Below are 72089 nucleotides of genomic sequence, written 5' to 3' on the forward strand. Positions count from 1 at the left end.
GCTAAGTTCTTTACCATCTTGGATCTGAATCAGGCCTATAATCAAATTCCTCTGGTTGAAGAATCGAAACATCTTACAGCGTTTGCCACGGATTGGAATCTGTATGAATACAACCACGTGCCTTTCGGGCTCCCCACGGGAGCAGCGGTGCTTACGAGGCTACTACACAGGGTCTTCTCCGACATGAAATTTGAGTACTTGTACCACTATCTTGATCATGTCGTCGTATTTTCGGAGACATTCGAAGAACATCTAGATCATCTAAAAGAAGTTCTCAATCGCCTTCGTAAGGCGGGGTTAACTGTGAAGTTGTCCAAGGTCGCCTTCGCAAAGCCCTCTATGTCATTTCTAGGGCATAGTGCGTCGCCCGATGGTGTTGCAGTCGATCACTCCAGAACACAGGCCATCCGTGATTTCAAGCCTCACAAGGACATCAAAGGTATTGCCAGATTCATTGGTATGGTGAATTTCTTCAGGAAATTTATTCCTAACTTTGCTAACAGACCGGCGCCCTTGAACCTTCTTCGTAGGAAAGGCGTCAAATTTGAGTGGGGACCTTCTCAACAAGCCGCTTTTGAAGATCTTAAATTAGCTCTGTGTAATGACCCTGTTCTGGCTATGCCCGATTTCTCCAAAAAATTCATCCTCCAAACCGACGCGTCGTCGTCGTCGGTAGCTGCGGTCCTTCTTCAAGAGACTGAACTAGGGAGGCGACCCATCGTCTATGCCTCTAGGACTCTATCGGCTCAAGAAGCCAAGTATTCCATCTATGAGCTCGAAGGTTTGGCAGTCTTATTTGAGTTAGAAAAGTTCCGTCTCTATCTGGAACATGTCAGATTCGTTTTGGAGACTGATAATCAAGCCTTAAGCTGGGTCTTAGGTAGGCCGCGTCGTACTGGTCGTATAGCCCGGTGGGCCAACCGAATTTCTGCCTTCCAATTTGACGTTAGGCATATCAAAGGTACTGAAAATGTTGTTGCAGACGGACTCAGCCGTATGTTTTCCAACGACGTCGAGACCCACGAACCGGTCGATAGTTCATCACCTCCCGAGTCCATACTATCTGAGGTTAATGCCATCTTAACAGATGCCCCCATGCTTTTAGGGATCTTGAGAAATATCAACGTGAAGATCCGACGCTGGCTCCGATCATGGAAACCCTTTCTTCTGGGGAACATGTCGTCCCTTATGTGCTGAGGACTGGTGTTCTATGTTGCCAATCGAGGCATGATAAGAAGATGAAGGTAGTGGTTCCAGCTGTTCTTGTGCCAATGATCTTCAAGTACTATCATGAGACCCAATTAGGGGGGCATTTAGGCATCTTCAAAACCCAGGAAAAGATCCGTGACCGGGCGAGTTGGCCGTGCGCGTAGAGGCGCGCGGCTGTGAGCTTGCATCCGGGAGATAGTAGGTTCCAATCCCACTATCGGTAGCCCTGAATATGGTTTTCCGTGGTTTCCTATTTTCACACCAGGCAAATGCTGGGGCTGTACCTTAATTAAGGCCACGGCCGCTTCCTTCCAACTGCTAGGCCTTTCCTATCCCATCGTCGCCATAAGACCTATGTGTGTCGGTGCGACGTAAAGCCCCTAGCAAAAAAAATCCGTTAAATGTTTATCTGGAAGGGTATGGACGGTGAAATTCGTGAACTAGTTAAAGCTTGTAAATCTTGTTTGCTTAGTAAACCAACCATGTCCACCAAGGTAGGCCTTTTGTCTTCTTATCAAGCGTCGCGCCCCATGGAACGTCTCTACATCGATTAAGTAGGACCCTTCCCCCAGTCAAAGGGGAATGCCAATAAGTTCATCCTTGTATGTGTAGATGGTTTTACAAGATTTTCTTGGTTATTTCCAACTAAGCTGGCTACCACCCAATCCACCATTTCCTGTTTAAATTCTATCTTTGCGTCTTTTGGTCCTTGTCAATATATCGTGTCCGACAATGCTAAAGCTTTCACTTCAAATCTTTTCCGTAAACTTTGTTTTGATCTAGCCATCTCGCATGTGACTACTTCTGCTTATTATCCTCAACCATCTCTGGCTGAGCGAGTTAATCGTAATCTGAGGTCGGCGCTGATTGCCTATCATCATGAAGATCATTCTAGATGGGACACGTCCCTGCATTGGTTGGCTTTTGCCTTGAATTCGGCGGTTCATGAATCGCATAAGTTTACTCCAGCTTCTTTGATGTTGAAGTTTGTTCCCACCTCGCCGCGCTCTAACCTCTGGTCTCTGAGTGATATTCTGCCTGAGACAATAGATCCAAATAATATTAAAGATCTTTGGAAGAAGGCTAAAGCCAATCTTAAGGTGTCTCATGGAAAGGTCAGGGAAAGATATGATCGTGGACGGAGACCCACCAATCTGAAGGTAGGTGACCAGGTTATGGTCAAGAACTTTGTACCCGCGGGCAAGCTTGCCCCCAGATTTCATGGGCCGTGGATAATTTTAGATTTCCTTACCCCGGTGACGTTGTTACTAAGCAATCCAGCCACCGAGAGGATATTTAGGGTTCACCTGTCGCAGGTGAAACCTGTGTAACTTCCGTACTAACGTAGCTGATTTTATATTTGTTTTAACATTTTGATAGTACTGGGAAGGTTATATATTTTTTGGGGGGTTCCATTTTGAGGCTTTCTGCCCTTGGAATCAGGTTCTTTGTATTTAAATATTTATTGTAAAACCTTCCCCGAACAGTTAAACTGCCATCCTGTCCTTGCCATGGCCATTAAAATGCTCCCGTCTCCTGCTCATACCAAAACAGTGGCTAAGTGAAATGGAAAACAAACTTCCACGCCGCTGGCCCCTCAACCTCACCACAAAGACTGTACCCTTAAATCAGTCTGGTCCAACAAAATTCTGTCGCCGAGACTTTAATGTTTCAGTGCCCCCGCAGCCGCGCGGCGCCGTACCGCCACTGAGGTGGGTTAAGGGCCCGCCCCTCTCCAGTGAGGCCAACCAATGTACGGCGAGCCGGAGCCCTCCTCCCGGCCAAGGCTGATGCGCGGCGCACAACCTGCAACTTGCCCGAGGCCTGTTAACGTTCGCCGCGGGAGCGGCGTGCTTCAACACCACTACTCCTCTCATAGTGCGGGCGAGCGGTATCTCAGGGTACTTGAAGGGTCCGAGCGGCCTCCTTTGGACACAAGCAGCGGCGGCTAGTCGGGTAGTCAACCTTAATCAACATAGAATGTACTTAATCAGCCACATGGACTTTTCATATCAACAACTACTACATTTTTGGATGCAACTACTATATTTGGTGGACTTAGAAAATTTTGTGTTCCTTTCAAAAATTAAAAGTTTTCCTTCTGAATTCAACTACTACAAGCATAAAGACATTACATCAAAAGTTACGACAAAGAATTTTGAAACTGGATCAAACCAATCTAAGAAAACTTGTTTGTAAATCCTTCTGCAATTAATTTCTATTTCAACAGCATAACTTGGACCTTATTTTAAAACAAAAGTTTCTGTTCTTCTGTGTTACCCCTTGGAGGGTCTTTTTTTTTGGGGGGGGGGAGGTCTGTACTGGGCGGTACACATTAATTCTACGATTTATCAGAAGATGTCGCTATTGTAAATTTTGAAGCGTTCTGAACTGTGTCTTTTTCGATTTATTTTTGTTTTCTCTGTAGTAAGAAGTGTGAACATTCTCTTCTAGATGGCACTACTTAAGAACTACAATTGTGCACCCTAGTGCGAAGTGAAGGAACTTTTCTTTTTGAAGAAATTTAGTATGTATAAGTTTGCTCTTTGTTAAATTTCTTTCAGTCATTGTTTGAGTTGGCAATGTTAATCCTTTCGTACCGCCAGTTTTGAATTTAGCCAATCCCGAATTTCTTTAATTAATTTTTGACCAATCAGGTGTATCTCCTTCAACTTGGATATGTTGCTTAACCCTAGCTAATAAAGTGAGGGGGTGTGGGTTCTCATTCATGAAACGTCTCGAATTTTCCGCGAGGGTATATAAACTGCTGTTTTTCTGGTCTCGGTGCCACTTCTGTAACATCTCTCAAAGTGTAATTATGTAGCAGGGGGCGGGAAGTGCCTCTTTCGTCGGGCAGCAGTTCATCAATAAGGTAATGGCCTTTTAATAACTTCTTTTCTTGCTAGCTCAGCAGTTTAACTCTCGGGGCAGGTTCGAAACCTTTACCATGTAACTTTCCTCTAAAAGGTAAAAGACTCTTGGTATAAATTCTATCTCTTTAAACTTCATATTGGGATAGAGAGTGCTTAACCCTCTCGAGCTCCCTCTCCTATTGTTTTGAGGTGACCTAGTTTTCTCAACGGTTTCTTCCCTTCCTAATGTAATGAATTGTTTTTTTTATATAAGTCACCTCTTTAGTATGGGATTAGCCCTTGCATAAGCGGCCTTTTGCCAAATAGGTTTTATAGAAATGTATTAGGAGTGCAGTTTCGCCTCGTCTCAAGTTGGTATTTTGGAGACCATGTAATTGTCCCGTTTCTTTATGGAATAGGCCTCAGTAGGTTGGGTATTTTTACTCCTGTTTTCTTGTGCTTGGAGGTCAGCTTGAATGTGGAGTTTGGTGTGGCCTTTGATAAGCTTGAACTTTGAGAGCGGGTTGCTCTTTCTTAAAGTTGGTTTCTGTGTGCCTCGAGCAGGCTTTACTGACTAATGGGGAGCAAGTGCTCCTGGGCATGATTGGGGTTTTCTGCCCCTTGTCAAACAGTGTATTTGGGAAAGGTGGGGCTAATTGCTCTAGAACTGTGTGTCTGGGTCTCGGAGCCCAAATCCTGTAACAACTGTTATTGTACATTCTCGATTTGTTGCTAGGCTACTGTGTACCTTGTTATACTTGTTATTTCTTGATCTCAAAAAGAAAATGTAACCTTTGTTAAATTTTAAATTAACTTTAATTTCGTAAGTTGAGACCTGTTCATCCCATCACCTTCTTTCACCTCTGCACATCCACAATACACCGTAACAACAATAATAATAATAATAATAATAATAATAATAATAATAATAATAATAATAATTTATTTAATGTGTGCAACAGGTAGTTACAAGTTCAACTTATTTTAAGAATTACTATGTTAATAATAATCCTACTATTTCTGTAATATATGTGGTTTAGTTACAAGATTAATTTTTCTCAAGTAACAATGTTATTAGAAGAGTTATGTGTATAAGACACAGAGTTCTGTAAATATGTAAACAACATAATGAGTGAATAAATACTACTACTACTACTACACAGTTCTGTCGCCGAGATCTTACTGTTTCAGTGCCCCCTCAGTTGTTCGCCACCGTACTACGACTGAAGTGGGGTACGGGCCCTCTCCACTCCCGTGAAGGCTCCTTGTGAACGGCGTGCCAGAGTCCATCTCCCGGCAAAGGCCGAAGTGCGATGACACTACCGCCAACTCATCTGGGGACTGCACATATACTTCTAATCTGCGGCGAACATCACCACGACTTACCCTCTCATAGTAGCGGGAGAGGTGTATCTGAGGGTGCTTGAGGGGTCCGGGCGACCTCAACTGGGTATCGGCAGCGGCGGCAGGTCTAGCCTCAAAACTGTCAACATGTTGTTAATATTCTACAACAACAAGGACACTCTAAAACTGAAGTTAAACAAGTTTCCAACTATCTACTTCAAAAACAAAAATACTTAGAAATTTTCTTCAACTGGAAATAATTTTTCAAAATTCTTCTGTGTCACCCCAAGGAAGGACATTTGGAGGGGGTGGAAGTCTGTACCGCGAGGTACACCTCAACGGCGCGTATTCAAAACTAGCGCCTAAATGAACTCCTCTATTGGAAAAGAGTGAAACTGAAACGACACCAACTTAGAACTTTACTCAGAAGATGTCACCACTAAAATATGATGTAAATTTGTTATTGTGCAGTTTCCTTACCTGTGTGAATTTCTACTTGTTTTGTTTGCCATTCATCAAGAAGTTTGCACATTCTCCCTTAGATGACACTACCCAAAAAACTATGATCATCCACCCTGGTGCGAAGTGAAAGAATTTTGATTTAAAGAAGTTTTGTATTCATAACTTTTTTAATGATTGATGGTCATTTAGTTTTGGGTTGGCAATATTTACCTTTTCTTTCCGCCAGTTTTAGTCCAACCAATCACTAATTTCTGTAATTAATTTTCTACCAATCACAGTCTTCTTCTTCTTCTTCATCTTCTTCTTCCATTTTGAGTGTATCTTTCAAATTGACCAATACATTGAGAGGGTGTGGCAGGGTTCATCCGTGAAAGATCTCGAACCTTCCCTGAGGGTTTATAAACTGTGGCTTTGCACGTCTCTTGGCCAAATGATTGTCATCTTACCAAGAGTGTGCGTCAAAGCAGGAGGCGGGAGGCCTCTTTCATCAGGCAGCAGTTCGTCTACCAGGTAATGGCCACATAACATCTTTCTTTCGTGCTAGCTCCGCAGTTTAACCCGAGGGAAAGTTACGGATCATTAACTATGTAACCTTCTTTCCTAAAATGTAACTTTCTGCCGGCTAATCTAAAAACTTCATAAAATCTTCGACTGTAAATCGGGGATAGAGAGCGATGTACCGTCTCGAGCTCCCCTTCATCTTGGTTTGAGGTGACTACGTTTTGTAACTGTTTTTCTTCCTTTACGTAAGACATTAATGTATCCTTATAGGAGTCACCTCAGTAGTTTGGGAGTAGCCCCTGTTTCATCGGCCTAGTGCCCTTTAGGTTTTAAGAGTTCATATCTAGGAGTGCAAGTACACGCCTCCATTCATTTTGTGTTTCGGGCCATTTACTTAACCTGTTCTTTTCCGCAAAGGCCCAATAGGTTGGGTACAAGATAACCCTGTTTCAAATTTGTAAAGTGTACCTTGATGGCGAGTGATTGTAATTTTCGGATATTGCCTTGAATAGGCTAGAAGAAACTGAGAGCCTGTTAGCTCTTGTTCAATTTTGTGATTGTAACGAGTGCCTCTGGAAGGCTAGACATTGTATTTTGGGAGCAAGTGCTCCATGAATTTTGGGGGATTTCTGCCCTTGAGTAAAATTGTGCTCTGTAAATTTGAGCTCGTAGCTCAGGAAATGTAAAGTCTGCACCGCAAGGTACACTTCAACGGCGCGTATTCAAAACTAGCGCCCAAGTTGTCAAGGTTCTGAATCTTGGATTTTTTCACAATTTTGTTTTATGTTTGCTACTTGTACCTATAAAGATTGTTAAATTTTGAGTTCTGAAAATATAACCTTCAGTTAAGTTCTAAATTCAATTCTTGACATTGTAGTTAGACCCATTCACCCCAGCACCTTCTTTAACCTCTTTCTGCTCCACGGGTAACCCCGTATCAATAATAATAATAAACAGAACCCTCCCCTGTAGCTGTGGTTGTTGTCATTTAAACGCGGCAGTCGTATCTCAAAAACCTTGCCGAGAATCTCGGAAATGACATCGTCGGGCACATGGGTGATTTTTTATGTGAACAAAATGAATTTAAACCGCAACACGAGTACAACGGTCTAACTGAAACATATGAAATTGCTGTCAAGATTTACACACGTACAGAAAGCTTAAGAAAGTATTCACGTCTGTCGTAGCAACTGATATCATTATTACAGCCCTAGGTCTTCCCGTTTTATGCGACTGAAGACTGTCATCACGGGCCCTTCCGTTTAACGTGTAATATTCGCTATTAAATTCCACTAATGCCTCTTCCAGTCAATGTTCCATAAACAGGAAATCAAGTCTCCAACTTCTCGTGGTCGACAACCTTACAAACAATGGCACTTGGTCGCCCTCGTACCTAAAACTTATTTCACAGACAAAGACGCCGATGGTTTAGGATACAAATGTTGTTTTGAGCCGCACTATAAAACTCATTAACAAGGCCACAAAACTGTAAATTTGGGAAAGAATGTCGGAATTGAATATTTTTCTATCTCCTCTTCAGCTAACTGGAGGCCCAGACAGTTATCGAACCAAACATAAACTAATTGTTACCTTATTATTGAATTTCTGGTCACAAAATACAAGAGATTTGTTAAAATCTGGTCTTTATTCATAGTTTTTTGTTACAGGCTCGCACAGATAGTTTTTTTGCGCGATAAATCTCTGCTCGGTTATCGGAATATGACGTCGAAGGTTGGAGAGGTCATCCAGTCGGCAAGCGAGCTGGCTGGATTCAGCATGCGGGACTTTCTGAACACTCAAGTCAATGAAATAAATAGCAAGCCAGAGCTAAAGATACCACTATCAGAACTCGTAAGGATGTCGCTTCTCTTGGTGAGTGTTTGTTTCTCTGTAGCTGATAACAAGGGGTCAAGGGAGAGTTGATGTCAGGCTTGGAGTGGAAATTCACAATAATAATAATAATAATAATAATAATAATAATAATAATAATAATAATAATAATAATAATAATAGACCGCCTCGTAGCCATGATCGTTAGGGCGTTGAAGTCTAAACGCTCTGACAACGTGGTTACCCGGTTCGAGTCCCGTTAGTGGAAAAAAGTTCACAATCAGAATATTGGCCGGCAGGGTAGGGGAATTGCTGGTATTGTATTTCTAATCACTGGATAAGCCTTGATTAAATTCCAAACGAATCCGCAGTGCTCATGCGGGGTGAGGGCATATGACGCTGCTGCTGGTGATTCGACCGTCGGATGGAGACGTTAAGCCACGAGCAGTCCCCTTGCTGCTATTCGACAGGAGTAGGCGTAGGCTATGTGCCGGCACTGGTTCTCACCCTCTCCTCTCTAACTATCATATTTCATCTCATTAACATTTCTGATAAGAAAGGACATTCGGTCATAACAAAACCGCCACGACAGATTCATCTCACCTCATACACGACCCCGTAGAGAAAACGGTACATGGGTTGGACAAATAATAATAATAATAATAATAATAATAATAATAATAATAATAATAATAATAATAATAATGGCGAATATCCTCCGAGCAGGCCTGGTGCAGGTCTTATAGGTGACCTGAAAATCTCGGGGATGCGGCTCCTACTTAAGAAGACATCACAAACACACGGCCCCCGATTAACCAATTTAGGTTAAAATCTCGACACGGCAGCTAATCTGACCCGGTACCTATTGTACAAAACCATTTCGCCATGGAGCTGGGCAATTTAAGGACGAAATATCTCTATAGAGCAGTGGAATTTTCACAGAATTTGAGTGGGATATTTTGTGATTGATGAATGTTCAAACAAGGGATCGTGATGTAACACAAGGGTGAGCTGTCAGTGGTGGAGATAAGTCGAAGGAGAGCAAGTTAAGTGCGGTCTCTCCACACGAGCAATAGAGGAGAGCAAAGAGAGACTTTCAGGAGCTCATTTGCAGCAGGCACCAAGCTATACGGTTAAGTGCGGCCTCTCCACACGAGCAATAGAGGAGAGCAAAGAGAGACTTTCAGGAGCTCATTTGCAGCAGGCACCAAGCTATACAGTTAAGTGCGGCCTCTCCACACGAGCAATAGAGGAGAGCAAAGAGAGACTTTCAGGAGCTCATTTGCAGCAGGCACCAAGCTATACAGTTAAGTGCGGCCTCTCCACACGAGCAATAGAGGAGAGCAAAGAGAGACTTTCAGGAGCTCATTTGGAGCAGGCACCAAGCTACACAGTTAAGTGCGGTCAGTAGGCACCAAGCTATTCAGTTAAGTGCGGTCTCTCCACACGAGCAATAGAGGAGAGCAAAGAGAGACTTTCAGGAGCTCATTTGCAGCAGGCACCAAGCTATACAGTTAAGTGCGGTCTCTCCACACGAGCAATAGAGGAGAGCAAAGAGAGACTTTCAGGAGCTCATTTGCAGCAGGCACCAAGCTATACAGTTAAGTGCGGTCTCTCCACACGAGCTATAGAGAGGCTATCAGCAGCTCATTTGCAGCAGGCACCAAGCTATACAGTTAAGTGCGGTCTCTCCACACGAGCTATAGAGAGGCTTTCAGGAGCTCATTTGCAGCAGGCACCAAGCTATACAGTTAAGTGCGGTCTCTCCACATGAGCTATAGAGGGACAATCCTTATTAATAGTACATTACTCAATGCATGTAGTAATGATCAGTTCCACGTTTATCCTCCCGTCTCTTTGGACGCTCTGTCTGCCGGAATTATTAGTACCACACTGGATAGCATCCGTCATTGGACTTTGGATCTTAGTTTTGCTGTTGGCTGAACTACAGTCGAAGATTCCTCAGCCAACACGTGCGGGATCTCGCAGGACCCCTCTTTTCTTGATCTTCCCTAATGATACGACCATGGTAGGGGAGCTGCACATTTCTATTCATCCTGGTCAATAGAGTAGACCCGCATTTCAAATGCTCCTAATCTTCTGACGATGGCTTTCCTCACACCACCTTCGACAAGATCTGCTGCATGTCGTCAGTTTATTTCTACAGTATTCCTTCCTCAAAGAATGTGCGTGTAAAGTGTGCTAAGAGGCCACAGAATCAGGACTATGATGGCGCTTAGGTCATGCAGGCATAACACTTAAAACACTATCCCTGACAATGTCCATGTATAGAGTTATGTGTGTGTAATATGAGTGTCCGTGAGTTGACGTATTACAGCTCAGCTGTTTGTTCCCTTACTCCCAAGTCTTCCCAGCTCGAAGTTTCCAATATTTTCATTACACTACTCTTTGTCGGAAGCCACCCAGAGCAAATCGCGCTGCTCTCCTGTGGATCTTTTCATGTTGTTCTTGAGTAAAGTAATCCTGGTGAGTCTCTCACACGCTGAACGTGTCTTACGAACAACTCATATGCCTCTGGTTTACATCCTTACTGCGACCCCTAAATACACCCATAACTATATGAAGAGATGTGTAAAGCGCAGCTAGGTACTTGATCTATTTTCATAGCATCGACACAGTAATTAACATACAAGAAAACACCGCCGTTCAGTAAAACTGCCTTGCGGGATCCGCTCTTAATCATAATATGACCAGATAATGCTCCACCTGCTCTATTGCACTGGTTTTACTTTCTTGAAATGTAGGCAACAATTCTAGTCAAACAGCCCTCTCTTACTTGTACAGCCCTGTTAATACGCCTGCGAAGGTAATAGCGATGCAGTCCATCCGGCCTCCTGAATATAAAATATCTGCTGTATCTTGCTTGAACCCTGCTAGTTGATCCTCACGGAAAGGAATTTTCCTAAACACAAATTTTCTTCTATCAGAACAGTTTGAAACTTTGAAGATGTGTCCAATATAACTATAAAGAATATTTTCTTCAGCTTCCGCGCACCACATGTCAAGCTGGGGATACTATAGAGACTCTGAATTAATTTGGTATAGCTCCTTCATGCAAGCAGCCAAGTAACTGGGGAAGTGCTCCGAGATAAATAGGTAATTATGTCCAACATGGGCACATTTAGAGAAGATGTATGGTAGTATAATACAGGAGAAGTTGTAGTTATTACTGGCATTTATGTTCACTGTATCGATATTGTGGCCTCGTAAAGTTGTATATGCTGTCACCTGTGTGAAATACCTTGAACCGTCAGATATTCAAGTAATTTGCCTTTCTGAGACAAGAGTCCCTATCATCGATTTTGTTCTGCTCGTTGTTGTTGAAAGCACATTAACAACCCGAATGGAAGTTGGTATTTGGAACTTGGGTAAGCTATCGCCAGTCAGTTTTTCTTTCAATCATTTAGAAGTTATCAAATCTGTCAACAATTTCATCAGCCTATCAAATTATGTGATATCAAATAGATTATCCAATCGAAATGTATAAAAATGTATCCTTCCAGAAACAGCGGCTGTTACTCTATTTAAAGAGTGAATTTTTGAGCTAAGGTTTCTTGTAGTGATTGACTTGTGTGTGGCGAGGCAGTAGCCCGAACATGAGCTAATTAACAAGGTATGGCAGAACATTAAATATGTGAATCTCGGGAGGATTTCGATGTTTATAGCAAGCATGCGACTATTAGGGTGTCCGCATTTCTGTAAAATACATGTAGGGCTTATTCTCTGGTGATCGGTTTCCTTAATATAGAGAGGGTGACCAGGTAATACTAACCCCATGGGTAAAATACCCCTTCTGCGTTAAGGGTCTGTGATGTCAGAAAATTGTGAATAATGTATTACACAGCCCCGAAAACAGGCGTATTGTAAAATCATTGTGAACTAGAATCGAGGGTTCGAGCCCAGTCTAATGTAAAACTAGAAGCTACGGCTCCTTTCGATTCTGTGTATCGTTTGCAAAACAATTTATGGATTGGATACCAGGGTTCGATCCCTGACCTATGACATGTGCTCCTGAAGCTATGGCTTCTTTACGCGAAGTATGAGTTTTCCATTTGTAAAGACTAGCCTAATAATACCCCGAAACCTACTGGTCATCAGACTCTGACAGACATGAGTCCTCTCCCCCAGATATGTTGTTAAATATCAGAACATTCGAGCTCCTTATTGTAAATTTCTCGAGCGTTGAAATTCCATTTCTTGGTTCACGTTCAAATAGTTAGAAAGGAAAGAAAATCCAATTCCGAATATATTGTATTGGTAAATATCATCTCTGCACCTTACGATCTCTGCCCCGTGCAAGTAATTGCAATCAGTGTTCAGTGAGAAATTACCACAGGACGAGTTCTCCGCACAATAGTTACTTGGACTAGATGGGGCTGTAGTCTTACTCCGTTATAGAAATGTAGGCCACGACAGGGAGGAAATATAGCAAGGGACGTGGAATGGTCAGATACTTTAACAATTACCTAGAACAAAGTTCATGAAGCTCTCATGATGATAATTAACAAGTAGTTAGGATCAAGTTCATGAATCCTGTCAGAACACATAAAACTGCACCGGGAAACAGACGATTACATTACACAGGTAAATATTGCGCGCTATTTTGTTAACTGACTATCAAAGTTTTCAAACTGGGCTGAAGATCTAAAGTTATGTGTTTGTTTGACTGAGGATGGATAGATGAAGCCGAAATCAGTGTTCTGCCTTGAAGTACCAAATTTTCTGTCACGACCTCCTTTAGAATGTCATTTTAGTAATAGTTAACTGTTGAACTCTGTACCTCTTCCAGGTTCTCTTGCCCTTGATGCTAGCAGTTACACTGGCGAGCGCAGATCACTGTGCATCGTCTGTGGGCTCTAAGTTGGACGTGTCCGTGCATGGCCGCAAGAACGCCAGTGGACATTGGATGATAACGGTACCGTATATTCTCAACTGCATAGTTGTGCTTCTGTGTTGGATGAATAATATTTTATGTTATAAATACATGTTTCTTAGGGCTTTTTAATCAAAATGTTTGCATGCGCCATTCGAATTTAATCCAGCTTTCAAGTCACAGTAATACAGTTCGTGGAATTAATCTAACAGGTACTTGATATCAAAGTGCATCAAACCGCTGCCTTCGCGATATACAGTCCGTTCTGTAGCTCCGATGACGTCACGCAAAGAGGTGAACTGTTTCCTCTGTCCGACCAGTGCAATGCAAGGACATAATATGTATGTACTTTTTAATCATGAAATATTCACATATGTTGTATTTATATAACAGGTGAGATCATTACCAACTGTAATCGCATCACATCTCACAAGTCAGGTCTATGTAATTTTATCTAAGTAGGTTTGAAGTGTGATTTGCACGGTCGAAGCTCGAGGGGTTTTCTCTTCAGTTTACCCAACAAATAATTATTATGTATTAATAGGAATATGGAGACAACAAACGTACAATAATAATAATAATAATAATAATAATAATAATAATAATAATAATAATAATAATAATAATAATAATAATAATAATAATAATAATATAGTTTAATAGTAGAGCAAGACGGGCTCAAAAACAATGACATCGGCGTCAGCATTTTCATAAGGGGTCAGAGGAGCCTAATTTTAAGGCTAGCTGCCCTTCTCGACATGCCCCCCTCCCTATCGAAGTATCGCTAACCTCACAGCTGTTATCTCGACGGAACTTAGCCACGTGTTCGGAATTTTCAAAAGGGCAACGAACCCTAACCTCACTGCTATCACGTTGACGGGTCTTAGCCATGTGAATAAGTTCCCGACTCCACTTTTGCCAAGACCTCTCCTCACAGTGCATAGTTTTAAAGCTAAATCCTAATTTTGTTTTTCACCCCGTTTTTGCTACAGATATACTTACGTTATTGTTATAATACCAATCTGGTGAGCATGGAGTAGAGAGAGCATGATGAATAAGGAGGGGTCGGGTAAGGAGAAATGTAAAAAATCTAGAGAATATATTTTTTATAATTTTACATCGTGATTATAGAAATTGAAAATGTAATTTTAAAATGAATGATGATGTAATAATATTTTTAGATAATTTCCCCCCTTTTACACATAATTATTGTATTTACAACAATGAAATATTCATGAATACTATATACATAAAAATATCAAGGCATAACAACACCTATACGTCTTTGTACCCCTATGGTACATTCATAAGGGAATCACTATTCCACTGACATTTATCTTCATATGGAATTAATGAACATTTGTTCTGTTCAGTAGAAAAAAACATGATGTATGTGTGATGGTATTCTCATCTGTCTACAAGAAACTGCATTTGTAGATGCTAGTACATTACGATAGTGTGGAAATTGTAAATGGCTACCTGGGATTGAACGTACACCTTTTGCCTTTATTAGAGATTGAGAATTTTCTGTCACATATGCATACATTTTTGGTGCTAAACCAATAAACTCAGTCATAACATTAATACCACATTCACCTTTCATAAGACAAAAAGTTAAAAATAAAACAATGTAGCATTTTTGTTTTTTTGTATTCGTCATCACCATCATCATCATCAACGTCATCATTATTTGTATATTTTTTATTTCTGAAAATGTTCTTACATATTCATTACTTTATCGGGAAAACCATAATGTCACATATTCAATATTTGAAAGAAATTAGAAATTAAAATATATTTAGGAAACACTATTAGTGATTTTTATATTGCAATCATATGTAGAAATGATAAAAAACAAAATTTCAACTATTAAATAATATAGATAAATGAGGATGAGTGTGTCAGTAGGCCGGAATTTGGACACGGGGGCTAGATAATGACCACCAGGACATGGCAAACAGGCACATATTTAATAGAGGGGAAGGTTTACAAGATAATTTCCTCATGGTCGTGGCAGAAGGCCTCCATATTACAATATAAAGTTACCTATTTTAAAATTCCAAACTGTTTTGAAAGAAAAATAACCTTCTCTTACTGACAAGATTTAGTTGCCTGTGTGGAGTTTATACTGGTTGCACTTGAGAAAGGTCAACCCTAAATATCCTCTCAGTGGCTGAGTTGCTGACCAATAGGGAGACAGGGGTTAGGAAATCAAAAATAATACATGGCCCATGAAATCTGGGGGTAAGCTTACCCGCAGCTACAATTTATTTTTACCATAACCTTATCTCCGACTTTTAAATTGGTGGGCCTCCCTCCACGATCATACCTTTCCATAACCTTTTCGCGAGAAGCTTTAAGGTTACTTTTGGCCTTTATCCTTAGATCTCTAATAATATCGGGATCTATTTCCTTAAGTGACCAAAGATTAGAGAGAGGTGTGGGCAGGAACAAACTTGAGACAGGCAGGGGTAAAATGAAATGGCGTATGGCTTTTAGTGCTAGGAGTGTCCGAGGACTTGATCGCCTCGCCAGGTGCAGGTCTTTTGATGTGACACCTCTGGGCGACCTGCGTGTCGTGATGAGGATTAAATGATGAAGACGACACATAAACCCAGCCCCTGTGCCAGAGAAATTAACCAATTATGGTTAAATTTTCCGACCCTGCCGGGAATCGCACCCGGGTCCCTTGTGACCAAAGGACAGCACGCTAACCATTTAGCCGTGGAGCCGGACGAGGCAGGGGTGAACTTGTGTGACTCATGAACAGCTGAATTTAAAGCAAAAGGTAACCAATCCAACGAAGTATCCCACCTGGAATGATCTTCATGGTGAAAAGCAATCAATGCCGATCGAAGATTACGATTAACCCGCTCAGCCAGAGATGGTTCAGGGTAGTAAGAAGAAATTGTGAAATAGACAGGTCAAAACAGACTTTTCGGAAGAGGTTGGATGTGAAAGCCTTAGCATTATTGGAAACTATATTTTAGCAAGGACCAAAAGAAGCAAAGATGGTATTAGGGCACGAAATAGTAGACTGAGCGGTGGCCGGAAACAACCATGAAATGCTACACGCACCAGAATGAATGAGTAGTGGAGCAGTGGGGATCCCAAACACTTGGCGTCAGCACCCGAGGTCATTGACCCCGGCAAAAGGTCATTGACCCCGTGACGTCATGACAACGTGACCGTGACGTCACGACCACATGATCTAGTTTGTAAACAAAGCCATGCGGTTTTTTGACTGCTGTCAAGCTGACAACTGCCATCTTTAAGTAAGCACGCTTCGCTAACCTCAGTGCTGCCATATTTACGGCACTAAACTTCATAGCTACCACCTTAGGAACGTGGTGGCGGGCAATTTGAAATTCCACGTGCTCTTTTGTCAGCTTTCAGCGGCCATCTTTAAACTAGAGAGCATAGCTAATACCTTAGACACGTAGTGGCGGGCAATTTGAAATTCCATGCGCTTTTTGACAGCTGTCAGAGGCCATCCTTAAACAAAAGAGCATCTTGACTGGGCTAAATCCTCATGGGTGCTACCTCAGTCACGTGAGTGCGCGAAATTTGAAATTCCACGTGCTTTTATTTGCTACCTTAGGCACGTGGGTGTGTGAAATTTGAAATTCTACGTGCTCTTGTTTATAACCAAAGCTACGAGCAATTTGAAACAATTCGATATTTCATGTTACATGTTTATGCGATAATTTTTTGAATGCTAGGGGCTTAAATGTAAGTTATGCATTTCTTATTTCACTTTACGCATGACCTACAGGCTTATATCGCATGCCAACAGATTCAAATAGTATATATCCGAACCGAAATTTCAAGTTACATTTTAATCCGATAATTTGTTCGACTGCCAGGGGCTTAAATGTAAGCAATGTATTTCTTATGGCTCCCGGCGTTCTGTTTGTTTTCGCTCCTGCATGAGATACAAGCTTGTAACCTATACCAACACAGTGAAGTAATATGTTTCCGAACCGATATTTAATGTTACATGTTTTTACGATAATTTGTTCGACAGCTAGGGGCTTAAATGTAACCAATATATTTGTTATGGCACTAGGCGTCCGGTTTGATGTCACTCCTGCATAAGCTGCAAGCTTATAGCCTATGCTAACAGATTGAAATTATATGTTTCCGAACCGATATTTCAAATACATTTTTATGCGATAATTTATTCCACTGCTAGGGGCTTAAATGTAAGCAATGTATTTCTTATAGCGCTACCCGAACTGTTTATTTCACTTTCCGCGTGAGCTACATGCTAATAACTCATGCCAACACATTCAGATAGTATATTTTCGAACCCAAATTTCAAGTTACATGTTTATCAGATAATTTGTTCGACTGCTAGGAAATTAAATGTAACTAATTTATTTCTTATGGCACTAGACATTCTTATCAGAGCCCACGTATAGCCGGGCCTATGTATAATCGTCATCTTGCGGAATCGCCCATAGCCGTCATCTTTATCCACAAGAGGCCATGTACAGCCGCCTGCTTGTGCAATCGCCCATAGCCGTCATCTTTCTCCAAAGAAGCCAGTGTATAGCCGCCATCTTGTGCAATCCACCATGACCGCCATCTTTCTCCATAAGAGCCTGTGTATAGCCGCCATTTTGTGCAATCACCCATAGCCGTCATCTTTCACCAAAGAAGTCCGTGTATAGCCGCCATCTTGTGCAATCGCCCATAGCCGTTATCTTTCTCCAAAGAAGTCCGTGTATAGCCGCCATCTTGTGCATTCACCCATAGCCGTCATCTTTCTCCAAAGAAGCCAGTGTATAGCCGCCATCTTGTGCAATCGACCATGACCGCCATCTTTCTCCATAAGAGCCTGTGTATAGCCGCCATCTTGTGCAATCACCCATAGCCGTCATCTTTCTCCAAAGAAGCCCGTGTATAGCCGCCATTTTGTGCAATCACCCATAGCCGTCATCTTTCTCCAAAGAAGTCCGTGTATAGCCGCCATCTTGTGCAATCACCCATAGCCGTCATCTTTTTCCAAAGAAGCCCGTGTATAGCCGCCATCTTGTGCAATCACCCATAGCCGTCATCTTTCTCCAAAGAAGTCCGTGTATAGCCGCCATCTTGTGCAATCACCCATAGCCGTTATCTTTCTCCAAAGAAGTCCGTGTATAGCCGCCATCTTGTGCAATGACCCATACCCGTCATCTTTCTCCAAAGAAGTTCGTGTATAGCCGCCATTTTGTGCAATCACACATAGCCGTCATCTTTCTCCAAAGAAGTCCGTGTATAGCCGCCATCTTGTGCAATCGCCCATAGCCGTCATCTTTCTCCAAAGAAGCCCGTGTATAGCCGCCATCTTGTGCAATCACCCATAGCCGTCATCTTTCTCCAAAGAAGCCAGTGTATAGCCGCCATCTTGTGCAATCGACCATGACCGCCATCTTTCTCCATAAGAGCCTGTGTATAGCCGCCATTTTGCGCAATCGCCCATAGGCCTTCTCTTAAGAGCCTGTGTACAGCCGCCATCTTGCGCAGTAGGTCCCTCAGCTAGCTTTCTCTAAAAGAGCTTGTGTATAGCCGCCATCTTCCACAAGCGCCCCTAAGACGTCTATATAGAGCCGCCATCTTGCGCAAGCGTCCCTAAGCCTTCTCATAAGAGCAGCCGCCATCTAGCGCAAGCGCCCATAGGCCGTCTCATAAGAGGCTATGTATAACCGCCATCCTGCGCAAGCGCCTGTAAGCCGTCTCAAAAGAGCAGCCGCCATCTTGCGCAAGCGCTTCTAGGCCGTCACATAAGTGCAGCCACCATCTTGGGCAAGCGCCCTTACGTCGTCTCATAAGAGCTGCTGCCATCCTGCGCAAGCGCTCCTATGGAGTCTCATAAGAAGCTGTCTTGCGCTGTAGGTCCCTCAGCTAGCTTTCTCTAAAAGACCTTGTGTATAGCCGCCATCTGATGCAAATGGCTTAAAACTATGGATAGTCCCTTATCAAATTGGCGGTTGTGAGGGTAGGCTCGCTCTCTTAGGCGTCGGGAAGGTCAACTAGGTTTTAGAGTAAGGTTAGGCCCTTCAAGATAGCGAATGTAGGGTTAGAGTCGCTCTCTTATGCAAAATCCGCAAATCGTCATTGCTCACCTGCTATAACTAATGACCTTGCATTGGAACCTACATTCCTACACTACTAGACCTGGGTTGCTGACTCAGCAAGAAAGTGCTGACTCATTTCCGGGAGTTGAACTGTCTTTGCTCCTCTACTGTCTCAGTATCTACGTAAATTCTGATGTGATAAGTTTGAAGAAGAAACATCCAATATACAGTACTTAAATTAATGTAAAGTTATGCCTTTCAACAATCACAATTATCCACAGAATCCTCCCAATCCTTATGAATTACAATCGCAAATACAACTTGTAACATTCACTTAGCTCGCCTCAATTGATCACCTGATGGGTTTGGCGCGCTTTCTACAGTACGTCCTGTGTATTACGAAGGCACTGATCAAACTCAAACCTGCTTTACATGTGCTAACCACTAACGACTTTAGGAACGCACAAGGAATAGCAGTGAGGTATCTCATAGCAGAAGCAATTACTTACATTTCTAGTGTTATCGCTGGGACTTAGGCAAGCAATTTAAATTATATCTGCCTTCTTCCTATTCGGCTTGCCCCAAGACAAGCAGTCTGCTTGTTCGCGACATGGTCACCGGATGCGCTAGAACTTGGTAGTTAGCAGAATATATACTTCGCATACTCTACTCTAAGGAGGCTGTGGATTTGACCATTCATTTCAGCCAAGCAATCTCTGAATGGAAATCAACCAAATTGTGCTTCTTTGGGTTCGCCGACTGTTTGCGAAGTTTGTTCGTGTGTTTTACGTATGTGATTGTGTTGTCCTCCGTGGTTGAGGTTTTATGCAATGTTTCCACTAAATTCTTAAGTTTAGATGTCAACAAGACGACAGCCATCTTGTTGTAGTTTCTTGTTTGTCGTTGATTGTGAAATTTCTCCTTGAAATGTATACTGTGTTTTAGGTGTCCTTTAAACCAACTAAGGAACGGTAGCCATGTTTTGTTAGTATTCAAGCATCGTATATTTCCAGTATGATTTTCAATGTTTAAGTTATTGTTCTTTGTTATTGTGTGTGTCAGATAGAAGATAACGAACAATTGTCTGTCGTCTATGTAGGAAGTCAGGTGACACTAGATCCAGTGTATAACTTTTTCTGTGACGTACGTCATTCAAGGATTCACGGATTTTGTGGTGGCATCTGTGATGTGGAAGTTCAGGATCTTACTAGCACTGCTGACTCGTGGATGTGCCCATCGTGCGAATTACTAAGAAATTCGCAATCTTCTTCCGTAGTTGGCGCTTAGTTAATAAACCTGTCCCATCTGCGATAAATTTGTTGAAAGTTACCAGAGGTCTTCGTATTCATTGGTCCCCAAATCATCCCGAAAAGCCTATTAAAGGAGATGGTACGATAACGACATCACGGGATTCTTTTTATGAGAAACTGACTTCGTGTAAGAAAAATATACATATGTTGCGCCGTATTCCCAAAGGTGCTGAGTACTTCGTCGCCCTGAAGTTTATGTCACGTAATAGAGCGTTGCATTTCAGAGAATACTGAGGTCTGCTGGAGGGGTCTACTGCTTTTCGCTTATATTGATCTTCGGGTCCCTGGTAAATTCCCAAATATAAAGCCATCTCTTGTAACCAGTATTAAGCATAACTTATAGGAATTTCAATTATCATCTCATTAAGTGATACTACTAATCAAAAATACATATTGTGGAATATTTTATTGATCGTGTCTACTCTAGTGGATTTTTGTAAGGTGTGGACTGTGGGTTAGAATTCACCCACGGTAACCTCTGTCTGTCGTAAAAGGCAACTAAAAGGGGACTGAGTGGCCGCCGATATAAGTGGCCCCTTCAATGTCGTCAACAGCCTCCTCTGCGGATGGATGGACGAATTGAGGTCACGGCACTCTCTTGTCCTTGGGGTGAGAAATTCCCCTAAAGGCGGATGAAACTATACATATTGGTCAACGGCATATAATGGAGAAGGCAACGGGAAACCACTCCGTTAAGGATCCTAAGGATATCCCAAGTAGAATCCAAACCATGGGAGCTGACATTAATGAGGAAACGTTAATTACTGATGATGGATTTCGGACCCCAATATCTGGTAGGAGACGTAAGAGGGCTTCTCAGGTCATTAGCAAGCGAAATCCCCCTAAAACCGCCACGAAGGTGGGAACATGGAATGTACGAACGCTATTGAAAACTGGAAAATTGGATAAATTGAAAGAAGAGATGAAGAACAACGAGGTAGATATATTAGGTATACGTCAGGCAAGATGGGAAGGAAATGGAGATTTCTACTGTGATGAGATTACAGTAATTTAAGTGGCGGAGAGAAAAGAGGAAAAGCATGGAGTGGCAGTTATAATAAGAGGACAATGGTCAAATAATATTAATGATGGTGAAAATTAATAATGCACCTGAGGACTTGGTAATAGTTCACACATATTTCCCAACATCGGCTCATGATTTGGAAGAAGTGGAGACTATGTATGAGGATACTGAAGAACCATTAAAACTAAGAAAAAGATAATGTCGCTATAATGGTCAATTTTAATGAAATAGTGAAATCCCGTACAGGCAACAAGGCAGTAGGAAATTTTGGTCTGGGGGAAAGAAATGCAAGAGGTGAAACTTCTGTAGATTCCTGCAGTCAAAATGATATGGTTATTACAAACACATTATTTGAAGTTCCTCTTAGAAGAAGGAACACGTGGGAGTCGCCGGATGAAAGACGATTTCAGTTAAAGGATTAAAGTCAGATTAGAGAAAAATGCGGAGGAGAAAGAGAAATGGACCAAAAGCATTGCTGAAAAGATCGAAGAAAGTAAGAAAAAGGGAAAACAGGATCAATTTTATAAGAAAGTCAGTGCCCAACACTACAAAAATAGAACCAAATATGCAGTAGTAAAAATGGAATATTACTGGTAGACAACGATAAGATATGTGCTCGCTGGAAACAATACATGGAAGAACTGTACGATGATAAGGACTTCAGGAATGAAAACAATCTAATTGAAGATATCAATGAGTGTGGAAGAGGAATGCAATGTCCTCCAACCATGAGACATGAATTTTAACATGCCATTCGGGGTTTGAATGTAGGAAAACAATCGGTGTTGATGATATCCCAGCAGAATTAGGGAAACATTTAGGTATCAACATAAAGACCAATTATTCAGAGTAATAAATAAATGCTACGAAAGATGAATCGTGGCAGAAGATTTCACACAACGCAGAACCATTACCATACAGAAAATAGGAAGGACAGGTGGCCGCACCAATTAGAGAACACTTTCTATATTAACACATGGCTCAAAGATACACATTAATATTGTCAAGAACAAAACAGGAGATAAGTATGTTGGAGAAGACTAATTTGGATTTAGAGAAGGCAGAGGAAGAAGAGAATCAATTCTGGCCTTAGGCATGTTAGTGGAGAGAAGGATGGAAATGAATAGAACAACTTATCTTACCTTCATTGACTTAGAAAATGCTTTAGACAATGTGAACTGGGAACTACTGTTTAGAACCATGAGGAAAATTGGACTGGACTGAAAGGATAGAAGAATGTTTAATCAACAGTATCTGAACCAAAGCAAAAAAATAATCATCAAACAGGTAGAAGAAAAGGCCAGTATTAGAAAAGGAGTTAGACAAGGTTGTCCCCTATCAACGTATTTATTTAATACTAGCTGATGTACCTGTGCTTCGCAACGAAATTCTACATTGTATACATCATTCTAGGTTAAGTAGTGTACACGTTGTAAGCAAGATTGTATTAAATTGCATAGCTCTTAACGTTACCATAGAAACGCGACGGGGAGGTCACCAAACGTCTTCTCATACGAAGACTGGGTTAGGGAATTTTCATTGTAATGTTACGCCCGCTTACCTACCGTCAGTCACTGTCAGGTTGGGAGTTTTCATTATAATGGCAGACACTCACTCTCCACCTGCTTTTTATATGCTCAGAAATATTGCCTTTATGGTTTATCCCAACTGAAATTAACATACATCATTACAATAGTTTCGGTAGGAATGGCGCAATTTAAAGCAATGCTATTATATGAAAGACTCGATACATTTTTTCACTTTTAACGAACAGTACTACGCTACTAATCTAACAGTCCAAAGTTCCAGAGCTGGAATGGCCAAGCCGCAGACAACCGTTTTCCGTGAACTCTCTTCGTTTTTCGGCGGGGAGGGGGGTCGAATAGTGGACATGCCCAGGGCGAAAATTATTCCCTTTTACTAATCTGTTTCCTAGGATTATTCTATGAGTCGGGAAATCTCAATTCACTACACTGGCCGCGGAAAAATCTATATGACTTGGAATATGAATATGAAAATTTCTCCTCCAAGCCAGAGGAGGAAGCCTTTTCACTGCTAATTTGGAATAAAATGAATGTAGAATCTAATAAAAGTGAAAAGGGAGAAGCTTTTCTTAAGGAACGGCTCTTTTCAGGGTTGAAGTTTGAGTTATTTAGTGAATTGTGGTGCTATAATTTGGAATAGGCCTAATTATCATTTTAAGTCCAGGTCATACTGCTACTACTACTACTACTAATAATAATAAGTAAGCCTCTGCCTTAGGCCTAAGTGTGCAACTGCTCAATCAAAACAGCGCGTCATAGTAGAAATCGAACAGGTGGAATACTATGATGAACCAGTGTGTTACGTATCAGCAGTATCAGAAAATGTATGAACCAGAGGAATGGAATGCTAAAGAAAAAAGATTTCCAACTCCCCAGCTATTTCCCGCCAATATTCAGTCAGTCTTTTATACGCGGTACACAGCAGTAATCCCATCTATCGGATATGAGTGGCAGCATAAGAGACAAAGCAAACAATAGTCAATGTAATTTTAGGCCTTCACATTTAGTTTTCTTCCGACTCTGAAATACCACTCTTATCACAGTCGGTACGGTAAAACTGAATGAAACATAAAATGATCGGAAATTGTATTCTCTATAACGTTTATTACGTAGTACTTTTCGATAGGACCAATAACATAGGTATTTAAAAATTAAATTTTGGGCACCTCCCCGTAAAACACATTTTCATCCAGCTTAGCCTGTAGTTTTTATTCCCAACTCTATATACCGATTTTCATTAAATTCGGTTAACCCAATTTCTCGTGGCTCGGCGTTGATATGGACTCAGTAACAAAAATACAAATTCATGAATATTTCTGTTATCACAGCTGGTACACTAAAAATGGTCGGAAATGTAACTCTATAAAACTTTAGTTATGTAGTATTTATCGATAGGACCAATAATAAGAGTTAATAATGAGAATTCAATTTTAGCCAACCCCTAAACTATCATTTCACTCAGCGTGAATAAAATTATTTATAGCCTAGATTTTAGTGGGTCATCCACGGACTTTACATACCGATTTTCGTTAAATTCTGTTCAGCCGTTTTCTCGTGATGAGTGTACACACATACATACATATATACATACATGCATTTCTATCTTCACGAACGTCAACAATGTGTGAAAGCTAATATGTAATATTTCCCTCGTGGCGTCACGTGAATAGAGGAGTCCCTCAAAGCTCTGTACTCGGACCTTTTCTTATCGCACTTTTTGTGAATGGCGTATCATCGAATTTAAGACATTGCAAATACTGCAGTACGCTGACGACCTTCAACTCTACACAGACTCTACAGCACAAGACCTTCAGGAAAGTATAGACTTAATAAACATTGACTTACAGACTGTTAGTTAATGGTCTGCTGCCAACGGCCTTCCAGGGAGCCCTATAAAGTCACAAGCAATCCTTCTTGGCCATCAAAATCAAATTGCGAGTATTAATAAACGTCCATTGCCGAGAGTAATCCTTCAGAATGTTGCAATCCCTTTTGTACCACAAGTGAACAACCTCAGCGTTATCATGGAAGAACGCATGATTTGATCTGGACATATCTTACATATCTGCCAAGAGGTTTTATCTGATCTTCATTCTTTATATAAATATAAATATATATTTCCACTAAAACTGCCTGGGTCCATAAAAAGTAGTCCAGCCAAGTCTTATCTATTGGTACACAACCTGGAGCCGTACCGATATCAAGTAGTCCATCCAGACGTTATCTACTGCTACACTGCCTGGAGCCTGAAGAAGTAGTCCAGCCTGGTCATATCTACTGCTACACTGGGTGGAGCCGTATGAAGTAGTCCAGCCTGATCATATCCACTGCTACACTGTCTGGAGCCGTAAGAAGTAGCCGAGCCAGGTCATATCTATTGCTACAAAGCCTGGAACATTAAGAAGTAGGCCATCCAGGTCATATCTACTGCTACACTGCCTGGAGCCATGTGAAGTAGTCCAACCAGGTCATATCTACTGCTACACTGGCTGGAGCCGTCAGAAGTAGTCCAGCCTGATCATATCTACTGTTACACTGCCTGGAGCCGTCAGAAGTAGTCCAGCCTGATCATATCTACTGCTAAACTGCCTGGAATCATAACAAGTACTCCCTCCCTGTTATCTGTGATTGGCTGTTGATTTCCTCCAATCCAAACTTCTAACATTATTTTTACCTATGGTAAGCAGATGTCGAAGGCTTGGAGCACGTCGTCAATCTTCTTGGTGAGCTTAAATTGTTCACAGCTATGCAGAGCAACCGAACACAAAATGCTATTTAATATTTAAAAGTTAATTCTCGACATAGTTACGAGTTACCCAGCAAAATTGGTTATTGAAGCTGGACATGAGACATCAGAAGCGTCGTTTAATAAACAAATGGCTTGTTGTACATGTTGTCCAATTTCACAGCAGGAGAATGATGTCCAAAAAACCGAAAATCCGGTTTTTATAAAATCAGATTTAAACACACGAACAATATACTGAATAAAATGGAACTGCGATTTTCAGTCATATCTAAGAATAAGGAACAAACAGCATATCTGAGAGTACATTGTTGGTTATCCGTAAGTTGCGGCTCCAATTTCCACGCTATGCTACGGCGATGTGATGTGATAGTTGTGCTTCGGCCTCCGTAGTGACGTGCAAGAAAATTATCACGAGTATGATGAGGCAGGATTGTTTCAAATGCGTGCTCCATATTCACCTTGGAATTACAGTGGATTGTCAACTAAATGTAGGCTATAATTTTCCATGTCTAAGGTTTGCGATCTTCGTTGCAGGTTGACACGCGACGACTGACATCGACGGAGGAGCAATGGGAATTAGCCGTGAGTGTCCACCAAGAAAGATTATGTGATAGCAGTGAAATTGAGCAGCTTGTTTCGGTGACTACTGTACATCCACCAGTATACGGTAAGTTTCTGATCGTTGTAATGAAACTCTCATACACACTCGGTATCCCTTAACTCAAAGAAGTAGGACCCCAGTGTTTGTGGGCGGTTATCAGGGGCTATCAGATAGAGAGCGTGATTGTGTCAGTCTCCTACCTGTTCGATATTGTAGACTGGACAACGCGTTCTGATATTCCGGAGAGGATTGGAATTAATTACAGGGAGCGAAGAATAATAGAAACTCTAGTGGTCAGAATAATGGAAGCAACAATCCGCCAGCGAGCGGGCAGGTGTGTAGTCTGCCTCTCCTACAGTTTAATGTGTACATCGAAAAGGCAATGTGGGATATAGAAAAGTAGTCATTGTTCTGGAGGAAATGAAAGAAATCTTAAACATGAGCAGTGGAATGTAGAACATAAGGCAGGTGATATTGGACTAGGAATTGTACTGATTAAGGTGGTAGAGGAATTTCGGAAACTAGGAAGTAGCATAACCAATGAAAGGAGAAACTAGCAGGACATATATCGAAGGATAGGATTTGCTAAGGGAAGCCTTCTTGCAAACGAAACCTTCTTGACTCAGGTGTAGAATATATTGGAAGTGGAAAGTGTTTGTAGTAGGTTTTATTTTTAAACATTTTTAAGTAGTACTTACTGTATGATCTGGTGTGTTGTGATAGAATATTTTATTTCTATTCCATGTAACTACCTAACCTGTACAGTGTAATTATTTTTCAATATGTAACCGGCACTTCAGCGGCTACACCGAACACAGTTAAAGGGAGGAAATTAAGTGCAGTTACAGGGTACCTAAAACACTACACACACAATAAAACATATGATGAACTACGCGGAACTGCGCCGATAACAACACTGGGGAAACTTGTTGATAATAAACCAGGAAACTGGGAAACCTTACCGAGGGCCATGGAGGTGCGAAAGTTGCAGTTTTCCGAAAAGCCAACAGTGATCTCTTTTCAAAATATTATTTACGAAATCGGCAATACACATTAACTTTCGAAACAAATTCGCCAGTACACCAAATCTAGACGCACGATATACAAGTTCTTTGACAAATATAGTTTTAGATGTTCCTTGCCTGAAGTTCAAAGAGTTAAGCAAATACATCTCAGTACAAAACAAATTCCACAAATACAATATCAATATCATCTATTAATCCATAACTTGGCTAAGAACTAGGCTTTGAACGCTGTCTTGCAAGGAAGCGAGAACAATGGGCAGAAGGAACGAGTGTACATCCTTTGGTGGACAGAGTAGAACAGTCAAAGCATTTGTAAAAGGATCAAAAAGCATTTTGAAGTGTAGTGTGATTATCCATGTGGACATTCATGTGGTATTTATTGAATAGGTGGATCAAAGATCACCTTTATTATTTTTGAAATTTATAGGTAAACTGTGAACTCCAGGCTGATGAAAGGACCTTTGGTGTAGTGACAGTTTGTTTTGTTTGTTTTTGGAAAGTCAACTTAAAGAAAATCATGGTTGTTTGTGAAGTGACTGTCAGGTATCGTTAGTGAGAACGTTTCCAGAAGTGATCGCCTTTTCCCCGAGTAATATTATGTTAAGGTCGAGCGTGGCTGGGGTGAGGAAGATATTGGAAGTGGAAAGTGTTTGTAGTGGGTTTTATTTGTAAACCTTTCTGGTGTGTTATTTGTATTCCATGTAACTACCTAACCTGTACAGTGTAAGCATACTGTATTTGTAACTAGTAGATTACATTTCTATATTTACAGGAACAGTCCAGAAAGTCTGTGACACACATTTTTGAACAGGGTTTGTTGGCCTTTGTTAGTTACGCATTCGAGAAATATGATCTTACTATTCTGGAAATTGAAGGATCGCGATCGTTTGTGTTCGAGAAAATGGTTCAAAGATCGCGACCGCTGAAAGAGTTGTGATTGGTCAATCCGGGCAAGCTCGTGTGTTCTGATTGGCTACTGCAAGGGCAGAGTTCCCTTTAAAAGGTGCTAGGTCGTGAGAAGTCTTAAGTCTCTGAGCCGTCTTGGTCTTGACCTGCCGAGCCTGCCGAAGTTTTCGACGTCGTGAACGTCTCGTCGGAACCAGCCTGGCCAGTTTTGGGGTAAGCCCTGTTGCTTTCTGTCCAGTTTTAAGGTCTATTTAGTTTTCCTTGGTGTATCACAGGAGTTTGCCCTAATCGCCACTCTGTTGATCAGATGTGAAAAGCAAGTTTTAACATCACTCTAAAATGTAATAGTATTTCGTGCTTCCTCTTACCTTCAATATTGTATTTGTGGAATTTCTTTTGTACTGAGATGTATTTGCTTAACTGTTTGAACTTCAGGCAAGGAACATCTAAAACTATATTTGTCAAAGAACTTGTATATCGTGCGTCTAGATTTGGTGTACTGGCGAATTTGTTTCGGAAGTTATTGTGTATTGCCGATTTTGTAAAAAATATTTTGAAAACAAGAGATCACTGTTGGCTTTTCGGAAAACTGCAACCTTGGCACCTCCATGGCCCTCGGTAAGGTTTCCCACTTTCCTGGTTTATTATCATCAAGTTTCCCCAGTGTTGTTATCGGTGGATGTTTTATTGTGTGTGTAGTGTTTTAGGTACCCCGTACCTGCTGAAGTACTGGTTACACTTCTACTCACCATTCAGGCGTCGTTAGTGGAAGTGTTTGTCTGAACCGAGAAACATGGTAAGCAAAGAAGGAGAGTAGAGACCTTTGAAATGTGGTGTTAGAGAAGAATGCTTAAGGTAAGTAATTGGAACTCGTGTCCTTGTCTCGAGGTTGTGCACTTCTTTCCTGCAGCACTCCTAATGGAGGTGAACATGTTTAACTAGATACCTGCAGTCCTGCCAACATTAAGTTTCTCAAAACAGTGGGAAAAAAGCATGGGCACACTTGAATTTCAAGTCATTGTGTTAACTATTACACTACGGAGCTCAAGGTGAGATTGGACGATCAAAGCAAAAACGAAGAGCAGGTGACAGGAGGGCGATATGGGACAAGTACGAAAAACAGTTTAGGCTTTTGACGGAGAACAGGAACAATGTACAGGGAGCGGTGGGAGGGAAAATTTCGAAAGACAGGTACGCTAACATTTTAGGGGGAAGGTAACTGAGGGAAAAGGGATTAAGTCAAGGGGAGTTTTCACTAGAGTATCCGTGAGGCACCGCTGGTAAAACACAGAGGGAAATAGGGGGAATGAAAGTGTTACAGGAAATAGGGAGATCAGAGGAAAGGGAAACGTAGAGTAGAGGGCGTGGAAAAGGATCACGAGAAGGAGAAAATGGAGGATGAATTAGGATCGGCGAACATCAAAGAAGATTAGCGAGACTGGTAGGGGAGGGGATGTAATAAGGTGGAAGGGGTCGAGGCTCTGGTCATTGGAGAATCTATTGTTAGGCTCGCGAGAAATGCGTGGAGGAAAGGGAACCAAGGCGGAGGAAGTCAGATATTGACGAAAGAGGAGGGTAAGGATTGTGTGGTAGTTTCACTGTTGGTACGAACAACGTACGACAAGCAGGAATAACTACCGACATAGAGTGGGATCTTGTTATGAAGCTGAAGGGGGACTATTAGTGGGATACATTTGTAGGAGGGATGTTGAGTGAAGGGGTACTTTAAATGAAAGTGAGGTGTAGGTATGTGTGAGACTGAGAGTGAGATGTGTGTGTGTAAGTAGGGGTTTGTTTAGAAGAGATATAGGGAGGTGAGTGTACAGGGACATGGCAGTTGTAAGGAGAAGCACGCAGTAGATATTTATTTACCACATGTTATATAAGGAGTTGGATCGTGTCTAAGAAGTGACGTAATGATGCGGGAATTTCTTCCGGAACTGGAGTGTTTATTGTACAGATAGGATGTAATGGATATGAGGGGGAGTTTTATACGGGTTAAAGAAGCATTTGTTATCTATTAAAATGTTAAAGTTGAAAAACCTGTTCAAGAAGTGATATTTTCGAGGTGAATGAAATGGCGTATGGCTTTTAGTGCCGGGAGTGTCCGAGGACATGTTCGGATCGCCAGGTGCAGGTCTTTTGATTTGACTTCCTTAGGCGACCTGCGCGTCGTGATGAGGATGAAATGATGATAAAGACGACACAGACACTCAGTCCCCGCGCCGGCGAAATTAACCAGTGATGGTTAAAATTCCCGACCCGACACCCCTGTTACCAGCACGCTAACAATTTTCGGGGTGTACGGATAGCTTGATGTAGACGAGGAAATATTTGATCAGATTGTCAGCGATGTGGGTAACGACAGAGAGAATAATGTGATTGTAGCGAAAAAGTTAGTATGTAGATTAATTGCAATTGACAGAGAGAGGTGGACCTCCATTGGTCTCTTGGTCTAGCGAGTCCTTTAGTTTCCTGTCCTTTGTGGCTCTTGCCTTTCTTTTGGCGACAGTTTCGATCTTATATTTTTCCCTTTGTGGTTAGAGATGAGCGAGGAAGGAACAAACTGGCCCTTCGTCCCTGAACTTCTCTACCAGAAGTTTGAAATGAGCAGATACCTTATTCTCATCTCCTGTAAGACCACTCTACCGGAATTAAACGTGTTGAGTAAGATTTATCATTTCCTTTCACTTTAAGCTGTCCCTGACTTTCAAACAACGAGGAAGGTTTTAATATGGTACTCGGGCTGTATCAAAAATTTTAAATTACTTTGAACGATGAAAATCTAAGAATGTTCCCCGTTTTTAGCATTGTGAGTATCCGTTAGCAACACTAAGTTGTGGGAGAGCCTTACATCTCACTGCTTGGTGAATGCTGGGATGGTACCTTTTTTGTCAGACTTCCCTATCCAAATGACAGTTCATACGGTGTTCGTCTCACTACTGCAGGACAGGAGGAGCTGTTAGCTGTGTTCCAAACAGAGTCGTTCACACGTGACCATGAAGACTTCCAATACACGCCACCACCAGCGAACCTTATCCTATAGTTACAGATATTTCCTCAGCTCAGAACTCGGAAATTTACGTTCCCATTTTATTTTAGGTCAGACCGAATATAAAGTTTTCGATGTTATAATTATAACTTATTTAGTGAAACGATTTGGATCTTGCTGTAAAACCAAGGTTACTCTCGATAAAACTGACAGCTGGAATGAACGCCCTGAGTGAAGGGGAACTAAGATACAATATGCCCGTTGCTGTATAGCCCAGCTTTGAAAATACAGCAATATGTAGTGATATAAACTGAAATTACATTCATTTGTCATCAAAACAAACCTTATAGGTTTTACGCTTGTCATTCTGTTTAGAAGGATCTAAGTTAAAATGTAACCTCCTTTCGCCTTCAAGAATGATAAAACAAACCAAATACACCTGTCTGGAGCAGCATTATCATAAAGAGTAATGTTCCACACGGTAACAACAAACCTTTACACCACGAGAGAAGCACATACTTTTACCAAAACTTGGTACAGACCCGTTTTTATACATAACTGTATTTTGAAGAAGATATTGCTGTGACCGTGAAATAATTCTGTCCCGATTTTATTTACACAGATTCTGATAGATTTTCAGGATTATTGTTTACCAGAAATGAATTATTTCCTGCAATTTTTTTTGTTCCAGGTAACTCCACGACTCAAATTATGGAGCCAGTCACAACTTCCACTACTACAGCAGCTATATATAATACATCCGAACCTATTACTACTACATCAACTACAAGTACTACTACTACTACACCAACTACAAGTGCTACTACTACTACTACTACTACTACTATTAAACCAGAGTCATGCCCTCATTCAGGTGAGTTAAGCAGATTATACGCCAATGGTGTAAGAGAGACCAATGCACATGCGTCTCTTGGAGATTTGCATCAAACAGAATATTCATTTATGGCTCTCATATTCGAACAGAAACCACTCATTCTCTGAAAAGATGATCTAATTCGTACAGATGAATACATTTCCTTCGAAGGGAAGTAAAAGCGAAGAGAAGTGTAATCGCAGACAAATCTAAAAAACAAATCTCTTCGACAATTTCCCACGCACGATTTATCGAGTGATCAAAAATAACTAGGAAATAAACGTAGAGAGTGTCAATTCGCCATTCATTGACATCATATGTAAGTAAATATTATTTATGCTCACCGGGCTAGAACTTACACTCCACGACCTACGAACTTTCCACATCACAAGCGTCCCACAGGTAAAGTGCTCACCTTGTAGTTACTGTTTAGGGGCTTGATTGGTGCAGCAGAACGAGTGCACGAGTAAAGAGAATGTGATAAACTTGTTGTAGGAAGAGAAACAAGAGTATCCAAAGTGAAGGCGAGACCCGGTGAGTGTTCCTTTGCTGAGCGACGTATCGTAGCCCCACACGCGAACCGGTGATACTATCACGTGGAAACAACTGTAGGCTTGTCGTGGGTTCGACATCCCTCAAGGTAATTCCGTGGCTCCTGAGTTTTGCACGAGACAAATATCTGGGTGTGTACATTTAGTACCTTTTACACGTTTATGGCACTTTCCTACGGTGACGTTATCTGAGTTTGTGTCATGTTGTGTGGGAGGAATGCAAACAAGAAACTAGTCCATTGGAACCACCAGGGATCCATACTTCCTTAATTCTAGTTTCCAAGTTAAATGCAATACGTCCACAACCTAGCAAACAGCCCCCATGATGTGCTGAACTCTGGATGTAGGCTCGTCTCCCTCCTCAGCTTCTAGATGATGTACTCCACGTATTTATTTACTGGCACTCGAACAGCAGATTGCAATGGAATACTCCAAGAATTTACGGCTCAGTTCACATAATGGTGCTGAATATGACAGAATGGTTATGGTAAGTAATGGGAACTCGTGTCCTTGCAGTTCTTTCCAGCAGCACCCCCAATGGAGGTGAGCATATTTAACTAGATATCGGCAGTTCTCAAAGCATGGGCACACTTGAACCGCTACACTACGGAACTTAACCCGGACAGAATGTGAACTACGGTACAGTAAAACACTGTGACCCAAAAATCACGAAACGCGTTGTTAATGGTGTCTCCCTTTTGCTGCGCTATTAAAAAAGTAAAATGACTGCTTTGTTCCTTCTGTAACGTCTCCGCGATGTGATATGGACACAGCATCTCACAGGAGTGCAACTAACAATCAACTTCGCTTTTATCCGTTCTAAGATGAATTTGTATGTGAACAAATCGATCGAAACTTGTAATTCCTACAAGTTCTCTTTCATCACATTTTCATTGAACATAACTTTAACGCAGATAACTGTTTATATCTCCCGAAATGTGAAGACATGCACCCTATCACAGAGCCCTGAATGGTTACACACCAGTGACGTATGTCCCACCATCTTCCAATCTGAAGGACACAAACATAAAGATGATCAATATTACGTATGAAAAGAATAATTATCAAGACATTTTTCTGAAATAATAAATCAAGTCACACGTGAATCTTGTGAAGTTTTTATACATAAAACTTGCTGAAATTTGAATTATAGGTCATCTCTCTGTCAGTTATTCCATTCTTCCCTCGCGGTTCCTTGGGCACGTGGAGAACATGTGGAAGCCCTTTATAGACCTTGAGGTAGACAGTGGTCAAGCAGAAGTTCTCCATTTATCTCTTGCGCTCGGTAACTCTCATTACTTTACTTGGTACAACTGCGGATACTTTTCCGATGAGTGGCACAATATGTGCGGGTTCAGGACGTTCTAGGACTACATGACCTGGCCTTTGTTTTCTTTCACAGTATTATTGTAATTCGGTCTGAGAACTGCGGTTCTTCCAAAGTGTGGATGCCGTTGATCAGTGCTGATGTTCTCAGTTTTACTGACTGTCATATGTGCTCCTGTTTATGTAAGTGCTCGTTTATTCCACACTAATGTATAACATGGGCCTCGCAGGCCAACACAAAACAGCTGCATTTTGTGACTAATCAAGGCGTAATGAGGTAGAAATACTCATAATTGCAGTGTTGCCAACAGTTGAGATTTACCTTTTAAAATATTGCAAAATAATGTCTCGTGTAATTTAACCAAAAGTTGTACAATTGATGAAGTTAGTAATATGTCGTTCACTTTTTAAGAAATCCAATGTGGACCACATTCTAGTGGTTCTATTGCTCGCAACTATTGGAAATACTGTACATAGTAGAAACTTTGCAGTTGGAAGAAAGCCCCCTCTAATGAATGATTAATGTAGATCTAGGTGGCTCCAGAGTCATTAATAGTGAGCAAATGGAGGTGGCAACAAAACAGGGGAAATGCAACTAAATTCAAGAGGAAGTCAATAATACATAATGCGTCTTGAGTTATGTCTTACTGGGCTTGAAGACAGTGCCGCATGTTTCGTACACATAACCGATCATCTTCAGGTAGCCATTTAGAGCAGTGGGAGAAGGCTGTCCGAGGAAAGGACACAAATCCGACTCATAATTTGTTTTCATGTGTGATATCAATTTTTAGAATTACTTCTTGATAAAAGTAAAGTAATTTACGGAGATCGATGAAATTTCTCCCGAGGACAGTTAGGAAACGTAACTCTCCAGAGAAGGGGCAATCCACGCGCACTGATGTTACTACAAAAATCCCGAATCTGAACATAAGACAACAAGAATAGGAAATAATTATATTCTATACAATGTTAAAGAAATATTAACTGAAAGTTAAGAATGGAATGCATTGCCCTGGATTCTCTTCTTTTAAAACAAGATCACCCAGTGGTTTTCGGCACCGCTTAATCATCACGACTTACCGCCACTTTGCTACTGCTTATGAGTGGAAGAAGGAGCATGGACGTTGATATTACACGAGCTAAAGCTTATGTTTAACTCTGAATCATTACAAGTGAAGGTTTTCTTATTAGGAAGCATTTACCTCAGAAAAAATGACGATCAGTTGGCATATCATGGTCTGGCTTCATGTTTGTTCCCTGTGTGTACAGCTGGATCCAGCCCAAGGCAATGCATGCTATACTGAACGTCACCCCTGGTGATATAATTGCAAACATTCTAATTCATGTCATCATACAATTAGAGCAGGCGTGTGTAGGGATCATTGGTTTCAAGTCACATGGTAGCCAGTAGAATAAAACGTTACGGAAATCGTTAGGAATATCCGGCAACATAAAGAATCTAATATGTCCAATTTCCAGTCGAAGTTACTCAGCAGAAAACTGGGCATTTTCAGACGCGCCACACATATTTAAGTATCCATGACCAAGTACAGTAAATACGACGGTGATCTTGTTTATTATTCATTTTTCACATCTCCAAGACAGCTAAATCATCTCGAAAATACTCCGAACGATCCAGCTCCTGAAATAAGCTGCACAAATCAGTTTATCACGTAGATAGAAGCACTGGTCCACCTGCTGGGCAAGATGCTTAAGGCGTCCCCTTGGTCGAAACAAGTTTCACCATCACAATGTTGGCCAGCCGGGTGGGAGAGGTGCTGGTAGATTGCGTACAAAAGCCTGGATTCATTACAAACCTCTCCACAGTGCTCATTTAGAGTGAGGGCATATGACGGACGGCGAAGTTGAGCCATGAGCAAATCGCTTGCTGCTTTATGACCGAAGTAGGTTGCATGTCGGCACCGCGTTTCACCCTCTCCTTTCCGCTATCGTACTTCACGTCCTTCACTTCATCTCATTATATCCTCTTCTGTACGCTACGGAGTCTCCTGATCATGTCATACATCAAAGAGTAAGACAAATAATGAAGGATCGTTATTTTCACTCGTAGGATGGTCTAAAATATAAACGTGTGAACTAATTGTTAAATGTGATGTTCTATCTGCCTACAGGTTACCAACTGTTTGAAGGTTTCAACTGTTATAAGACGTACAGTGAAAGGAAGAGCTGGAATGACGCCAGGGAGCAGTGCAAGAGTGACGAAGGTGATCTCATGGTTGTGGAGAGTGAACGGGAGAGAAGGGAGGTGTTCCCTACAATGTACGAGAGTGCATACAAATACCCGTGGATGGGAGTTTACAAGCCCGAAGGTGAAGATCGTTGGGTGTCTGTGAAAGGTGAGTTCTCTCTAGCTCTCTTCTCCTCATGAATTACCGAATGTCGGACGGAAGACATTTGTCATATTAAACAACAGAAGCCGACATTTAGCTGTAGTTAGCGATGTCACTGGCTGATGACCACACCGTATTGCCTATAATCAGGGGAAGAATGAATGTATTACCCATAGAATCTCAGGCGGTAGAGCGCTGGCCTTCTGAGACCACATTGGCAGGTGGCATTCGATTCTCGCCCAGTCCGGTGATACGACAGTCTCGTGTCGGTAAATTTACTGGCACATAAAATAAATCATGGTGGACAAAATTCCGGCACGTTGGCGTCTCCCAAACCATACGAATGTAGTTACTGGAACATAAAGTGAATAATATTAGTTATGTCTAAATGAAGGGAAAGGCCCGTAAAGTGAGGGTATGAGGACATTCGTCTGTCGGATGGGGACGTTAATCCTTGAGCAGACCTCTTGGTGTTCTTTGACAGGAGTAGGCTATGTGCCGCACCAAGACGTGCAGGTTTATCACGGACGCCAATTAGAGATTAGGACACACTGGGGTCATGGTAGGGACATCATCATTATAGAATGTTGTGCCCTCGTTTAGTTCCACACCTCTTGTCTTTAAATAATTAGAAACTGAGTCCTCATCTCCTCTACTGCTCTTACCCTCGATGGCTGACTCCATTATTCTCGCAGGTAACCCATCATCCTCCATTCATCTCACGCAACCCCAACACCGGAATACCCCTTCATCCATGGAAATTATGTCTAACTTAGCATTTGTCTTCTCATTCTGGGTACCTTCCTGTCATTGCTCCCACCCGGTGTTTCGAGATATCATTCTCATTATTTCAACGTATATTACAACTAACGTATGGACGAGATATCCAGAATCCTCCGAGCTTGCACTCCCACACAGCGAAGTTTTCCTGAAAACAGGCCGTTTCATCCCAGAGTTCACTGCATTACCTTTGATGCACCTTGCTTCCTGGGAGAACTTCCAGTTTTGTATCTCCGACCTGACATTCAGTTCTCGGAACTTTCTTCCCCACTGACATGACGTTACTCTTGGTAATAAAAAAAGCAAAGTCATCTGTGTATAGGCCATGAAGGCCCTGGGAGTGGTGGAAGGTAAAGGCTTCCACTATTCGTAACCTCGGCACTTGATGGGGTAGAGTGGTTAGCTCTACGCCCGGCCGCCTTTGCCCCCAAGAATTAACCTGGTACTCATTTTTGGTGTAGGATGAGTGAACCTCACGGCCATATGCAACTCCAGAAGTGGAAATATCATTTCCTAAATTTTACGACTTTCTGACGGGGATTCGAACCCACGTCCTTCCGGGCGAACCGATTGCACCTTCACCGCCTCGGCCAGGGAGCCCCTTTATGCTTGGTAATGCCAATATTAATGTCGTACTCACTGCACCTATTTTAAGTTCCAAGAAATTAGACTGCAGGCTTTCAGCTCTGTCTGCCATTACCACCAAAATGCTTACAACATTTCAGCATCCCTGGCGCTTTATACCTTCCAGTAGATGATCCTTGTGAACTATGAACAACAACATTGAAGATTGCAGCCATATCCCACCCCTGTAAGTACCTTGAATCAAGAACTCGTTCTACCATCACCTTTCAATGTCAACATAAGTGAGTTTCATTGCTCCCAATAATCTAGGCTTAACCCCATATTCTCCCAGTGTGGCTGACATCCTTCCCTGAAGTACTCAGTCATATGCCTTCTCTAGATCTACGAAACATAAACACAAATTTCTATTCATATCATAGCACTTTTTACTTATCTGACGAATACTGAAGATTTGACCATGAAAACCCCTCTGAGGTCTGAAACCACACTGGTCTCATCCAACATAGTAAAAATTATTTATTGGTTTCTCCCTCCAAAAATACTAGTGAATACCTTGCTCGAAAGAATCACCATCATCAGTGTCGTTGAAATACCTTGATAGTTCTAGCAGTCCTTCCCTACCTATTACTGCTTTCGTCAAATCAGGAGGTTCTTTACTAACTTTCCAGGCTCTCCTTATTACTCTGCGAGCTCGGTTGTTCACGACATCAAGATGAATATTTTCTCTAACATTCCTTCCACCTGTACCGTGCTATGAGTTCAGCAGATTAACTCAGAACATTATTTATTTCCGTTTTCCCTCCGTACCCCACACACTGCCAATCCCTTTTCAACACTTGTTAAAAGCATTTGATTTCCTCCTATCCCTTCCTCATTATCACCGCTTACCGAAATATCATTATTTCTTAACTCGCTCATTTCTACTTTACTTGTTATTTTTCCCCATTACTGTGGGTCGATAGATTAATATCGAATACCTTTTCCTTCACCTCTTTGCTTCCAAAGAATCCTGCACTGTCAAAACAAATTGGAAATCCTTCATTCCCGGAGGCTTGCTTAAAATAATCTCAGCTCGGTAAATTATGTGAAACAGACTGCTAATCTACTTACACATAGTCCAAGTGAGAGTCTCTCCTCTGACAGGTTAGCGACATACGGTTGATTGTATAGTCCCCGCCTCTTGAGCACAAGGAGGGCCATGACTCAGAATATGTCCGAGGTGCCCAATACTACTCCCGACTCAAGGAGGGCCATGACTCAGAATATGTCCGTGGTGCCCAATACTACTCCTGACTCAAGGAGGGCCATGACTCAGAATATGTCCGAAGTGCCCAAAACTAGTCTCGACTCAAGGAGGTCCATGACTCAGAATATGTCCGAGGTGCCCAATACTACACCCGACTCAAGGAGGGCCATGACTCAGAATATGTCCGAGGTGCCCAATACTACTCCCGACTCAAGGAGGGTCATGACTCAGAATAAGTCCGAGGTGCCCAATACTACACCCGACTAAAGGAGGGCCATGACTCAGAATATGTCCGAGGTGCCCAATACTACTCCCGACTCAAGGAGGGCCATGACTCAGAATATGTCCGAGGTGCCCAATACTACTCCCGACTCAAGGAGGGCCATGAGTCCGAGGTGCCCAATACTACTCCCGACTCAAGGAGGGCCATGACTCAGAATATGTCCGAGGTGCCCAATACTACTCCCGACTCAAGGAGGGTCATGACTCAGAATAAGTCCGAGGTGCCCAATACTACTCCCGACTCAAGGAGGGCCATGACTCAGAATATGTGCGAGGTGCCCAATACTACTCCCGACTCAAGGAGGGTCATGACTCAGAATAAGTCCGAGGTGCCCAATACTACTCCCGACTCAAGGAGGGCCATGAGTCCGAGGTGCTCAATACTACTCCCGACTCAAGGAGGGCCATGAGTCCGAGGTGCCCAATACTACTACCGACTCAAGGAGGGCCATGACTCAGAATATGTCAGAGGTGCTCAATACTACTCCCGACTCAAGGAGGGCCATGAGTCCGAGGTGCTCAATACTACTCCCGACTCAAGGAGGGTCATGACTCAGAATATGTCAGAGGTGCTCAATACTACTCCCGACTCAAGGAGGGCCATGACTCAGAATATGTCCGAGGTGCCCAATACTACTCCCGACTCAAGGAGGGCCATGAGTCCGAGGTGTTCAATACTACTCCCGACTCAAGGAGGGCCATTACTCAGAATATGTCAGAGGTGCTCAATACTACTCCCGACTCAAGGAGGGCCATGAGTCCGAGGTGCCCAATACTACTCCCGACACAAGGAGGGCCATGACTCAGAATATGTCAGAGGTGCTCAATACTACTCCCGACTCAAGGAGGGCCATGACTCAGAATATGTCCGAGGTGCCCAATACTACTCCCGACTCAAGGAGGGCCATGAGTCCAAGGTGCTCAATACTACTCCCGACTCAAGGGGGGTCATGAGTCCAAGGTGCTCAATACTACTCCCGACTCAAGGAGGGCCATGAGTCCAAGGTGCTCAATACTACTCCCGACTCAAGGAGGCCCATGAGTCCAAGGTGCTCAATACTACTCCCGACTCAAGGAGGGCCATGAGTCCGAGGTGCCCAATACTACTCCCGACTCAAGGGGGGTCATGACTCAGAATAAGTCCGAGGTGCCCAATACTACTCCCGACTCAAGGAGGGCCATGAGTCCGAGGTGCTCAATACTACTCCCGACTCAAGGAGGGCCATGAGTCCGAGGTGCCCAATACTACTACCGACTCAAGGAGGGCCATGACTCAGAATATGTCAGAGGTGCTCAATACTACTCCCGAATCAAGGAGGGCCATGAGTCCGAGGTGCTCAATACTACTCCCGACTCAAGGAGGGTCATGACTCAGAATATGTCAGAGGTGCTCAATACTACTCCCGACTCAAGGAGGGCCATGACTCAGAATATGTCCGAGGTGCCCAATACTACTCCCGACTCAAGGAGGGCCATGAGTCCGAGGTGTTCAATACTACTCCCGACTCAAGGAGGGCCATGACTCAGAATATGTCAGAGGTGCTCAATACTACTCCCGACTCAAGGAGGGCCATGAGTCCGAGGTGCCCAATACTACTCCCGACACAAGGAGGGCCATGACTCAGAATATGTCAGAGGTGCTCAATACTACTCCCGACTCAAGGAGGGCCATGACTCAGAATATGTCAGAGGTGCCCAATACTACTCCCGACTCAAGGAGGGCCATGAGTCCAAGGTGCTCAATACTACTCCCGACTCAAGGAGGCCCATGAGTCCAAGGTGCTCAATACTACTCCCGACTCAAGGAGGGCCATCACTCAGAATATGTCCGAGGTGCTCAATACTACTCCCGACTCAAGGAGGGCCATGACTCAGAATATGTCCGAGGTGCTCAATACTACTCCCGACTCAAGGAGGGCCATGACTCAGAATATGTCCGAGGTGCTCAATACTACTCCCGACTCAAGGAGGGCCATGACTCAGAATATGTCAGAGGTGCCTAATACTACTCCCGACTCAAGGAGGGACATGACTCAGAATATGTCCGTGGTGCCCAATACTACTCCCGACTCAAGGAGGGCCATCACTCAGAATATGTCCGAGGTGCCCAATACTACTCCCGACTCAAGGAGGGCCATGACTCAGAATATGTCCGAGGTGCCCAATACTACTCCCGACTCAAGGAGGGCCATCACTCAGAATATGTCCGAGGTGCTCAATACTACTCCCGACTCAAGGAGGGACATGACTCAGAATATGTCCGAGGTGCCCAATACTACTCCCGACTCAAGGAGGGCCATCACTCAGAATATGTCCGAGGTGCTCAATACTACTCCCGACTCAAGGAGGGACATGACTCAGAATATGTCCGAGGTGCCCAATACTACTCCCGACTCAAGGAGGGCCATCACTCAGAATATGTCCGAGGTGCTCAATACTACTCCCGACTCACGGAGGGCCATGACTCAGAATATGTCCGAGGTGCTCAATACTACTCCCGACTCAAGGAGGGCCATGACTCAGAATATGTCCGAGGTGCTCAATACTACTCCCGACTCAAGGAGGGCCATGAGTCCGAGGTGCCCAATACTACTCCCGACTCTCAGTACCACTTACTCGTCCCCTCAGTCGTTACCCATAGTTCAAGTACTAGGACGTGACTGCAGTCACTCACACGACAACAGTAACCTGGGCTCATGTTGGACACGAAACAGGTTCAACAACGAAGCAGCCGTCAAAAACGCCTTCGAAAAGTTTCTCACCATGAGACAGTCGATCACCTGGGAAACGGGTGCGAATGCTCCTGTATCGCGTAGGGGAAGTGAATTGCATTTAATGATGCACATCGTAATTAATAAGAAATCCTCGTCATGGAGTTCTCATTGTGAGAAGTGTTACTACCAACTAGCAGGTACAGGGTGTTTCTTGATCACCAACACACTCATGGCGAGAAGAGGACCCACATGAGCGACGATAAGTATTACAGGTAAAGCTCGCAGACAAACAGCCCGAGTGAATAAGGATGTGTCGCTTCCTGTTTAAATGTACTGCCTGTCGTAATATTTTATTATTCTCTTTATAACCCTTCTTTTCACACACACTACCAATCATCAGCAGCTGTCAGCTACTCCGATCTCTATTTATAGCTGACGTCGTGTTTTACCGATTTCTTACTAAACATTTCCTTATTTTCTGCGAATCACTTGAAGTAATTCGTGAGGCAGGGCTCAGAATCATGCTTACAATATCCATATTTCAATTTGCACTACTAAAATGTACTTGTCGCTACTCGTTCAGATGGTCTCGAACACAATATTTTTATATATAACAAACGGTTTTGAACGATGACGACCGTACGTAAATGCTGTCTCCGTTTCAGGATATATATCGCCGTGAATTAGCTAGAAGGATACGCGTACCAGCGTTATCACCTTGATTGATATTACTGAGCAGAGCCAGAGCGGGAATGTCACTACTTTGACACGTGAAAATGTTGGAGGAGCCCTCACAGACTTTAAGAGTTCTAACAGGCAGCAAGCTACAACTTTTTAGATTGCCAGATTACAAGGTCTCATTTACATCAGAGCCAGAACTTCATATTCCTCCAAGTTATTGATTTATCTCAGTCTCAAGTGCAGAAACGCAGTCCCGTGTTTTCTCGCAGACTTTCTCATTTCTGATCAGTAGAATGTGTGGCCTTGTTCTTACCGTTTGCACTCATAGACGATGATCAGTTCCGTTGGTGATAAAACAGCACTTGTCTGGTCATCGCATCCTCCTGAGACACACAGCCGGATGGCCTTCCTGATGTTGGGAGAGGTGTTCTCTATTGTGTGAGCTGAGAACTTTCTTGTTAGAAATCAGATTTTGAGAAGTACCGAATGCATCTCACAGTGCACACAGACCAAGTGCTCGTAAACCTCCGTTGAAAAACTACTTGGTGTGTTTTGTACTTGAGTTTTTCAAATTATTGATGTAAATAATGTAATCACATCTTCAGACCATCGCAATCAGACCTTGTAAATATATGGATCTTATTGTTCAGCAAATGTCTACAAAGCGGAAAATCTCCGAGAACTGGAGGAAATCCTGAATAAGGACATTATATAAAGGAAACGACAAGGCGACAACTGAATTTCATACTGAGAGATTGCACTAGATTATAATATCAGAAAGACTAACGAACTTCACTGACCATAAAATATAAGAGTATCAGTTCAGATTAAGAAGGAAACCATCACCTTCACAGGCTATAAAATGTCTACAAGAAGACATCTGGGCGGCTTAAGACACCCCAAAGGCAAATACTGTACAGTCTTCACATTCGACATGTTGGACAGGAAGAGTATGGACCCCATGACAGAAGACAAGGCAATTGTAAAACTCATAGGAAACTCCTATCACAAAGCAATGTAGCGATAAACGACGGGATAAGTATATCAAAAGAAATCCTTCAACAAATTGAGTAATTCAAGGTGACCCAGTTAGTCCCTCCTGTTTAACATTGCTACATCTGACGCAGAAAATCCATTGAAAATATGAAAACGGTGTAGCTCTATATGTATCCTCATGACATGGTCCTAGGTTCGCAGACCGATAATGACCTTAAAGAAGCCTTAAACAAACTGAACATTTGAGCTGAAAACAACAAATTCGTCATAAACCAGAAAAAAGTATACATATGGTTTTTCGAAGAGGGGCAGGTTACCGACCGAAGACAAGATGTTACTAGGAACAAATACTTAGGACTAACTCTAGAGACATCAGGAACGTCATACAGGATCCACATCAGGGAAAGAGCGATAAGAGCTATGACTCTGTTCAGCGCTAAAATAGTACCAATTATCACGTACGACTTGGAACTGATCTGGGAATTTCTAGAGACAATAGAAAAAGTAAAAGCCCGCTTCCTAAAATGAGCTCTCGGAATAGCAAAAAAGCGCCCTCAAGGCTTGCGTATGAACCTGCAAGAGAAACCTCCTTCAATGATGACTTGAGATGTCACTTAATGCTGCCATCAACCAGCCAAGAAAATAATTATTGACCCTCCGACGTGACAAGCGCACGAATATAGAAGAGCATTTCTACTCTACAGATGCCATGATTGATAGAGGATGGACAAAAAGAAACCACGACGTGCGTTCTGCACTGACAAGCCTGGCGATACGTGGATACCACCACAGAATATGCAAGAATACGAAATACCATGAACCCAACAAGGACTCTTCGTGTAGTTTGTGTGACAAATAATACTTCTCCTGTTGCAAGAATCGCAAGAGAACACTACTATATTATACCAGAGAATAAACACCCACACTTCCCTATGTGCATTTGTATGCTCTTATTAATTAATTAATTAAAAGTGCCCACATGTCTCGTCGTGAAAGTATAATAGATACGTAGTGTTCCTCACTTCGTCGTAATCGCCAAAAACTCAATGGTGTCTCTCTGTACTCGAACGTGAACAGTAATTTACAAATTGAGATGCTAACACTTCAGAGACATATGAAAGTTGTGTGGCAATGTCATCCATATCCCTGGTAACGATTACGGAATCTTCTGAACCTCAGACCAAGTAGTGACATCGTCGATAGTAAGACGACCAAAGCCAACTTCGCTGTTCTAATAGTCTCTCTGTGATGTGATCCCGGAAATGTTTCCTTCTGAACAGATGACGTCTAGCCGTGAACCGCGGTGTCTTCACTTGACCTCAGGCTAACTAATCGATACATATGTACTTGCTCTCTTCACCTTCCGAAGCAGTTTCTACTTTCTGGTGCGCTTGAATTTTCATATTTTTTGTGATATTTGAAGCCATCTCCTTCCCGTTTCTTCTCAGTTATAATAAAAGAAAATGCTCGAATTTGTTGTGAATCTCACTGTGCTCTCTTCTCAGCTTCCTTATTGCAGCTACTACAACCTCCGTTGCTCTTTGAGTCTGCGACTTGCACGTTTCGCATCACTGTATTCCCAACAAGTACAGTCTGACACTATCACTCCACTGGGGGTGATATTTGCACTGTGCCTTTGTGTATTTCGTTCATCGCAATTATGATTCTCATCGCTTCACTTCGGCTGACTTTTGGGTGGTTCACTGGTTTGTATTGACTTTAGATATGTCTGTGTCTGTTATAAAATGTGCACTACGGGTGACAGATCGGGATGGGCATAGTTTAGTCAGTGGGCGTGCTCAATGAAAGTAGAAAAATTACAGATGGGAAGGAACCTCCTAGAAAACCATCGCATGAAGGAGTCTTGTTTATCTCTGATGTTACTTAGTGGAACACAGCATGGCACGTTACGATATCCAGGTGCTACCAGCACGCCGAGTGCTAGAGATCGGTGGCTGTGAGGATACCTTGGCCATATCTTTCATGTATTAAATCACTATTTTGTTTGTCATTCAGGGCGATATTGAAATAATGAGAATGTTTCCACAGTTCTAGACAGACGCTCATTTCTACGAAGTGATTGCCTCGTGTGATGATGTACACAGCTACAACGGCTCTTCTGTTGCCTTACACAAAGTTACTGAGGAAACGGGAATCATTGGCACCAGTTACACATTACAAGATCTCGAACTGTTACGTGTTAAATACTATCTCTCAGTGAATGGATCATTTGCACTATGCAAACCAAGTTATCTCCATAGTATGTAGGCCCTATTAAAGACTATTAACATACATACATTATCACTATGGACTGTTATGCCTTTCAGTGTTCAGTACTTCCAGGGGTAACGACTATCTGTCTTTTGTTTCATAAATACATTAACATGTGTGGTTCTTATTTCCAATTACTTGTCGTACAGCACTAGTCGTTTATAATGTTGTGAGTTTCTGACAGCACGGCGCGATTCTTACTAAGTGGACATTTTAGGTCAACAGATGTATAAAAAGGCAGTGCCACAACTTCTTCAGACTACAGTGCTCTAGGCATAGTGGATTTGATCTTGGTTTGAGGAGCATCAGCATGTACTTCAACTTCTTCTCTGGCCTATTCAATCACTCGAACCACTGTGGTACGTTATAGCGACAAGACTTCATCGTCTCTGAGGCAGCTCGGTCAATATTTCATGTCGGCATTTGTTACTTATTACTATTTTTAATTACTGGAATGCGGTATGGTGGTATTTGTATTTTATGAGGAACTACAATTGGGCAGCCATCCACTAATGGAGCAAAAGAATGAAAAGTTCTGACACTTCGAGAGATGAAGGTATCGGCTAAAGAAAGGGAAGGGGGAGATGAAAGTCTCCTCAGGTATCGAAAATGTAATAACGCCGTGGTCGGACAAGAACGAGAGTTAACCAAGGATAGATGAAAGTGAGGAGCCTGACAAAATTATGTGGAAGTAATGCCAGGACTCAGCTAACTTCCCCACGGTCACTAAGTCACGCTCCAAAATGAAGAGCTCATTGGGCGCATTTTGTTATCCCCTTACGATTGGCAGGGAATACCATGGATGTATTCTATGGTCTCTACGCACGGGGTCGTACTTATCGGGAAAATAAAACAACAATGTTGTCGCAACCCCAAAACGCACGAATAAGAATTACGAAACTTGAAAATGTTGAAAATATACCGAAAGCGATGACTGTGTCTTATAAGGGACAGACTATTTATTAATAGAATTGTAAGAATAAGTACATCAAATCAGAATAGAAATACCGCGGTGCGTAATGATAGGGAATACAATTCAATATAGAAGAGCGGAACAGAATGTGGAAATGCACGTAATAGAGTCCAGGTGCAGGAAGAAGTTGACTGGCAGCACACGGCGTATCGACATGAAGTACCAGCTTCGTAACATCAAAGTTATCGGATTGAAAACTGGAGCACGAGATAACATCCAAGACTTCTTTATAAATTTCCACAAAGTGCTTCAGCTGCCTGTGAAAAGCGTACATAAAATTGACATTGCTCCAATTCGTGGATCTGTGAACATATTCCGATCTCATTTACACGGACCTGGTTGACTTCATGATAGCAATATGTAATACCAGTTTGACGAACCGCTCACGTGGTAAGTTGTTGCCATCAAAAGAAATTATTTTTAGAATAAGATTACTGGTGGCTTAACAGTGCAGTCAAGTAGAAAATAAGAGAATATTGTTTTAATAGGAATACCACTGGGAGACCATCCTCTATTAACACCAATGAGAAGCGGTCCGGCACTTCTAAACATTGAAGGTACCGGAAAGATAGAGAAGCCCCACGACGGTCGTGATTATGAAAGACTCGCAAGGACATCGGTGTCGGACTAGAACAAGTGTTGACCCAGAGAGGTCGCACAAGAAAGATAAGAGAGAGGAGCCTGACAAGAATTTAGTGGGGAAATGCCAGGCTCAGCTAGAGGAACCGTGGTCGTCAAACCACGGTCTCAAGTGAGATCCAGTGGTTGACCTTTTAGTGTCCTCTTACGACAAACAGGGGATAACGTGGATGCTCTTCTGACTGCCAAATCCACTGGGGGTCCTGAAGGCTGAGGTTCGAATCCCGCTTTATACTGGGTTGATATTTTCATCCAGAAATGCGCGTGTTGTCAGGTAGTCCATCTGGCCGTAAATCTGAGGCGAAAACCAAAATGAGCCTGGGGTGTTCCAGTGACCTCGGAAATAAATGGGATAATCTGAAGAAAGATAAAGTGTTATGGATCTACTGTACGACACTTGTGTCCTGTGTTTCAGGTGAGCCTGCTCTCAGCAGTTGGTGGACGCCTGGTGAACCGCATAACTGGGCTGATGGGAAGTGCGCCGCTGCTTACGTCAAAGGTCTGCTGTTCAACACCGATTGTGCACAACTCCGGCCCTTCATCTGCGAGATCCCGCTGTGAACATGTACAGTGTTGGTATATAATAAAGATACTTGTTAAAAAGTCGTGAAGTTCTTTCCCCTGTTTCAACACTAACTACAGGGAAACTTTACAGAACAGCGAGGTCATCAGTCGTGTATGTTCTACGTTCCTCTAAAAACAATAAGGTAATCAGACATCAAATAATCTACCTTTCCTTAAAACATCAAGGTCATCGGACATGTAATGTTCTACATTCCCTCAAAAGATACAAGGTCACCAGACATGTACTATTCTGCCTTCCTTTAAAAACAGCAAGGTCATCAGATATGTAATGTTCTGCCTTCCTTTAAAAACAACAAGGTCACCAGACATGACATGTTCTATATTCCGTTAGAAACAACAATATCATGAGACATGTAATGTTCTACCTTCCCTTAAAAACAAAAAGGCCATGAGACATGTAACGTTCTACCTTCCCTAAAACAACAAGGTCATCAGACATGTGATATTCTATATTCTGTTAGAAACAACAAGGTCATGACACATCTAAGGTTCTTCCATCCCTTAAATACAACAATGTCATCAGGCATGCAATTATCTACGTCCCTTAAAAACAACAAGGTCATCACACACATAATGTTCTTCCTTCCTTTAAAACAAAAAGGTCACTAGACACGTAATTTTTAGCCTTCCCTTAAAACGACAAAGTTATGAGACATGTAATCTTCTACCTTCCCTTAAAAACAACAAGGTCATCAGAAATGTAATGCTCTACCAACCATTAAAAACAACATGGTCACCAGACACATGATGTTCTACCTTCCCTGAAACTCAGTAAGGTCATCAGACACGTAACGTTCAGCTTTCCCTTAAAACAACAAAGTTATGAGACACGTTATCGGTTACCTTCTTTTAAAAATACAAGACCATCTGGCATATGTATTGGGCATTGAGGTTTCACGCCATTGTTGATAGAAGTGTGCAACTGTGGTTTTCTCTACTGTCTCTCGACTCGTTCGACACTTTACTCAGGGACCGTCATCATTCTGGAGCTCAAATGTAGAGCTGATAGTCTACGCACAGCGGTGGAACGACTGCGAACAGAGCGGCATTTAGTAAAGATCTCCATGATTTTGAACGTGATACACGAACCGGAAAACGCATGAGGGACATGAAGTACCCGCAATCCCCTCTGTTTTATGGTGAAAATACCACCAGGTACCGTTCTAGACATTCCCAGGTAAAAATAAAACACGGCGACTAAGTGCTACTGTCGAGGAGCAGCCTCCTGAATTGTGATCCACGGCAGACCGTCACACACGTCAAGAAACCTCGCTCATCGAAGGCCCCAAAAGTCTTCCATTATCCATCCCTACAGGCAGCTTTCAGAGGCCATTTGTTGGGCATAATCTTTACCTGGCTTGGGAATTGGAATCCCAGTGCCCTTACGCCATATGCTGTTGATCAGTCACTCAAATGGTTATGGATTTTGTACGGGCCAGGAGACGCTTTGCTGCACTCGTCAAGTCCATCTCCATGAAGGGCGTCTGAGATGGTGTGCCACAACCTCGCGCTTTATGGCCAAAACTGAACATACCTGCCGAAAGTGACGGGAGATGGAGATGAGTAGGTGAATTGTGTACTCCGACGATACGTGGGAGTTCTGCCCACACTTGCGATGATGGAGTACGTGCCGTCACGGAAGACACATACTATACCTGCCATCTCGAATCCTTTAGGCCGTAGGTGTTTAATTACTATATGTCTGGTCATCTGACTAATTGCGAGAGATGCCGGAGGAGGAAACACTTGTTTGTTCTGCCGCAGTCGCAATTCCCAGCGTGGTTTTCAACAGACCCGCGATCACTTGGCGTTTGGAAAATTACGGCCAGTTTTCCCATGAGGTAGGCCGTGTTTCGACACTTCGGACTGTCTTTGTTACCGCCATCCATTTGCTATGGTGATGTTATCTGAGTTTGCGTTATATTGAAGAAATAGGGAAGGAACGCAACTGGAAAGTACTCCAGTGTAACTACGGGGGATCTAAGAAGACTTACGTACTTCAGGTTTCAAGTCAAAAGTAGCACAACCTAAATTCAGCAAATTGTCTAATCATTTGCATGCATCCCTGAAATCTGCAGGACTCCCAAAGTGAGGGCTGGCACTGTTCAATGATGAAAAAGATGAAATAATTCTACTTTTCTACCTAAAACGAAGTTAGAACTGTTGGTCTTGTCGTTCCGTTTTCCTGCCACTTACTGACTCAGTTGGTTCCATGGAGCCTTGAGGAACCTGAAGAAGCCTTTCCTTGACCTTCAGGTAGACAGTGGTCATGCGGGAGAATTAGGTTTCCTCTTTGGATTGATCGTGTTAGGCTTGAGTAAACAGGTGCTGAGATTCACAGTTCCGCTGACTGAACTCTCGTAATGTTCTCGTTAGAGGAATTTTGTACCGTCTTTTTGACATTGAACATTGCTAGGTTTAGGATGGTTCTCTATCAGTAAGCTGACAGACTTCCACTCTGCAGCTTTCCTACAGCCTCTTGAGCTTCTGCGGGGCAATGTACGTCTGACACTAAAAGGACACTCTTCAATTTTTATTGGCATAGCAATACTCAAATGGCAGAATTAACGGCCTGGTTGGGTCACACCCACTGTGGGTGGAGGCGATTGATAACAACCAAGTTATTCCTACCTTTCGCAAGAGGCGACTAAAAGGAGCCCTAGAGGTTCTTGATTTGGGATCGCTATTTGACGACCACTGCACACTTAGCTTCAACTTACTTGAGGAACGCTCCTCTTTTTCATCTGTCTTACCCAACCTTCCTTGGCCAACACTACTTCGTTTCTGGCCCCTTAGGTATTAGGTAACTTGCCCTGGGGGTCTTTCATTTTCAAGGCCTTCGTGGCCCGTGTCTTTCTTTGGCTGATGCCTTCATTTTGCGACGTTATCATTTTAACCTCTGTTTAGTGTTAATATAGGGTGGTTAAATTATAACCACCGCCACCACCACCTCCACCACCACCACCACCACCACAATGGTTTCCCTTGAGCAGATGCCAATGTAGAGCTTTAGGGTTGTTTTGCGGGGAACTGTGATCAGAGACACATTTCGGACAGAGGTTTAAAAAGCTACTAAACTCGGTATCTGACGGATATTTCACTTTAACTTCTGTCCGAAGGCAGTGACTTCTATGTGAAAGACATCACCTTCTCATCATTGTTTTCGGAAGCAGTTTCTAATTTATTTACAGTCACGTCGCGAATCTCACTCTGTTGCCTTCTCAGTTTCTTCACTGTACCTACTGGAATATCCGATTTTGTCCGAGTCTGCCGTTTTCAGCATTCCCAGCAAAGACGACACGGCTGTGTGTTGGTGACCCATCACATCACTGTCTAACACAGGTGGTGATATTAGCGCTCCGCCTTCATCACAACTGGGATGCTCATGGCCTCTTGCTCGCTCATGTTTCGCTGTTTTGTGTTTACAGTAGTTGCGAGAACAAAACGGTATCATATTATCGGCTATAACATGTGCACTACAGATGACAGATCGGTCATATCGGGATCATGGAGATGGATGGGAACAGTTACACACACAGGAATACTTACAATTAAACAAAATATTAACTATGAGGTCCTGGGTTCAAAAGCTTGTGAGAAATAGCCGTGAACCATTAGTCTCTTAGAAACCAAGGACTCTTGTTACTCTCAGTGGAACACAGCATGGCCGCGTACTACCCAGCTGTTTCCTAGCGGGATCGTCTATAATATTGTAGGTCTTGACACGCCTCCTACTGGAAGACACGGAGATGATCTTGCTTTGCGCAGCACCAGGATCAACTTCAACTTCTTCCCTGCCTATTCAGTCATTCTACGGCCCACATCCACGAGGGTTCCCGAAAGGTGAGGTTCGAATCCCGGTCTACTCTCGGTTGATATTTTAATCTCGAAATGCACGTGGAGTCTGGAAGGGCATCCGATCGTAAATCTCCGGCCAAAAGCAAAACTTTCCTTGGGATCTCTAGCGACCCAAGAAACAACTGCGATATTCTGAAGAGAGAATAATTGTATGGATCTACTGTGCGACTCTTGGTGGCGGTCTGGTGAGCCGCTCCTCAGGGCTGCGGTCTCGTTCTTTAGCCTTCATTTTTCGTTTTTCACAATATTATCTATAACATCTGGAGTCTTTGTAACATGCTGAATTATGTCGCTGTGGTGAATTATTAAATATTTCTATTTAAACGGAAACAATTTATATGAGTCCAACTTTGTCCTCCGCAGTAAGAGAGAATGTATAAACAGCAGACAGGTCCTAAATATTTTCAAAGTTGCTTTTTCGCTAAATAGCAAACAGAACTAATAATAGCTCTGTTTGTAATGAGGTACACATGTCTGGAGCTTTCCGCCTACAAATTGTTTAAAAATGGTGTCACGTTTCCATGTAGGAAAATCAAAGATTCGTTCCATATATCTCTCAGTCACGACCATCCATCATCGGTTGACCACATTCACGTTAGTCTCGTGACTGACAGAGATCAATGTTCTAGCTGTGAGGCGTTAAACACTTGCTGGTAGGCCTGAGAGGAAGACTGCTATGCTACCGTATTGAGGTGTGGTGTGTAAGGTGTCCGTGTATTGTGCGACGTGTGGACGTTAGAGTGGCCCTTAAAACCCATACTTACCAGTATTGACATTGACACCTGCACTGTGGATATGTAACATTGTCAGGCTACTACCCATTCACACAGTACATCACAGCATGCAGAGTTACAATATAATTTTGTCAGGCTACACATCCACACAGTACATCACAGCATGTACGATTACAATGTAACTTTGTCAGGCTATTACTCATCCAGAGTTTACATCCACACCCTGCACTGTTACTAGGAAACATGGTCTGCGCATCCAATCTTATTTTACATCACAGACTGCTCGGTTGTATGAAAACATTGTCTGGCGATCCATCTAACCTCCACATCACAGCCTGTACAATTTCTTGGTAACAATTTCTGGCCATCCATCCATACCTTACATCAAACCTGCACGGTTACTAGGTGACACTGTCTGGCCATCCATCATGGCCGGACTTTACTAAGGCCGTGACATTGGAGATCTGACAACGTCGCTTGGAGTCAAGCATATGACTTCTGTGTTCGTAATTTATAAACAAGTCTAACGTGGTGTATCATTATATTTTGTGTTGAGCGTGAATTAACTTGATGGCACTGTTTAAAATTCAAAGTATACTGAAGATATTTTATGTGCTATAGTTTAAAATATTAATCTACACGCTATTTGGCATCCTGGAATGGCATTAATTTACGGCGAAGGTGAGCTTTCTCATGTTGCAGTATGTATAAGAGTGACAATCCACACCGTTGTTTTAAGCCATTCTGTGTTTGTATTTTTAAAATTGAGTAGTTAGAAAGAGCAGAATGATTGTGTTATTTTATTTTACATTGCACAAATATAACAACTAAAGCTAGGCTTAATTTCAGATGCCAAGGCATTGCTGTGTTCTTTCGTGCTCCAGCAACTATGATTCTAATAGACAGTTGTGTGGTGCCAATTATAATGTATCTGTTTTACAAGTTTTTGAAGCTGAGAAGAAGATAAGAGTACAGTGTTTGCTAGGATTAAGGTCTGCAAAATATAAAGAAATATATTTAAGCAAGGACATGTTTGAATTAGATTCCGATTAATTGAACATAACTGACGAAACAGATATACGCAGTGAATTTTCCAGTGTGCTAGTGAAAGTAAGTGAAATAGAAGTAGACTTTGATAACATGTTTCCTGTCATTTACGTTTCAGGTTATGCAGCTTTAAGCTAGCCAGTAAACTTAATTGCAGATACTGTATCTCGAACATATCAAATGAAGCAGTGGAAGATGGCATGTTTAATAGCTTAAACAGAGGTGGATTATCGGTCCCTTCAAAATTGCTCTTAAATGTGTGTACAAGTATATATAAGATCATGCAGATTTTAATCTCTGAGGAATATGAAGTAGCATTCTTCAGAAATTTGTATGGATTCAGCTTGCTAGACAAAGTGTAAGTGATACAACGGAGTGCTGCTCATATTGTGAAAAACCTCTATATTAACTTATTTGCCTACCTTTGCCCTATTCTGCAAATATTTTGATCAACAACTACACGAAACATGTTAATGATGGTGATGCCATGGTTAAGAGTTCTGGCAAGGAAAGGAAACTGATGACCCCGGAGTGACTTGATTCCCAATGCTAGAAATGTATTTTGATGAACATAGATAGATAGATAGATAGATAGATAGATAGATAAATGTCTTTATTGGCGTTGTTAAGGCCATTAGGCCTTCTCTGACACTAAACCAATTACTATACATTAAAGCCATAAGTAATACTACCGTAATTAATACTAGAAGACACAATTTAAACACAATCAAAATATACATACATACATACATTATCATTATAGACTGTTGTGCCTTTCAGCGTTCAGTCTGCAAGCCTCTGAGAATTAACTAAACGTCGCCACAATCCTCGATTTGCAACTAGTGTTGTGGCCTCATTTAGTTCTATACCTCTTATCTTTAAATCGTTAGAAACAGAGTCTAACCATCGGCGTCATGGTCTCCCTCTACTTCTCTTACCCTCCATAACAGAGTCCATTATTCTCCTAGGTAACCTATCCTCCTCCATTCGCCTCACATCAAAATATAACAAATAAAATTCCACCACAGTGAGACATACATACAACAGCAATAATAATAATAATAATAATAATAATAATAATAATAATAATAATAGCTAGTAATGGTATTGTAGTAGCACTATCAGTGAAGACCAGAAATGCACAGGTCAATCGCATCCTGCTGTAACTCTTAACGCTCTTTTAAATGACACTGTAGTTGGTATTCCTCTCACGTCGTCTCGTAAACGATTCCATTCTCGTGCGGCAAACATCGAGAATAAGCTGTTATATGCGGCAGTTCGATGGTGAGGGATGATGGGCAGGTTGGATGTTTGAGCCCTTGTATGTCTGTCATGAACCTTTGAGAAATAATGGAACCGCGAAGAAAGAACTCGATGGAGGAGAGACAAAGTATGATGGTTACGACGAACATGGAGTCGCGACCACTCAAATTTTAGGAAAGATGGTGACACGTGGTCATATTTTCTTAAATTGCATATATATCTCACACATGCATTTTGAGCGCGCTGTAGCCTTAGGGAAAATTGCGGCCTCACGTCATTGAAAACAACATCACAACAGTCAAAATGTGGCATTACAAGAGCTTCAATTTCTTTTTAAGCTTTATTGGAAATCTATGTTTATATTTATATAAAGAATGTAAAGCTGAGTAAACTTTTTGACATATATGTAAGACATGTGGAGACCAAGTCATGCGTTCGTCCATGATAACACCGAGATTCTCCACTTGTGATACAAAAGGAATTGGAACATCCTGAAGTATTACTCTTGGCAACGGACGTTTAGTTATACTCATTATTTGACTTTGATGCCCAAGAAGGATTACTTGCGACTTTATAGGGTTCAATTTCAGGCCGTGCGCAGCAGACCAATCACTAACAGCCTATAAGTCAATGTTTAGTAAGTCGATATTTTCCTGGAAATCTCGTGCTGTAGAGTCTGTGTAGAGTTGAAGATCGTCAGCGTACAGATGGTAGTTGCAGTGTTTTAAATTCGATGATACGTCATTCACAAAGAGTGCGAAAAGAAGAGGACCAAGTACAGAGCCTTGAGGGACTCCTCTATTCACGTGGCGCCACGAGGAAACGATTCCATTATTACCTTTCACACATTGTTGACATCCGTGAAGATAAGAATGCATCCAAGCAATCGTATTCCGAGAAAAATGTAGAGCTTCCAGTTTTACTAGTAAAATGTCAATGTCTACGCTGTCGAAAGCTTTACTGTAATCTAGTAGTACCAGAACTGTGAATCGTCCTCTGTCTATTGCCTGTCTAACATCCTCAGTCACTTTAAGTAAGGCTGTAGTTGTACTATGTCCTTGTCGGAAACCGGACTGGAGAGGATTAAGGGGATTGTGCGTTCCAAGGTACTCAGACATTTGTGTATGGACTACATATTCTAAGATTTTAGATAAAGCTGATAAAATACAGATTGGACGATAGTCTCCCTCGTTCGAAGGCGTTTGACTTTTCGGAAGAGGTAGCACAATATCCTTCTTCCAGAGAGTTGGATATGTGGAGTATAGAAGAGAGAAATTGATTACATGAGTTAAGGTTGGTAATATACAATCAAGAATTAGTTTGACCATGTCAGTCCCAATCTCATCAATTACTTTTGCATTCGTGATTATTCTGAGGACTGATTTTATGACTTGGAAGGGCGTCACGTGACTCAAATAGAATTTCTCTCTGTCAGGGGTAGGCTGTGTATCGTAATAATTCATAAGTCTCTGTTTGTCGTCAGGTCGTACTGCGGAGCAATTAGCAGTAAAGTACTCGTTAAGAGTCTCGAGAGGTACTGTAATTTCTTCTCTGTACTTGTTCTTCGTAAGTCCAATCTTATTAATAGATTTCCAAAATGTCGTCGATGTTTTACCGTCAGGCGTAATTAAACTGTAAGCGTGTCTCAGTTTAGCATTTCGTATTTATTGTGTTGTCTTATTTCGTAACTTCCTATATTCGTCAAAGTTTTGTACGGTAGGGACATTTTTGTATTGTCTGTGGGCGCAGTCTCTTTGTTTCATTAGTTGTCTAATTTCGTCATTTAACCACGGGGAGGGTGCTTTCAATATTCTCGCTCGCCGCTTTGGGGCATGCTTGTCAAATAGTTCCGTTACTTTGCTATTAAAGAAGTCAACTTTGTCGTCTAGATTGTTATAGTTCGTTATGTCATGACAGGGTATTTTGTCTGCGTCCTCTAAGAGTCTACCTTTATTTACATTTTTCAGTAGTCGATAGGTGATAAATTTCTGGGAGGGTTTCGGTGGCCGGAGGTTATACGAGATGTATATTGCGTCGTGTGCAGATATACCAGGTACAGAGGTTTGACCAACATTGAGAACTCTGTCTGAGTTGCTAGTAACTATAAGATCTAATAGTGTGTGCGAATGAGATGTATGGTGAGTCGGAAGGAAAGGTAAGATTTCCAAATTATAGGCTTGAAACAATGTTCTGAGTCGTGTGGATTCGGAAGAAGTTGCGTCAGTTAAGTCCGTATTGAAGTCTCCCATAATTATTGTGTAAGGGTAGTCTGGCAGTAGTTTAGTTAAGTCAGCTTCAAAATCTTCTAAGTGACCTGTATTCGGAGGTTTGTAAACTACTCCTACAAGGGCTTTAATCCCGTTCGTTGTTATTTCTACGAACATGTATTCTGGTTTTCTCTCACACCTGCCTGGTGGATGACCTAACAACTTAGGTTTGAGGCTAGTTAGGAAGTAGCCACATACCCCTCCACCCAGTTTGTGAGTGCGGTCATTTCTCAGAAGCGAGTAGCCTTGAAGATGACACAAAGAAGACAGGCTATTATTTGTTAACCATGACTCAGACACAAGCAGGACATGGAAAACAGGTGGAGTGAATATTTCTACAATCTCGTCCATTCGGTTGGCTGCTAATATATTTTGCGCGTTTATATGACAGACGTGTAGAGCTCTGGGATGTTGCGAGACGAAATTCTTGAGGATACTAGCGGTACTTTGGTCAAGGTTTGCGCCAGAGAGTGAGGGGAGTGGGGACAGCGGAAGGACGGGAGAGGGTAGCTGGTCTGAGGCGACATGAGGTAGCTGTTGAAATCGACTAGTGACGTTAATCTTATTTTATGAAATACTTAGCCTTATGTTTAATAAACAATACCATAAATATAGCATTATTATATTTCTACATGTGTTTGTATATCTAACCTCAATTTATTTTTCAGCACAAATGGTCGATTTTTGGGGTGAATAGAAACAAGAACTTCATCATGCCCCGAACTTATAAACGCGATCCTAGGAGCAAGTGCTATCACATACACAGCCAAGAAGCGATCCAGGCAGCAGTGAATGCCATCAAAAACAATGGCCTGAGCTATAAGGACGCAAGCAAGAGACATAAAATAAACTATTCTGTATTCAAGGAAAGAAAATACTGATTGGAGATAATCTCTCGTCACACCTTTCAGTTGAGTCGATAAAAATGTGTGCAGACCATAATATCAGCTTCATATTCTTACCGAGTAATTCAACGCATTTAACGCAACCCCTAGGCGTTGCCTTCTTCAGACCATTGAAAAATGCTTGGAGATCAGTATTGGAATCGTCGAAAAAAAAGGCCCTGGTAGGAAGGAGACAAGTGTGCCAAAGGATGTCTTTCCCCATCGCCTCCTGAAGCTTCTTGAGAAAATATAACTAAGCAAGTCCGAAAACAAAGTCTGGTTTCAGAAAATGTGGTATCGTGCCCCTAAACCCAGAGAAAGTTCTGAAATTGATACCAGCAAGAAATGAAGAAGGAACCGCCTCCCCAAACAGTGATGCTCTAGACAGGAGTTTTGTGGTAATTTTAGAAAACCTTGGATATGGCGACTCTTCAATGCCCAGACGAATTCAGAAGCAGCTTCGTGTTGAGCCAGGTAAGTGTCTCAGCTTCAGACGAGTCTTCAGACGAGGTAGATGAGTCAGAACATGTCATTGGTTCTGATGGAAATTCTGTTTCATACCAGTACACTGAACATGAGGAACCAGACAGTGAAAGTCCGTCCACTCTAATTTCAGCTTTCAGTGTAGCTGATGGTCCATGCTTTTCCAAGAATGATATTGAAGAAGGTGACTGGCTGCTAGTTTCCTTCCCATGTGACACGTCCAAAGCAACTTCAAACAAGGAAAAGGATGGCTTGTGCATTGGCAAGGTTGTTAAGAAGACAAATAACATGTTTTCTGGTCAATTTCTTTGTGGCAATTCAACCAAAAATTTCAGTGGATATATCTACCGGTATCCAGACGTCCCTGATGAATATGATTGCGAATACAGTCAATTGAAAACTAAAGTGGAGAGTCCTAAAACGTATAGCAGAGGTCTTCTCAAATTTAAACTCGACTGGCGTTATTTATAACTCCGTGTGTGCTTTTGTTTTCAATTTTTGCTTTTTATACAGGACAGACATATATGTTTTAGTAGGCATTCTATGATCAGAAATACCGTTTGACATTGAAAATGTGTAAATTTTTGAAATATATCTGAATGTTGTAAACTTTTATTCAATTTAACCTACTAATTTTGTACTGATTTCATTGACTAATACACATAACAGTTGAGGAAGGATTATTCTACCCCACTTATAGCAGACTGTTTCCAATCCCCCGAATTAAGGTACAATAGCAACATTATGTTTCCATTCACCCCACTGGCGGGTAAATAGAAACAGACATGTTTTGTAAAAATATTTTGTTAATGGTAAGTGCTAAGACCATGATAATTTGGCCAGTTGATAATTTGACCTACATCCATATATTGCCACAAAAATAATTCATGTATCTTTCGTAGAGCGTTGTCCAGACAATTTCAAAAATTAAAATTGTTTCTATTCACCCCATTTTATGGTACTCAATTCTTAACTTGTATACAAATTCATACTCATTCCATTCCTCACTTGTAACGGCTGTCTGTGATGCACTCTTTATCCCTGAGTAACTGGTACATATTTTTGTCAGCAGTTAGGTGCTTCACAGTACTCCAGTTTGTGATTAGCCAGTTCTCTTAATTCGTATTTACTGCCAGATGTTGAAGGTACTTCATTAATCTGATGGGTGTAGTACATCACATTGTCCATCACAATGTCACACTTGATATGTGTGGTACCAGCTGTTTTAAGTCAAGTTATGAAGTTATATACCTTCATTTCACCATGGTAAAAACATTTAGTTTTCAATTTGAACATGCAGAGTCCGCAGGGTACAAACCGTTTCTAACTACCTGCATTTGATCTTTCGCTGACCTGCACTGTCCAAAGATGAACTATACTCCCAAAACTTCATTACAGTACGAGGTTTGTCCGGAAAATACGTATAAATCCGTCGGGGTGACGTATCACGTATCGTGGAGGCGCCGCCAGGTGGCACTGCTGTTGTCGCCAATCTTCTCAACGCTCAGTTCGAGTCGGAGAGCTCTGCGTGTCAGTAGCAGTGTGCGGCTGCTTGTTGAAAGTTGCCCGTTTTCACCTGCCGTCGGTATGGAGCTCTCTCTGATTGAGGAACAGCGCATCAACATCAAGTCTCAGAGCTCGTGTGGCCCGAGTTCGACCGGATTTGACACAAGGGGGCAGGTGGATCCTTCATCACGACAATGCGCCCGGTCACACGTCGCTCGTTGTGCGTGAGTTTTTGGCCCGAAGCTCAATCACCGTGACAGACCACCCGCCTTATTCACCCGATTTAGCCCCTTGTGACTTCTTCCTGTTCCCGAAATGCAAAATGGTGCTTCGGGGGCGGCACTTGGGTGATGTGGAAGCCATCAAGGGAGAAACGACACGGCAACTGAACAGCATCACAACTGAAGACTTTCAACAATGCTATCAACAGTGGAAACAGCGTTGGCAGAAGTGCATCTTGTCTCAGGGAGAGTAGTTTGAAGGAGACCATATTGTAATACCTAAATAATTGTCAAATAAAGTTATTATTCAACTTTTATACGTATTTTCCGGACAAACCTCGTATAGGATGGACGGAAAAATGTTTCATCTAAAAGTAGGACCGATCTCTTGTCTTTCTCTGCTGAAGTTCTCAGGTACACCAATGTCTTAATCAGAATTTAGTTTCTTCCATGTTCTTCACACTTCTTAAATTTCAAGCCTATTGAGAGCAATACTTATCTCAGATGTTTGCGACCCACCTTGTAATACAGCAACCTTGAAAGGGAATTATCCTGCATCCACCTTATTCAATACCAATGCGTACTGGTGTCGATACAGAACAGCGAATATGAGATTTATAAACTGCAGATCGCCTTGTTCCGTCTGATGACGCACTTGCCTGTATCACCTAGTACAATTTCCTTATTCACTACTCCCTTTTAACCCAGAGTGGATAGCTTCAACCCATTATCACCTCCCTTCTGATTTTCTTAATAAATGGCTGATGTTTCCTTACCACTGAAGCTCGTTTACTTGCTTGAAAGAAAGCTAAAGGAAATTGAACCCTTTTCTAAACCACGAAAAGCAATTACACTCCCTATAAACAACTTTGTTTTAGGACCTGCCATCACCTAACATATGGAGACAATACACTTCCGAAGGAATACGATACATTCAATGAACGGCGTCAGCTAAAAGACAGTTCAACACTCGACATACAAAAGCCGACTGCACAGCTAATTAGGCACCTTTCACGCCAGCACATACCCCAGTCTTGCCAAGCTGTGCACAGTACGGACGAGAATTCCTTTTCCTCGGGAGTTTAGAGAAAAATGGCTAAAATCTGGAGAATCTCAAAGCATCTCGAAAGAAATTGAATAGTGCCACATTCCTTGAGCGCCACTGCAACAAAATGTTGGTGTTAGAACTTCTTGCTCAAAGTGCAGCATGCGGGTTATTTTAAACAACGGCATTCTTTGTTGATCTGCCCTGGAACACTTGGAATATTTCTTTTGCTCTTACATTTACGTTTATATGAACACATAAAGGAATGACATAGAAAATAACTTACTCTAGATGGTCTTAAGAAATGAACAAAAAAATTAAAATCAAATAGACCACTCCAAACTCTCGCAATGGTTCCATGGGCTGTAAAATAGTGGAAGACCTTTCTACATTATTTTAAAGACGTAATATTTATTATGAAATGTAAACTTCTCGAACATATGCATCGGTAATTACTTAGTATCTATTTCTGGAGCAGAAGTCATAGAATCAGATGTCGAAGAGACTCACACTAACCCCATTTAGTGTAAATTATTCAGTTCACAGATATATACACATATCGATACAGTGGGCAACATTAACATTGAATCATACAATAATGTTGACTCGACGAAGCAGGCAACGTGATCTTGGTGTCACTGAACTGCGACTACCAGAGTCAAGATTTTGTCTGTCATAAACGTGTTAGATTGTTAATAACGTAATTCTAAATACAGGATGTAATGAAAGTAACATTAACATACACTTCTTTAACATGGCATTACAGTTTATTTTCTGAGTTGTTCCTGAAATATTCACGGGCCCATGATTTCCTCTTGGTAGCTATCAATATGCACTCTAAGAACTGCATCGCAGTCAAATGATTAGGCTTAAATTAAATGACTGACTTTTACTCGTACGTTAAGTGTGATGTTGCATACCTACTTACTTCCCCGTGAATAGAAGGCCAAACTTCCATTCACGACACGACCTGTTGCCCCGTTGCGCACGATGTCAAAGCCTGTCGTTCTCATTGTGCCACGTAACTGTGGTGTAAGGTGCGCGCTTATGTCCTCGAGAGTCTCATGAGACATGCTTTTGTGAGAAAAAGCATTGAGAAGTTCTCGAGAATCTTGTTACCTATCCCTAGTGCACAGTGACAAAGCATATAACTAGAGCTATTCAATATTGGCTTAACGGCAACGTCTCCCATGAGACCTGGGTGAGCACTGACCTGCGTTCACCGTTCGACAACATTGGGCAATCTTCCCTTTTATTGGCTTGTGACGGTACACTCCCCTGTGCAGATTAGAAAGCTATTGGTCTTGGATGACTAGGGCCAGAAGAGCAGGTAAGTTATCGAGAAGTTTGCATTTCCCAGAAGTTTCACTTGGAGTTGCTGAGATCTAGGTATGGAGGTACAGGCCTCACATGTGCTATTGGTGACTTGATCCGGCATGTGGAATGCGGTATCAAGAGTTTTAGTTCACACTGAAAAGCTGAGAAGTTAGACATTTGTGGCTTCCCCAGAACACATTAGCAATACTGAGACACAACACATCGCAAGGGAAACATTCCTCTACACGATCATGATCGTGTTGATCACCAGTCATATCAGTGCAGAAGTATGGAAAATCACAGATGTTGATCTGAAAAAGCAAAGAGGGTTTGGCTAGGACTGAGAAAGGAGAATGCCTCATACATTTTGTGATTTAGACAATAACGCTCCTTCAGTTCAAGCTTATTACTATTAATTTGCAACATACACTGACTGACAGTGACAATGCAACACCAAGGAGGAGTGGTTCGAAAGGGATGAAAGTCGGGGAGAAAACAGAGACGGCACGGAAGAATAATTGATGTTTATTTCAAACCGATATGCAGGTTACACAATGCGCACGGCATCGACTCAGTAGGATGTAGGACCACCGCGAGCGGCGATACACGCAGAAACACGTCGAGGTACAGAGTCAATAAGAGTGCGGATGGTGTCCTGAGGGATGGTTCTCCATTCTCTGGCAACCATTTGCCACAGTTGGTCGTCCGTACGAGGCTGGGGCAGAGTTTGCAAACGGCGTCCAATGAGATCCCACACGTGTTCGATTGGTGAGAGATCCGGAGAGTACGCTGGCCACGGAAGCATCTGTACACCTCGTAGAGCCTGTTGGGAGATGCGAGCAGTGTGTGGGCGGGCATTATCCTGCTGAAACAGAGCATTGGGCAGCCCCTGAAGGTACGGGAGTGCCACCGGCCGCAGCACATGCTGCACGTAGCGGTGGGCATTTAACGTGCTTTGAATACGCACTAGAGGTGACGTGGAATCATACGCAATAGCGCCCCAAACCATGATGCCGCGTTGTCTAGCGGTAGGGCGCTCCACAGTTACGGCCGGATTTGACCTTTCTCCACGCCGACGCCACACTCGTCTGCGGTGACTATCACTGACAGAACAGAAGCGTGACTCATCGGAGAACACGACGTTCCGCCATTCCCTCATCCAAGTCGCTCTAGCCCGGCACCATGCCAGGCGTGCACGTCTATGCTGTGGAGTCAATGGTAGTCTTCTGAGCGGACGCCGGGAGTGCAGGCCTCCTTCAACCAATCGACGGGAAATTGTTCTGGTCGATATTGGAACAGCCAGGGTGTCTTGCACATGCTGAAGAATGGCGGTTGACGTGGCGTGCGGGGCTGCCACCGCTTGGCGGCAGATGCGCCGATCCTCGCGTGCTGACGTCACTCGGGCTGCGCCTGGACCCCACGCACGTGCCACATGTCCCTGCGCCAACCATCTTCGCCACAGGCGCTGCACCGTGGACACATCCCTATGGGTATCGGCTGCGATTTGACGAAGCGACCAACCTGCCCTTCTCAGCCCGATCACCATACCCCTCGTATAGTCGTCTGTCTGCTGGAAATGCCTCCGTTGACGGCGGCCTGGCATTCTTAGCTATACACGTGTCCTGTGGCACACGACAACACGTTCTACAATGACTGTCGGCTGAGAAATCACGGTACGAAGTGGGCCATTCGCCAACGCCGTGTCCCATTTATCGTTCGCTACGTGCGCAGCACAGCGGCGCATTTCACATCATGAGCATACCTCAGTGACGTCAGTCTACCCTGCAATTGGCATAAAGTTCTGACCACTCCTTCTTGGTGTCGCATTTGCTCTGTCAGTCAGTGTATAAAAGAAACAGAAGAAAAATTCTACTCATGACATCTCTAAAATACAAAATGAACTAAGATTAGCACAAAATCACATAATCTCTGTGTCGCAAAACAATTAAGATCTCGCAAGTTAATTGCAGAAAACATAACACATCTTGTTCCATAAGCTGTGAAAATTCTTCTTTCTTGAGGAAACCACTTTTCATTGCTCAGAATTTAAATCCAGACCTCCTCGATAACCAACCAATGGCAATGTTATCCAGAAATCAAGCCCCACTAAAATGATATTGTAAATGTTATTAAACACCACTACTAAGTGTGTTTTAGACTCACACAAAGTACCATTCCTCATTCAATTCTGAATAGTTCGCAAAAGTCACTGGACACTGATTTAAACAAAAGATTGAATTTCTGTTCCATTACAAATACAAACAATGCTAACTGTTTTCCGTCTGCATGAATACACCTTTCAAGTCTTTGGAACATTGACATACTGTATGGCATAGTGTGCTATCACTGTCGAAATCATGAAATGCGTCGTGTATATAGTCTTTTATTTCAGCAATGGTCTGAGGATTTTTAAAATAAACAGAGTCCTTGACGACATCACGTAGGAAAAAATGCATGCACGTGATATCTGGTGAACGTGGAGGCATGTCATCCTTCGACCAATCATTTTTCCATGGAAAGTTTCATTTAAATAATCGCGGACGGCAGTGGAATAATGTGGTGGTGCCCAACCATGTTGAAGGTAATTTTCTTGAAAGTTTTCAGCACACGCTGTAAGTCCTGGTAACAGATAATTCTGAAGCATGTCCAAATACTTATCCCTTGTAACTGTTCCTACACAAAATATGGTCGAAATACGCCAAATGTCGACATTGCCTCCAGACACTCACACCAGGTTGATTTACTTGTTCTTCTAAGAAAATATGTTTATTCCCAGTATACCAGTACGTGTATTTATGTCCGTTAACTTATTCGGTTAACTTAAAATTGGCGTCATCAGACTACAGAATGCTATTGAATAGGTTAGGATCATCTTTTTGTTCGCCAAGCATCAATTCACAAAACTTAAGACGATATTAATTGTCTTCCAGTAACCCATGTCGTAAACGTGGTATGTGAATTTTAAACTTCTGTTTGTGTAACATTCTTTGCACTGACCTTCGTGATAAAACCAGCTCAGTTGCTAATCGTATGGTTGATTTCGCGGACTTTGGGTCACAGCTAAACTTACACGCAATTCATTTTCCTCAATTGTGACTGTTCTTGGGCGGTCAGATCCCGGTGCATCCATAACAGATCCATGTTCTTCAAAACTATTTCGTACGTCGTACGCTGTTTGTCTAGACGGTGGTTTTGATATAAAGTGTTGTCCCCGTTCATTAACAACTGCAGTAGCACCACTTTTGAAAGTGACAAAATTAAACCAAGATTCGTTGTTAAATCACATCAACGCACATCATATTATAAGAGAAACACAAATTACAGAGGACAATGAAATAACATTCCCAACAAATATACATTCACCAGCCTAGTGATACTTGAAACACACAATTACAGTGTATTGATAAGAAAATCATAATTATTGATAAACAATTTGCTAACACCTTAATGCACATTTCAATCATCGTCTTCAAATTCATGCTGCAATGACACTTATCAAGGTTACAAAAACTGCTCTCAATTAGCAGAAATCCGAACAATAGCACTGCCTCTCTTTGATTCTGTAACTTAGGAAATTCTGGTTTGTAACTGTAACCAATTAACACATAGAAAATTCAGAACAGTTTGCACAGTGGCGGCTGTAACCCATCCCCACTCCAAAAAATACAAATATTTAGAATCATACCGGTGTGTGGTTTTCTTTTTTTTTTGCAATTTGCCTTACGTCTTATGGCTGCGATGGTACAGGAAAGGTCTAGGAATGGGAAGGAAGCGGCCGTGGCCTTAATTAAAGTACAGCCCCAGCATTTGCCTGGTGTGAAAATGGGAAACCACGTGAAACCAACTTCAGGGCTGCCGACAGTGGGATACGAACCCACTATATCCCGGATGCGAGCTCACATCTGCGCGCCTCTAACCGCATGGGGAATTCGCTCGGTGGTATGTGGTTTTCAGGGGCTCTCCACTGAGTTTTCCACACTGAACAAACACGCAAACAACCCCAACACATATACACATTCCTCATAAAAAACTATAAACCTATATAATTAAACACACAATAACACCTGCAATGGCAAAATATTCACCAATTCAAACACTTGGTGTGAGCGCGCAAAAACGTAACTTCTTAATGCTACCAACGTCATTGAAATAAAACCAGCAACGTCGTAATGCAAAATTACATGTTATATTGACATTTATAAACTAGAGTTTTTTTATTAAAGAAAATCACAATATCATGTCCTTATTTTGACAACATAAAAATACAATTTTTAAGGTTCATCGATTTACAAATGTGGCTATGGAATAGGAAAGTTGGTGGTATTCTATCCTCTTTAGTATTAAAAGACCTGGCGTGAACAGCTCTACAGCATTTTGTGTTCCCGTTTGCTTTGAGCGATCCCCTCTTAAATACTACCGCTGAGTAAAGAGGGTGCCAGCTGCCACGTTCTCATATCGGTCGTAATGCAAGTGTGACTAGTGCTAGTGCTGCATCTCTGTGGTCGAACGAAGAATTTCTGTGAAGTGATGTCTTGGCTGTTGTTTCCACAGCCTGTCGGAACACATTCTCTTTGTATCGAAAAAGTTGGGCACGCATGCGCAAAAGGCAGAGTTCCTGGTTTCTGGCTAAAAGCTTAGCTCTCGCTGAGCTGTGACCACACAGCACTCGGCGTGCAGCGCACCAGTAGTTACCTGGTTGTGAGGGGAGTTGAATAGTTTCTTATTCTTTTGCTGACGCCTTTTCCAATGCACTGTATTTGATTGTAGATAATACTTTTCCAATAGGCAATGTGCTGCAGCACATAAGGTACGGCCGCCACACAGGACATGACCATCAATGATGGACACTTCAAACCACCTCTCTGCACTACTTTGGAATACATCACCATTTCCCTGTCACTATCCACAAGCAATTTCTTTTCAGCCTGCAACATTTTAATGCAGATATCACACTTTTTAAATGATATTTTAATCACTTGCAAACTGGTGTAGCTGGCAATGCAGACTAAAATCCATTGTGTTTCAAGGGGAACTCTGATATGAACTACTTCTTCTAATGCAAGCTCTAACCCATCTAAATTATCAATAACTGTATCATGGCTATTGATATAAACATTATGAGCAAAGTCTTTCAAAGTAAATTCACAAAGTTTTGCAGACCTCATCTTCAATACACCTAACAGTTTGATCTTTCTTTCAGACTCAAGAATTCATTCCACAGAGGCCTTAGAAGTGCAACCACTCAATCTCCTGTAGAGACCAAATCTTCTCTCTGAACTGTCTGTCTACAATTTTGTAGTAAACACATAAGACCAGTGCTAATGATTGAAAACACATTGTGGTAAGTATGTTTATCAAAGTAGTGTACGTTTCACTTGTCAATCTTCCTTCTGCTTATGACATGTGCCTAAGTGCATATATGTTTTAAACATGTAAGGAATGAAAGGTTCATGTTACCAGGACCAGTAATTGGACTAGCATCTTCATTCCTAGTATATGTATCTTTCATAGGATGCTGTATATTACAGACTGACCACCACTTTTGAATTAATTTTAGGAACTGGATTGTGCCATTAGAAACATCCACACCTTGAGTTTTAAGCAAATACAAATCAGCAACATTCTTACGATCAAAGACTTTACTGCTAATGATACATTCTGTCCCTATTGTTGTTGGATACAGAGCCTTCCTAGATAAATTTGAAGCCATTTTTAGTAACAATTTCTTCTCCGAACGAAACAGCTCTTTATGATCTGAAAAATTGGCCTGAGTAGTTATAATTTACAGACTGGCTCTGTACCAACACCAACACTGACCACATCACTTAAAACATCAACTGCCTTATCAAAGTTTGGTATAATAAGAGAACGTCACTGCCCAAATTATTAGTTCTGGAGAGTATCTTATTTGATTAATTACGGAGAGCTCTAACTGTTCTGGGACAAATTTTATTTTACCAATTTATCTCTGCATTAAACTGACAGGTCTAACTCAAGTGCATTTTTGCAAAAGGTTCATAAAATGAATCATCAGAATAACTTGTGAAATGACTTAGCAAAGTGTAAAACTTCGTCCATCTGTCATATTTCTGGTCTTCACAAGCACTAAAATGCTCTGTAGGCAAACACACATTTTTGTGAAACATTTGAACTGCAAATGAACTTGAAACTTTAAATCTCAATGTTGCAACCTTAATACATGACTCATCATCCACCTTCAAAAACAATGCATAATCTTCCTTCACTATTCCATTGAATGGTTCAACGAATTTCTCCTGAACTTCACAGATGAAGGAGGTAAAATCTGTAAAATTGTCACATTCACAGCACTTAACGAAATAACGTATAAATACGAAAAACACCACAACACATAAAAATATCTAGATAACCGATAAAAGGACATTGAATCACTATTTAACACATACAAATATTCGGTGGAAAACAAACCAAAACCAAACCCCATGGCACTACAGCCCATGAAGGGCCTTGGTCTACCAAGCGACTGCTGCTCAGCCCAAAGGCCTGCAGATTGCGAGATGTCGTGTGGTCAGCACGACGAATCCTCTCGGCCGTTATTCTGGGGCTTTCAAGACCGATTCGGTGGAAAATAAAAATCGCGAATTCCAGTAGCAAGATAACCTCAACCAACCACACACGTGAGCGGTATAAACCGAAATGAATGTAAACACGCCGTCTGCACGTGGCCCAATGTGACAGCCATTTTGTCACGTATCTATATATGCATTCCGGTCTGATAATATTGTAGTTGGTCCGGGTTCATACGTAAAGAGAAACTGACAATCCTTTCCAACATACGATAAGTCAAAGACGCCAAAATTTGGTTGTTTGATATGATAGACAACGTGAAGAGGCTGGGTGGTGCGCATACAGACGTAGAAGTACCGCACGATTGAATTTACTGAAACGTGTTTCTTATTTCTGCAACAAGGAGCAACATAATAAATATAAGAGATCCGTCCGACTCCTAGGCTGAATGGTCAGCGTTCAGGCCTTCAATTCGGAGGGTCCCGGCTTCCAATACCGGCAGGGTCACGATTGTAACTGCTTCTGGCTCGAGGACTGTGTGTCCCAACACTCTCCTCTTCATATTTATGCAACACTACCAACACGCAATAGTGATTACATCCCATCACGTAGGCTTGGCGTCGGGATGAACATCAGATCGTAAAACAGAGTCAAATCCACATGTGAGACACATCTTGAACCCACTACCCCAATGTTGTGGGAAAAGCGGTAGAATATAACACCCATGTCATGGCTGCAATTGACTTATATTAAATTATCGACAAGAAGCAGAAACTTGTAAAGAGAATACACAATTATGTAACATAAGTCGCGCGCAGTTGGTACGATCTCAAAACTGACCCTCTTCCTTTCTCCTCACCAGGATGACGATGAAGTGTTGTAACTGCACGCACAGTATTTTATAATTATTCAAGTTATTTCACATACGTAGATTACTAAGTACTGTTCATTTGCTAGTTAACATTTCATGAAGTTCATATTTTCTCGTTGTCAGAACGTCGAACATTTTCTTTAGTAAATTGGACTTAGCTATGAAGCATGGTTCATTTACCACGACGCCATCAAGAAACACTGTTTCTCTTGCATTCCTAGACGGAAGTGCGCTGTGGCGCATCGAATCTTTCGAAACAGTCAGCGGTGACATTTAGCCCATATTTACTGTTAAAACTGTATTTAAATATACAAGAGGCTTATCGCATTCTATGTTGTACATATATAATCACGATAGAAAACTAGCAATAATTCTTCTTCTTCTACAATTTCCTCATCGCATGTCCGCTGTCATCACGGCGATCTGACTTGTTCCCAGCAAGTCGGAAAAGTGTGGTGGAACGAAGCCCACAACATTCTCGTAGATTATGTACGCAAGATTTTCTCCTTTTTGCCCTACTCCTCTTTCCTTAAATGTCATCTATAAGATAAACTGCAGGAGGTCACTTATTCATTTGAGCCAGTCCCATAATACAGTAAAAAGAAAAATGATACATATTAGAGTGGTGCTGCCTAGTACCAGATACTAGCACTAGTATCAGAGGGATGTTTTTCTTTACGTTGTCCTTGGACCTCCCAATTCTGTTTAAAGACTTCCATGTCGTCCAGGACTCTTCGTAGTAACAGAGAACCTTCTGTTCAAGTTTCTCAAGTTCCAAGCTATCTGGGAATTTGCGCTTCCTGGTTCAAGTATGGTTTCATTTGGATCTGCAAGTAGACAAGTTGATGTCTATGGAGAGGGCGAACTGTACGTCTCCACATTCGCGGCTACTTCACGTCGAGTGTCAGGTGGAGCTATTAGTTTTAGTTGGTTGGTTTTAGATACCCTGCGATCAGTCAGTAAGCTTCTACGAGTGCAACGTAGAACTTCTTGGCATGTACAGATTTATACCATACAGCTGTGGCACTGTTTCTGGATGAGCGGCCCAATCTGATCATGTCAAAGCACTGTGAGAGGACTTTTGCCTCGGTGTTGCCACAGTGATAAGTGCAAAGCTTGACCTCAGATACTTAGGCGTATCACAGTGTTCCAGTACATTTCCCAATCACTTCACCTGCAACTTTCAGTATTCCCCACGCGAAAAGCATATGTCTGGTTCTTTGATGGATTTGGTTTGAAATTATTATTCCCTAAACGTATAAACCACCACATTACCTCACAATTTCCAATGACATGACCAAAGTACTCTACTTTCTGATATTGTACGTGACCTCCAGCTTGGAGTACTGTAGCCCCACATCTCGAAGGATGGTGTGCAGGCGTCAGCAACATAAAGTAAACCGGGTGAGTTAGTAATGCGGTTATGGGCGCGCGCTGTGAGCTTGCATCCGGGAGGTAGTGGGTTCGAACTCCACTGTCGGCAGCCCTGAATATGGTTTTCTGTAGATTCCCATTGTTACATGGGGCAAATGCTGGGGCTGTACCTTACGAAGGCCACTGCCGATTCCTTCCCACACACAGGCCTTTCCTATCCCATCGTCGCCATAACACCTATCTGTGTCGGTGCGACGTAAAGCAAATAGCAAAACCACCATAAAATAAGACAGGACATACACAACACTGAAGTAAACACGAACAGAGAAAATGAAGTGACACGGGATTTAAATCATTATCTTGAATGCAGTCCTTGGGAACTAGTTTCAACAGGACTGCTCATGCTGTGATCAAGTACGCTGGTGAGAGACCTAAAGCACTGCACATGCTCCAGTGATGTGTCAGGTACTGTCAACTTTATGGGTTGAATGGCATGTTTTCTTACGGTCACTAAGTT

At 42.2% G+C, this 72089-nt stretch overlaps 1 protein-coding gene across 1 annotated transcript; it reads left to right on the forward strand.

Moving 5' to 3' along the window:
* The first annotated feature begins 8222 nt into the window (after window positions 1–8222).
* On the forward strand, window positions 8223–48154 carry LOC137503087 (hemolymph lipopolysaccharide-binding protein-like). The gene is made up of 6 exons (XM_068230537.1): window positions 8223–8240; window positions 13009–13134; window positions 26313–26445; window positions 31994–32176; window positions 36186–36410; window positions 47987–48154. Exons 1-6 carry the CDS (start codon window positions 8226–8228, stop codon window positions 48130–48132), a joined length of 828 nt encoding a protein of 275 aa, XP_068086638.1. The 5' UTR covers window positions 8223–8225; the 3' UTR covers window positions 48133–48154.
* The last annotated feature ends 23935 nt before the right edge of the window (window positions 48155–72089 follow it).

Source organism: Anabrus simplex, chromosome X (assembly GCF_040414725.1).
Source record: "Anabrus simplex isolate iqAnaSimp1 chromosome X, ASM4041472v1, whole genome shotgun sequence".
In the NCBI taxonomy this organism is placed as follows: Eukaryota; Metazoa; Arthropoda; class Insecta; order Orthoptera; family Tettigoniidae; genus Anabrus; species Anabrus simplex.

Excerpts from the sequence above, each read along its gene's own strand:
- LOC137503087 (XM_068230537.1), top strand. Across the intron at positions 13,135-26,312 it reads GTGGACATTGGATGATAACG|GTTGACACGCGACGACTGAC; the intron begins GTACCGTATATT and ends TCTTCGTTGCAG. Across the intron at positions 26,446-31,993 it reads TGTACATCCACCAGTATACG|GTAACTCCACGACTCAAATT; the intron begins GTAAGTTTCTGA and ends TTTTTGTTCCAG.